The 50,570-nt window shown below is 32.1% G+C and overlaps 1 protein-coding gene across 1 annotated transcript; it reads right to left on the minus strand.

The window, feature by feature from the left end:
* Positions 1–228: 228 nt before the first annotated feature.
* Positions 229–41,966, minus strand: LOC126741284 (delta-1-pyrroline-5-carboxylate synthase). Its single transcript, XM_050447665.1, has 13 exons — positions 41,749–41,966; positions 18,396–18,566; positions 18,194–18,337; positions 17,879–18,137; positions 17,561–17,824; positions 17,374–17,508; positions 17,055–17,325; positions 5,705–5,841; positions 5,421–5,651; positions 5,175–5,369; positions 4,947–5,117; positions 755–850; positions 229–699 (listed from the first exon to the last, which is right to left on the minus strand). The coding sequence occupies exons 1-13, from the start codon at positions 41,917–41,919 to the stop codon at positions 533–535; spliced, it is 2,412 nt and encodes an 803-aa protein (XP_050303622.1). The 5' UTR covers positions 41,920–41,966; the 3' UTR covers positions 229–532.
* Positions 41,967–50,570: the final 8,604 nt, after the last annotated feature.

A 50,570-nucleotide genomic window follows, 5' to 3' on the forward strand; every position in this document is an offset into this window, starting at 1 on the left:
ATTTATTGCGAATAAATCAAGGGATATTTGAAAATTTAGTAGAGCGCAAAAGTAATAAATTTATTACAGATATTAATACCAAATTAAAACGAATATTAAAATAATCCGACTGTCATCATTTTTAAACATCAATTTTCCATGAAAAAGCATTAAAACTATATTCCGTTATAAAGGACAAAAATAATTAAATAAAATCGTCGATTTTCAGCAAATACTAAAAGCAATATATCTTAATTAAATAATATTTATTTGGGTTATAAAATTTAAAACTTAATACACAGAACATCCATTAAACATTAACAATAAATATACAAAAAGCCTTTATACATTGTTTACTAAGGCACAAAACCATCCATAGTTAAAATTGATATTTTTTAAACCGTAATAAATTAAAGATTTTATAAATACAATGTTAACACAACTAATATACAGCACATAATAAATTTTTAAAATGGCACAGTCAGCAGAAAAATATAATTAAACTCCCTTATTATTATTTTACAACAAAAATCTATTTTATTTCTTTTATTGGTTAATTTACAGGTAGACTCTCGTGAACCCATTTTCTTCCTCCCTCTTCGGAAAAGTCAGCAGCTGCATGATCGACACCATCCAATACCCATTTGGTTGTAAGAAGACCTTCTACTCCTACTGGACCTCTGGCATGAATTCTGGCAGTGCTTATACCTACCTCAGCACCTGTAAATAATATTATGTTTAAAACATTATAATTGTTTTTAATACAGTCACTTACCAAGACCAAATCTGAAGCCATCAGCAAACCTTGAGCTAGCATTATGGAATACACAGGCACTATCTACCTTTTTTTGGAAATCTTTTGCTCTGTTATCTGTAAAGAGGCAAACATTATATAATGCATAAAATATGAAGAAATAATATTGGAGAAATGTAAATAATCTATTATGGGGTCGAGATAGGTCTAACATGATTAGACAAATGGAAAAAAAATTAATAAAAGTAGAGGCGGAACCTCTAAAACCGATGAACTCTTTTATGCATTACTGAACTCTTATGAAGCTTTATCACCCTGATTAATGATGATCTCAAACAAACATTTTCAAACAGACAAATTCTTGAAGCTGATGTCTTAAATATGCCGGTTGTCCTCTTTTTATGACTCTGTATACAAACATGTGCATGTGCGGTAGTCTTCTATTATTCATATTAAGAATTTGATTAGCGTTAAGAACGGATGTTATGTAATGTTTGTATGGAATGTTATATGCCAATCTTATGCAAGAATTTTGAACTTTTTGAATAGCCTTTTTGGTGCTTACAGATAAGGAATCTTCATAAATTACGTCCCAATAATCGAACAAAGACAAAACCAGACTTTCGCAAAGTAGATATTTCTGTTTTGGGGTGAGAAATGTTTTTATTTTATAAAGCTGCCTTAATCGTAGATATGCAGCTTTAATTTTGTTTTTAACATGGGATTCGAAACCCATGGATTGATCGAAAATAATACCCAAGTTTTTTGCTTCTGCTACTATTGGGATTTGTGTATCGTTTATTTCAATATATAATGAAACAACAATATTAATTGAAACACTAACTGTTCGTTGTTAAAATTATTATTTTTATAATATTCGATGATGCCTTGGTTGGTTGTGTCTGGTAAACTGCTAACTCTGAAAGTAGTTTTGAATGTCATCGGGATTACATAAATCAATTGGGAGGTCAGCATATGTTTTTCTTTTTCGTTCGTTAACTTAAGCAACGGTCCAAAATTCTTTGCCTTCTTTGTTAATTATTTGATTGAAAAATGTGTTTTTTTCACGAATTATTGCGTGTTTTGTATAATTTCTTAATTGTCGATAATATTGCAGATCTGGGTTTGATTTTGATTTTTTAAATTTTTTATGCGCACGGTCTCTTAATTTTATTAAAAGTTTAATATTGTCGGTGATCCATGGGCAGAATGGCTTATTTTTCCTTATTTTAGTTTTAACAGGAATATGCTTGTCTAAGAACATGGTTATGTTTTTATTGAAAAAATTGATTTTATCGTCTATATTTCTTAAATAATAAATACGTTTCCATGGAATGGCTAATCCATCCGTGATAAAATTGTTGTAGTTTAAATTATTGTAATCTTGAAGCATTATATATGGTTCTTGATTTCTAACGTTCTCATATCCAAAAATAGAAAAAATTAAATTATGATCAGATATTGTCTCTAAAATTGGAATCGATTGTCATTTTTTGGATATTAATTGTTTACTAGATATTATGAAATCAATAACACTACCATTATCGGTATTTAAGTCTATTCTGGTAGGTTCAACAATATTTTGTGTCAAATTAAAACTTTTCAAAATAAATCTTAATCTGTTACTATAAAAATTTATTTTCAAGAAGTCGATATTAAAATCACCCACCAGAATTATATAGTCATAGTTTAATAATACCAAGGATTCAAGCATGTTTTCCAAATCATTTAAAAACGTTGGTATGCTCTTTGATGGAGGGCGATAAATTGAAACAAGTGCGAATGATTATTTTTTTTATTTAAAATGCTATTTCAAGGCTCTCAAATGAGTCTGCTTCATGATTTATTTTGACAATATTAATGTTTTTTTTTAAATGTAAAGCAATTCCCCCTCCGTGCCAGGGGCGCGGATCTACCTGTCTTAAGAGTCGATATCCAGGCAGATTAAAGCGATTTGTTTCTGTGTTGCCATCTAACCACGTCACGGTTGTAGTAAAAAAATCGAAAGGACATTGAGATAGATAGTAAGAAAATTCTTCAAAACCTGTATTTAAGGATCCTATGTTTAAATGGCCTACTATTAAATTATTCAAGGGGCCTCTGCTTTCAACAAGAATATTATAGTCATCCGACCTTCGCCGACTATACAAATCTCTAGCCATTATCGATCAATAGTTTCCCTGTTCTCCTGTGCAAGACGCCCACCTCGCACTGCACTGTCGCCACTACCCCAGATATAAAAAAATACGAACTTTATGGTGCTAACCAAAAAGATAAATTCACCTCCCATAAAGAATCCCTACAAATTTAGGCCTATCTAAGGAGCAAGCCGCTAAAAAATTATTATTTTTTTTTTTTTTTTAATATATTTTATATAATTTCGTAAGATATCTACATAAGTTCTATATCACACATATATATCTTAGCATATAATAAATAATATAATTACAAATAAAATACCTACACCCCAGATTTGATTTAAGTAGGCAATGAATAATATATCATAAAAAAACAAAAACTCAAAAAAGAAAATATATGCCCTTATTCATTAAAAAAAATAATAATCATGAAGGTTAAAATTCCCTTTCCTTAAATAAAACAAAATTACGTAATTTTGATATGGTACCCGAAAAATAAATTTAAAAAAACAATTTAAAGCGTATACAAAAAAAAAGTTGTATCATAATATACCGAGAAATATACTCTTGACAGCAAGCTTTGTAATAAAACTGAGATAATAAGAGTACATGTTAGTTTGTGCCAGGTCTGTCTTCAGCCCCAAGCTGGGTAAGATCGGTCTCTGAAGCAATCATTTTCACACTATTGTTTTTGCACTTCACAAACACATTTCCTCTCCACACCCACGTATCTTTGTCACCATATATTTGTTCTCGCTGATGTGGATACCCATATTTTTTAGCATTTTTCGGTTTTTTAAAACGAAATTATCAAGTTCATCCGTTGTAAAGCGAACTAGTACTGCCGGCGGCTTATCGTTCGCCAGTTTACTGGCCACTCTGTGGCTTTTTTGATGTCTGCATTTTTTACGTTTATGTTAAGTTTATTTTTTAACAAACCCAGTATCTTTTCGTGAATGTTTTCACCAATCTCTGGTTTTAGTCCAAAGATTCTGATGTTTGAATTTCGAATCGCTTGATCTTGGTTATCTAATTCGCATCGAAGCTGCATGTTCTCTTGTTGAAGAGCTAACACATCCATGGCGCCAATTAGATTAACACTAAATATGCTTTTTTTAAAGGGTTTCTGGAGGATTGCACGTAAAAAAAGACACACAAGTGTTGACTGAGATGCTGAACTACCCGAGAACTGTTAAAAACAATTTTTAAGTAACTTTGATATACTTTATTAGCTTAAATTTGTAGAGCGGCCAAAACCACAAGCTGCTACTCGTACGCCATACTTGTCAGCTTCCTCATAAGCACAATATGCTTCTGCAGTCCAATTTGATTATCACCATCAATGCTTTTTTTGGAAACGTTTTGTATCCGTTGACCAGGATTCCTTTATTATTAGTATTCCTGCATTGTGCAACAGATTTTTTTAGGACATGACTGTATTGAGTTTTCAGACTCCACAGTCAGAGGTTTTTAGTTCCTTAATTCAGTTGAGATCTAATCCAAGTACTAAATAATATTAATGATTTGAATCCTTTCAGACTACTTTATACTCACTACTATAAATTTTTAGATTAACCTGCTGTTTCAATTCTATTAAGGCGTATGGATTAGTATTAAACTCCTCAAAACATTTATCTGGAGATTGTTCTCTGAATTTTATTCAAGTTGTGAATCATTTTCATAGACTTAAACCAGTTTCGTGTATTAGACAGAAAATATAATATATTCTGTTTCAATAGTTTTTGGTTATAGCTGTCGTAGTATACCTTGCTGTCAGGCCTTAGAAACATAATCCTCATGCTGAATTAAGAAGAGCTAACTATCACTTCTTTTGTATTAATCTTTTTGATTAATTCGTCTCTTTTCTTTTTCCGATTCCTAATTATTTTTCAATTTATGATTATTATAATGTTAATTTTTTTTTAATTATTGTCTCAACTACTTATATTCTTAAATTTCTGCTCAGACGCCATTTATTAAAAAAAACCAAGCTACATAATCTGCATGTAAATAATACATTTTAATTTAACCATTGAAGTAATAAACTCCTATTTAATATTTTTAATTTTATTTACCGTTTTCCGTTACAATAACATCTGTGTGTCCACTTCCATAGGTATGAATGTGCTCAACTGCAGCATCGAAGTCCTTGACAACTTCTACGCAACATTCCAACGATCCATATTCATGCTTCATACTCTTGGCTAACGGAGGACCAAAGGTTAGCATGGAATTCAACGCTGGACCTAAAAATGATGTTAGTCTTATAAAAATCAACAATGACACTACGAGTTTATTCTTACCTGAGTAAATCTTGACGCCTTCTTTCTTTAACATATCACATACTTCTGAGAAGAAACTAGTGTTCATAAGATCTTCATGGATAAGTAAAGTTTCCATGGCATTACATGCAGCTGGATAATCACATTTGGAATCTCTGATAATCTTAAGGGCTTTCCTTAAATCTGCTTCTTTGTCAACAAAAACGTGACATATGCCTACAAATATGATTTAAGTAACACAATTTCACCATTTAATCACAATATTACCTTCAGCATGTCCCATAACAGGAATGTGTTGCGACTGGTTCTGAATACTCCTCACAAGTTCACTAGAACCTCTTGGAATGATCAGATCGATGTGTTGTTCCATGGTCAGGAGGTCACCTATTTCCTCTCTGGTACTTACTAATGAAATTGCATTGGTGGCACCAATTGTACTTAGAGCTTCCTTGACTAGTTCCATTAAGGCCTTGTTACTGTGAGCTGCTTCCTTACCACCTGTATAATGAGTTGCAATGAAATGAAATAATGAAAAATTGATACCTAATTACCTTTAAGGAGAAGTCCATTGCCAGAGGCGATGGCTAGTGCTGCCACCTGTGGCAAACTGTCAGGCCTAGATTCGAAAATGACGAGGAGTACTCCGATTGGTACAGTGATCTGTTTTAGTTCCAAACCATCAGCAAGTCTAAAGAAAAAAAAACAAATAGCTTCTTCCTGAATATTGTAGAATACTTCGAAGTTAGAAACAAAATCTGGAATGGTAACAGCCATAGAAACTGAATCAGTTATAAAGAACGAAGTGGGTATTATCAGCAGAATCACATACTTTTTATAAGAGCGAATAGCCTATGAGAACACTTATAGAGGGACTGTCTTGCTGGGGAGTTTTCACACAAAATTCGTGCCCGTTGGACAAAACTTTATATAACTTCTGGTTCTATTTGGGGTAGAGAAACGAAATTTTTTTTATAGTCTAGAGATATGAGGCTATACCTTGATTATTTACAAATGTTTATTTTTTTTTGTTAAGAACAAGGTCGCCTTCAAAGTCAAAAAAAAAATTTTTCCAATTTTTTCAATGGAAATTTTGTCGTATTAGTTCTTTAAATACTATGAAACTTCACGGATTGATTAAAGTTTACATAAGACAGTGCAGTATAGGTTTTGGTTATCCTTAACATACAGGAAGTATTTTTTAACGTGTAAAATTTCAGACATGTGTGATATTCTACTCCTCTGACGCTTTAACGGAATCTTTGCGAAAATATAGATGTACAGAAAATATGTGCATCTCTAAAGTACTAAAAATTTTATAAAAAAAAATTTAAAATAAAAATTATTTTTCTTGGGCAAATCTAAGATCTTTACAAACTTTTTCAGTATCTTCTGTGTCAAATTTTTATGGTGCAAAATCTTGATCAATCAATCAAATTTGGATTAATAAAAATTATTGATAATTAATCTTACATTTTTGCCAAATAAAACGGCGTATTAAGTTTAACGCTATCATTTACATATGGTGAGCACTCTTCATTTGAAAATACCCTTTTTTACACGTTTTTTTTTTAGTTTTAATAAGTTTTTTAGTGGCTCCACCTAGGGCTAAAATGTTTACAGACAACCTATAGTCCATAATGAGAAGAACATTTTCTTATATTAACAGTACTTCTCAGTAAAACCGTTTTTTAGTTATAAATTTTTGAATTTTTTTTTTTACCTAATTAATTCTGTGCATACTGTATAGATTAACCGTAACGTCGCCTTGGAAGTCAAGGGACTCAAACCACAAATTTGACAAAAATGAGCTAAGTGCACAAAAACCTTTAAGAATCATCAAATATCACGTAGTCAATGGGCTTAAGTCAAAATATGGCCTAGTTAGGGATATTTCACATTTTGTCAATAGATCTAAGACGCATACATCTAAGCAGTCAGTAGAAATAAGCGGCATAAATCCTTTGACTACCAGATAAAGTCCAGTTCAGAGATCTATTAGAATCTTTGATGTGTCGCAGATGCCGCACTAACTAGTCCGTGCGTCTATGTCGTATTTATTGTCGCATGATATACATGTTTAAATGGCAAAATTTTATATAATTTATCTATGAAATCATTTTAAATATACATAAAACCCCATGTTGTACACTATTTTTTATTTGTCTTTCGAAAATGTCAATTTTTAAAAAGAAAATAATATCACAAGAAAATAATATCAAAAAATTGACCGCGGACTAAAATCCAAGCATTTTACAAATCATTTTAAACACTTGCAGTACTCCCAGACTGTCACCTCTTTTTAGCTAGTCTATTAAACAAAGATAAAACACCTGCGATCTGGCGATTCCTACTTTAAGTTGTGCAAGTGATTGTGTATCTCTCTCTATCCCACTGATTTTGAGGATTACGGGGCCGTACGCAGATAAATTTTTGGACCGTTTTTGTATTATTTTCGTCGTGTTTTTAAAGAGATCTTTACGGATGGGTCTATCGCCTTAAAAATAGTTGTTGGATGGGTCTATCACCTTTAATAGTTGGGGGGGGAGTCATGTGAGGTTATTATTTGATGTGTTTTGCCGGTTTTGCTTTTTTACACGTTTATTAAAGTGGAGAACTTAGAATTTGGGCTGTATTCGTCTAAATTTTATGCAGTTTTTAATGTGACGAAGTGTGTTTTTTTATTTGTGATTGTGGATTTGTTTTAATATTATACTTAAAGACCTTAAAATGTTTCGACCCTGGGAAAATAGGCAGGAAAATTTGGCAAATAAAGAGGACAGTGTTTGTGCCGGCCTATGGAGACCGTGGGTGCACAAAAAAGACAATAATATTTGTGGTGAAAACAATAAGAGTGATCTGGACAGTGATTTAGACTCGTATAGTTCTGATGGTTCATTATCTTGTGTTGAGGAAGCAGAGGAAGAAGCCAGGGAAGTAAAAGCTATATGAGAAAATCAAGAGGTCTTAAAACGTAATTGTTTAAGTACAGACGCCAAACAAATTTGTTTAAATGTCTATAACAATCTAAGGAATGATCCTCAGATCACAAATGATTGTAGTGCTTTGCAAAAAACAGCGTTTTTAACAGGGGTTCCATATAGTACAATATCCTATTTTGTAAAAAAAGGGATTAAAGACAGAAAAAAAAGGAAAGATGCAGGACAATCAAAGGGACTTGACATGGACATTGCCAAATTGCTAAGGGAAGTTGTGTATTCTAAATACAAAAACAACGAGGTTCCAACTATAGAGATGGTTAAGGACACCTTATCGGCAAGGGACAAACATTTCACAGTCTCAACCTTGCGGAGATACCTAATAAAACTTGGATTTAAGATGGTTAACAAAAGGGCTGCTGTAATGGAAAGTACTCGAATTATCAGTAGCGTATAGAATATTTGGAAAATATTAAAAAATTTCGGGAGGAAGAAAGATCCATATATTATTTAGATGAAACCTGGTATGATACACATGACATGGCAAAAAAGGGTTGGACTGATAGTTCTAACAAATGTGTCCTAAAAGATGTTCCACCGAACAGAGGATCTCGGATGATCATTATTCATTGTGATTCAAAAGAAGGTTGGGTGAAAGATGGACTGAAATTGTGTGGCAAAAAAATAGAAGAGTGCAATGTGGACTATCATAGAAACATGCATACAGATATATTTGAAACCTGGTTTGAGAAAACATTAATTCCAAATTTAAAGGAAAACAGTGTCATTGTTATGGATAATGCATCATACCATTCAAGGCTTTCTGAAAAAATCCCAAACACAACTTCACATAAATTGGAAATTGAGACATTTTTATTAAAACATGATCTCTATTTTCATGAATCTTATACAAAGAAACAATTATTGGAAGTTGTAAATACCAAATCATGGGAAAAGCAGTATGTAGTAGATAACATAGCTAAAAGGTATGGTCATACTGTCCTCAGACTTCCTCCATATTATTGTGTATTTAATCCTATCGAGTTGATTTGGGGACAACTAAAAAGGAGAATTCGCAGGAAAAATAAGTATCCAAAATTTGATAAAAAAGTTATAAATTTGATTAAGGAGGAAGTTATGAATTTAGGAGAGGAAGAGTGGAGAAAGTCTGAGGAAAAAATTATAAGATATAAAGAGGAATTTGCATCAGATTATTTTGAATGGAGGCGACCGTTTCATTATAAATTGGGATAATGATGAATCTGATGCAGAAATTGAAGATCTGTGGCTAAACTAGTTATTGTTGCATATGGTAAGACAACCCTTTTTTTTATTATTTAAACAAGTTAAATTTTGTTTTTACAGTTTACTGCCTTTGTTTGTCCTTCAGCGATACAATAAAGACTGCTTCTTCCTGCATTCTTTGGGAAAAAGTTCCTTTTTTGCTATAGTAAGAAAACCCTTTTTTTAGTAATTAAACCAGTTAACATATTTTTTTTACAGTTTAGTGCCTCTGTTTGTCCTTCAGCGATACAATAAAGACTGCTTCTTCCTGCATTCTCCGGGAAAAAGTCCCTTTTTTGCCATAGTAAGAAAACCCTTTTTTTACTAATTAAACCAGTTAACATATTTTTTTTACAGTTTACTACCTCTGTTTGTCCTTCAGCGATACAATAAAGACTGCTTCTTCCTGCATTCTCTGGGAAAAAGTCCCTTTTTTGCCATAGTAAGAAAACCCTTTTTTTATTAATTAAACAAGTTTAAATTTTTTTTACAGTTTTTTGTCCATGATTTGTCTTATAGAGACATTATAAAACCAGTTTAATTTTTTTTTACAGTTACTGCCACACTTGTTCTGTCTCACAGAGGCAAGACTACTTCTTTCATAATTCACTGGAAGAAAAAAGCCTATTTTACATCTGAGTTGTAATTATTTAAAAAAAAATGTAAATTTATTATTATTTTAATTTAAAAATTATTTTTGCTACTCGTGTACACTTTTTAAATCTGTTTTAGTATCCAAATGCTTTATTGCGACTGTGCGAGATGAAGTTGGAATCCATAGCGGCAACAAAGAAACTGGTTCCTTCCTTAATGGAAGAAACTGCTAAAGAAAAAAAGGAAAAATTGAGTTTACAAAATTGTATTAACTCTTTGGGCCAGATTCAAATTCAGTAATTTTAAGATTTTGTATAAGAATTTTAGTTTTTAGTATAAGCATTTATTTTTGTTAATTTTCATCTAATCTCTCCTATTATGCACAATAACTATATATGAGGCAAACAAATTAATAAATATTACATTCAGGATGCAAAGTGTGTTTTTTTTATAAGTAAAACTTGTGTCTTTTACACACATAAGATATAGATAGCTAGATGATTTTTAATGTAAAAGTTTATTTTAAAAAATATACTTCCACTTTTCTGACTACATAATTACTTTTTATAAAAAGAAGTTGGTACTAAATATAGAGATGAGGGTTTTCATGAGTATATTATTATAATAATATATCATAATATGTATTAATTTAAAAAAACCAATAATAAAGGACATTGAATGTGGCAGCCAAAATCCCCCTTTAATAATAACCACCAAATAAAAATAAATCTCAATACCCAAAAAAAGGAAATTATAAAATTTGAAGATAAACCAAAACATTTTACCCTTTTGTGTCAAAAAGTAAATCTTTAATGCCTTAATCCATAGAATAAATGGGTCTAAGTAATTCGTACCACCTATTTATTCTCTCATCACTTGTTATAAACATCCCACTGATGGCGCTAAAAACTAAATTTATTAAAAATAAATTAAAATTTTTGGTTAGACTCATTTTACGTGCTTAAATCTTATATTTAAATAAAATATTATCTTGCTATCAACTATCCTGAATTTCTAACTAAATAAAACTAAACGGAAAAATCCCCAATAATAAAGTTTTAAATACAAGTAAATTTTAAGGCCGGACCTGTGCAACTTTTCACGCTTGAGTGACTGTGATTGAGGTCAGACGTCTAACAAAATAGTACGTGGGCGCATGTAGTCAAATTTTAGGAATCAAGTGTATAAATTCTTAAAAAAATGCTTAAAACATTTATTTATTTTATGGAATGATTAAATATCGCTTAGAATAATACTTTATGACTCTTTCCACATAAAATTTTGCAATTTAAACATGCATGTCGTGTGACAATTCAAGCAACACCGGCACACGTACTATTCGCGGAACATCAAAGATTCTAATAGATCTCTGAACTGAACTATATATAAGTTCGTTTTTTACTAGTCAATAGTTTTAAGCGGCTAAACGCTCTTGACCACTGCTGCTGCAACTCTCCATACAATATTTTGCACGACACGCGTCTGCCAGTAGAGACAACCCACATTTTAAAATATTGCTTATAGTGTTATCTTGCTTTAACTAACAAAATAAAACAAAAAAGGAGAGTAATAAGTAATGCGCTTGTTTTGTGTTTACCGCATTTTATTGTTAGTCGGCGTTTTTTTTTAACGATTCGTGTGTTTTTTAAATAATTTAGTAGTGTAAAAAGTTAATCTCTCATTATCCGTGTCGTAAGTGGAAAAACCTATTGAAACATGAAGCTTTCCCGTGGAAAACAAATGGTTGCGGCAGTATTAAAACAAAACATATCACCGGCATCACCTCAACATAACCTCGAAGGTAAGTGTATTTTACCGCGCTGCAAAAAATAACATAAATACGTTAAAAAATATTAAGGTTTTGTCTATTCTTTATTTACATACGTTTGTAGAGATAAATTTAATCGTGTGTGAGTTTTAGCGTAAGATTTTTTTAGTCTGATTTCAAAATCTTTTTTGTTATTTTTGCAAACTCTAGGGATTAGTATTACCCAACTAGCAAACAACGTATTTCACACAATAATTAAATTTAAAAAACGTCAAAAAAATTTTGTTTGGAGAGTTATTTTGACTAGCATATAGCCGTTCGATTGCAACAAAACATCCCGACCAATCAAATCATGACAGGCAAAAATATAAGAAATGTTAAAAAAAAATATTTGCAGAACTCCAAAATGTCACTCCGTTGAAAAATTAAATATGAAAAATTTAAGGAGAATACTCAAGGAACTACCGACTATTCCTTAATAGCATTCGAATGTGAAGAACCTGAGAATTTTACTTCCGGTCCATAACCTGTCACCGACAGCCCATATTCTATGGAAACTTCATTCGGATCTGCAGAATACTCTTACAAGCTTACCAGTTGAAAACTTCAACCGTTCGCCTTACGAAGCTTCCGATTTACAAGGAGCGGTCGAGCAAATTGTACGGCAAGATATTGATAATGTTCCAGGAACTACAAACAGCAGCATGGGGCAAAACCACCGAGTTCATCTGGAGGAAACATCTACTTCTGAACTCTCAGGGAGTGACAATGATTCCGAATCCTTAAAAGCCAGTGATTTAGATGAAGATGTAATGGGTTTAACTAGAAAGCGAAAACTCGAAACTTGGAAGCGGAACGCACAAAATATTTTTAGAATGGCGGGAAAGGAATACCAAAATAGATCTGGAAAAATAGTTTCAGCAAAGAGTGTTAGAGATGTGCGGGAGCAAATGTTAGCTGACTACTTAACGATAGATTCGGACAGATCAAGGTGGGCTTTTGCTAATAAGTGTTAACCGTATTCCAGTAAAAAGAAGGTAAAGTGGCGATTGTACGAGACGAGCACCTAACGATGCCTAATGGCTAGAGAGTCCAAGTGTGCAAAAAGTTTTTTCTGGCCACTTACAATATTTCCGGCAAAAAAGTTGAAACTGCATTAAAAAAGTTATCCGCTTCAGGTATCACTGAAATAGATCACAGAAGTCACAAGGAACCACCCAACAAGAAGTCAGAGGACATTAAGAATGTAATGAGAGATCACATCAAATCATTACCAGTAGTTGCTTCTCACTACTATCGAAGCAACACGAAAAGAAAATATTTGCGAGCTGGTTTAAGTGAGGCTCGTATCTATCAAGACTACGTGGAGTACTGTAAAGAGCACGTCGCCCAGCCAGAAAAACTTGGTTTTTATATATCAATATTTGTCTCAGAATTTAAGTACGTCTTTCACACCCCAAAAAAGGATCAATGTGACTATTGTACTCAACACAAGAATAAGCCAGATGAAGAAAAAGAAAAGTGTAAGGAAGAATACAACTTGAATTTGATTCGAAAAGAAGAAGCTAGAGAACAGAAGAAAAATGGCAAGACTGAAGCTGTTAATAATCCGACTGTTAGTTGTTTTACCATGGACCTAAAAAAAATATTATTAACGCCAAGTTTGCAAGTAAGGCAGCTATATTATTAAAGAAAGCTAAAGACTTACAATTTTACAGTGTATGAACTTGCTACTAAACAAGCTACAAACTACATGTGGCATGAAGGTGCAGGTACAAAAGGAGCTTCAGAAATGTCTACTTGTTTGTGGAAACTTTTAGTTTCATTAGGACCCAAGAAAGAAGTGACTCTTTATTCACAGCATCAGGTCAGAATCGCAACTCAGTTATTTCTACAATGTTCCTAAGAGCCGTTAAAGAATTACCCATCGAAACAATAAATCAAAAGTTTATGGAATCGGGGCACTCAGAAATGGAGTGCGATTCTGTGCACTCTTTAATAGAGGCCCGGGGTAGAAAAGTTGACGTTTTTACGCCAGAAGGATGGAACATGGTCGCCCGTACTGCAAAAATAAATAAACCGTATCACAAGGTTGTGGAATTAGATTATACAAAATTTCTTGATTACAAAAAATATAGTGGTCAAGTGATGACGAACAAAACTCAATCGGAAAATGGTGAAGTATTGAAATGGTTAAAAGTAAAGTGGTTCCAGTACCGCAAAAACGAGCCTCTAACTATATATTATAAGAACAGCTACAATTTAACCCATGTTAAAAATAATTCTACGCTCCTATTATAAATGTATTTTAATTATAACTTAAGAAACCTAGACTTAGGTAAGAGGTGTAATGTATAAAAAAAAAAAAAAAAAAAAAAAATAATAATTATTTTATACTGTTTTTTTTTATACAAAATTTTTTTAACGGATTGTACCTGAATGTAATTTTAACTGTGTCGTGGTTTTTGTTTTTTGTTGTTTTAATTTTTGTAACTTAAAGAACATTTATTTTAATAGTGTTTTTATGTACTTGAAATTACTTTGTTTTATCTCTGTAATTACTTGAATCCATTTCAGTGTCCTGAGGATAACTTAATATAAGTCGAAACGTCGACATTTAGGTAAACAGGTTTCTGTTTTATTTCTGACCCCACCCAACAACCCTCCGCAATATATATTATAAGTATCGATTAAGCGACAATGACTTTAAGTCACTGAATATTCAACGTACAAGGCGTAGAAATACATCTGCCATTATAGAAGTACCAAGATTGTACTGGTCCCAACCAAAAATAGAGCAAACTAAACTAAGGGACCTATTAAACCTTTGTCAAGATGGTAGCATTCCATCAACCTATCACGAATTTTATAAAAATGACCCCTGAAGATAATGTTCAAGAAAACTGTAGTTCGGATAGTGAACTAATTAAAATAACTAAAAATTCATTTTCACTAAATACTAAGTATAACTTAGGTGAGACTGAAGGTTTAAAAATACAAAGAATGAACGTACTGTACCCAATTAGCATTGTGCTGGGTTGTATAAAATTAGGGTAAGACAAGTTTGCTTAATAAGGTAATGTTTTATGGATACAATAAACTGATACTTCGTTATTGTTGGAATAATGTTTTGTGGTTTGATAACCACATTTACAGCTATTTCACAAAATAGTCATGTTTTAGGATGCTTTTCTAGGTTTCAGCATTTAGCAGAGTGGCTTGACGCTTTTGGAAATCCCGCACGTGTTGTAAACTTCGCTTCAATATTTAGCGGTCAAAAGGTGTGTTAACATTTTAACTCAAATATAAATTATTTTATAATTTGTTAAACCAACTACAAAAAAATATCTTAAACTATCGATGTCCAAAATTTCAATATTCTGACAGTAAAAATAAAAAAGCTATGGATATAAGTAAGATATTTTTGTGGAATAAAAACTTTACGCGTCATTTTCTCGAAATTATAATTATGTGGACTAGCTTCCTGACCTCTAAGGCGACGATAAGTGCTTGAGCGATTGCGTCATTAACTTTAGTACAACATACTAAAATCTCAATTTTTCACCATTATTATAAGAACCCCAAAAGTAATTTTTATTTCCGATTTACTCGTAGTACCAATCGCGAAAAATTGCTAAAAATCACTCCACATACTGGGTATTCTCAAAGCAACCCATGGCCGCATTTTCCATGGAAAAAACCTTAAACTTTTTTTATACCCTAAAACATCGCGTGAAAATTGTCGATTTTGACGTCTATGCCCAATCTTAATGGCGACTTTTACGGCGATTTTGACAACATGGCGTCAACGTGGATAAATCGGCTCAGACTTGCTTCCAAATTTCATTGATAAATTAAAATAACTCAAAACTTTCAGAAACTTATATAGAATTATTAAGGAGACTCTGGACAATCCGAATATATGTACATCTTTTATTAAATCATTTTCTTTTAGCCGTGGTAATTCGTCAAAGTTGTGACGTTTTAAGAATTTATCGTGTATTATTATAATATTTATGTGGACACAATGGCCATACAAGGCATTTTGCCAGACAAAAATTACAATACAATGGGTCCTAATGATACAAAGAAATGAAATCGGGATTTAATATATTTATTATGTGGAACTAATTTTTTTTTTAACTTGACTATCTAACTTTTTCCTATCGATCAGATTTGATTGAAATTTGGTATTTGGGGTTTATTTAGCATACAGTTAATGAATTTCTACAAATTTTTGAAAAATTGAGTTTTAGGACCACATGACTCTCAAAACTTTTTTCCTATTGGATCGATCTCATCAAAATTTTGTATTTGGGGTTTATTTATAATACAATTATTGACTTCTTACAAATTTTTGGAATATTGAGTTTTAGGATAATTTGATCATCATATTTTTTTCCTGTTTGTCCGATTTGATCAAAATTTGGTATTTGGGTTTTATTTAGGATAAAATTCTCGAATTTTTACAAAGTTTTGAAATATTATACATAAGTGTTTACGATAAGTGCTGGAGTCTTATGTATTAAAACATATTTAGATTAGCGCAGAGCTCTTATTATGATGCATGATGCCCCAAAAACCCTAAATTCAAAAACTTGTAAGACATTTTACTGATTACATTGTCGTGGATAACTGCTCAATAATCTTCAATAAAATTTCGACTTGAATTGTTTTTAAAAAACTTTCCACTGATCATTTTTGAAAAATTGTCTACTGGTCCTGTAACTGATCAAAGTACTTGTTTTTTAGTAGTACAGCCTACTACCTGCTACTCTAAATACCATTTTAGTTAGTTTTCAGAAACTGCTTAAGACCCAACAGTTGGCAAACCAGTCTATAGAAGATAAAATCCACTAATAATAAAAAACCACTAAAATAAAATAAAAACCACTTTAGGTAGCTCCCTCTACAGTATTGCGAGCATCTTCCTGGAAAAATTCATAGTACAAAATGGTCAAAATTGGATAAAGAAACTAAAAGAAAGACAAGAATGTTTTAAAAAAAGTTGACAAGCAGAAACATCAATTCGGTAGTGCTGGATTTCATACATAGAACCCTTGTAGGTAAAAAACTGGATGAAGAGTTATGCCTCAAGATGGGTCCATAAATTATCGCGTTGACTAAAGCAGAAGAATTTAAAGAGACCTGAATGTAATCTAGCTTCTCACTGCAGACTCAATAAACTTCCGCATTTGATAATAATATTTGGTAATATAGGCAGTACCTCAGAAGGGAAACCTTAGCTTCTTTATTTTCGAAAGATAATTTAATGTTTGCCCTAGGATCAACATAACCAATTAAAATTGTTTTACTTACTGAGTTCTCCTGAGCACCCTGCCAACATTTTTATGACTTGAGTCCGCAATTTGCTTAAGTCCTACAGCCAAATTCTTCAGTTTAGCAGGAGTTAATGATAGCCTAGATAGTAGCGGTTTAGCCAGACCAGAGCTAGTGGCTTCTTCTAGATCTTTTTTATTAGCATCCAAAATTTGTGCTTGCTTAGAAATAAGGAGATCAGCTAATGTGTGCACACAGGCAGCACGATCTTCAGGAGTGAGTGTTTGAAGGACACGTCCACCAATTCTTGCTAAAAAACATAATTATAAATCAGCTATTAAAAAGTTTTATTGCTTACCATTTTCAGCAACAACTTCTGTAGGCACAGATCCCACATTAGCAGAGTCTGTGAAGAATGTTCCGATTTTTCGGCCGCTTAAGATGGTTTTAATTGCCTCTTTTGCCATGCCATTGCAAATCACAACAGATACACCTTAAATTGGAATATTATTTTTTGAAATAAATATATTTAAGTTAAAGTTAACCTCTGTCTAATGCCCAAATGGCACTGTTCACTTTAGAGTCCATTCCTCCTGTTCCTACTTTACTCTTCTGCCCAAATTCAATTGTTTGTCTTTGTTCTGAAGAGAAAGTGTGCAAGAATCTCGCACCTGGTTCCCATGGTGGTTTATTGTAAATGCCGTCTACGTCAGACATGAGAATAAGCAAGTCTGACTGGATTTCAGCTGCCAACATAGCAGCTAATGAGTCGTTATCTTTTAAGGAAATGCCACGTTTACCAGGTTTAGCTAAAAATAGTTTTGTTAATTATTATGCATTAAAACTTATGTTCTGAGACCTACCTCCAATTGGCTCATCAATTTGTGGTGGTGGAGATACTGCATCATTCGTATTAATAATAGGAACAATATTTAGGCTAATTAATTCGGATAAAGTGCTCATAAGATTTTTTCTAGTTTCCTCATTATAAAAGTCAGCTTTGGTCACCAATACTTGAGCAATTTTTACTCCGTATTGAGAAAACATGGCGTCATATAAAGACATGAGACCTGACTGGCCCACTGCTGCTGCCGCTCTAGGTTCTAATAGAGCTGGAATATCCTAATAAATTGAAATATGTTTAAATATTGTTTACGCTGGTGCACTGGTATTTATACATCTCTTGTATGGTCAGTTGGTGATAAAGTTTCCCTCATGGACAAAGACATCAGCAGTTCTTGAGTAAGTTTCTGCTTGCCAAAGGCCACAGCACCACTGGTAACCATTATGCACTCTCTACCTTCGTTTTGACATTCAGCCACCTAAAAATTCATCTGGTTCTTTATGTGATATTAAAAATAAGTGTTTGGTGGAATTTACCTGTTCCACGATAGATGCCAATCTGCCCAATGCTAACCCATGTTCGTCTTCTCTGGTGATAACAGCACTTCCTAGTTTCACTACTACTCTTCGAGCATATTTCAGTTGATTTCTATCGGTAAATGTGTTTTCCCGTTTTTCAATAAGACCTTTTTGAGGATTGAAGTTTGCCTGAAAAAATCATCATGGAGTTATTTAGAGAACCTGTTTTATTCTTAGTTCAAGTAGGGCTGTTGTTATGATTTTATTTGTCTATTGTTAGCGTTTGTCTACATGCGTCACGTCGCGCTAGTACTTTTTTTTGACCTTATATAGGTTTATTTTGACACAAACAAAAAAATTTTAGTACCACTTTGTGCAATTTTGTAGTGGCAATCTCTTGTGGTCTATATGGTGGTTGCAGCCTCCAGTAACTGTTAAATGGGTGAAAATCCAAAAACTTTTTATCAGGTTTATTGGACTATAAAGAATAACATAACAATGGAATTTCAAGGGGTCATTCTCCAAAGAAAGTTGTGTCTCGGTTTTATTAAGACTTTTTCGTTTTGTGGCAAAAATTCATAAGCAATGTACAATAACAACATTAGCTTCATCAGAAATGCGAGTAATACCAATGCAGAAACGTATGTTGTTTGCTTGTGATACATATACATACACAATTCAAATAGTAGAAAATATTCAACAAGAATTCAAATTATTTAAAAATATGGTAGAAGACAAACAAAATACCAAAGTGGAAATACTTGAGGAAACAGTAAGAGAACTCACTGCAAAAAATAATGAATTAATCTCAAAAAGACTAGAAAGAAATATGAGTCAAGAATATAATCCCTAAATGCTTTCTTACGCAGAAACACTAAATAAACCGAAAAACGACCCTACGACCAAGCCAATTAAGAATACAACTATCCTAATCATAAAGCCTAAAAAGGCACAACTATCAAGACAAACCAAAGAAGAAATACAAGAAAATATTAAACCAGAAAAGCTGAAAGTCAGTGTAAAAGATACAAGAGAAGCAAAAGCAGGTAGTGTAGTAATAAAATGTCAAACAAAGGAAGATATCGAAAAATTGCAAGAAGAAGCTGAAAAAAAACTAGGTAATAAATATGAAGTATTCATCACCAAATTACGAAAACCAAGAATTAAAATTGTAGGTGTTAAGCGAGATATGTTCAAGGATGAGATAGAGAAAGCATTGAGGTAGCAAAACCAATTTATTGAAATAAATGATTAACTAACAATTACATACATAAGGGAAATTAAAAACAACAAAAATAAAACAATCTTTGCTGAATGCTCAGCTTTTTTGCAAATTTAACGCAGAAAGGTTTTTCTACAGTGGCAATGATACAGAGTCTATGAAGAAAATTTATTTGGCAGCCAATGGCGGAACCAAAAGGGAAATTGACTAGAAATTCTAATGAAAAAGAGATTATTCAAGACGTAACTGTGATAAACAAATTTTCAACTGGTAGTGACTGTAAAATGATTAAAGCAAAGATTTTTAACGTAGGGACATACTAGGAAGAAATAGAGAGTAACCTACTAAATGACGTGCAGGACTAAAACAACATTAAACAGCTTAACGAGGCGTTAGTGAAATAAAAACACGACCAACATAATATAGCTTAAGAAGTTTAAACAAAGACATCATAAAGACCAATGAGAGAGACATACGGAATTTTAATACTAAATAAATAAACAATATCAAAACACAAAAGCTTCTAAATCAAAGGTTGAGGACAGAAACGAATAAGATTTGCAAGCTAAAAAATACAGGGACACAGCACTTCCGAACAATAAGAGGTTCTGAAAGTCATCAAAAAATCAAACAAAATGTAACAAATTCCAGTATTAGAGAATCAAGAACATGTGGAATTTCCAGATAAAACCGAACAGAAAATTGAGTGAGGTGTAAAAAACTTGAAGGATAACAAATTTGAGGATAAGACAGGATTGAGTAAAATGATGAAACAAGAAAGTAAACGCGTGATAAATGCCCTAAAAAATTTTAATAATACATGCTTGTTTGGTGATAATATATCAAAATAATGAAATAATGCGATTATGAAAATATTGCATAAAAAGAAGTTAGAAACTACCCATATATGAGCTTGTTGTTTCAGTTAGACAGTGCGGCTCTTAATTGTCCCCCCCTCTCTTATCTTTTGAATGCGTTCATATAAAAATTTAAAATTTGACAAACAATATTAGAAACCTAAATACTACTTTTTGGTCGCCAGCTCTTTTTGCAAAACTTTAAAATGGCGGCGAGACGCCATTTTCAATAATAAAATTAAATAGAATGGCGGGTCATACGATACATCGTTTAAAAGCTCCTACTAAATACTTTATGGTCTTAAAATATTAAGGAATTACTTCTACCCATGGCAAAATGGCAGCCTATGGCAAAATAATGGTTTTAGCTGCTGTCTCTTAATTTATATAAAAAATAATCTGAAATTAGGTTCTTGTGAGATAATGATCGATAAGTGTTGCAATTTCAAGTATTTCTTTCTGAAAATGAAATTTAAAAACTTATTACTTGATTTAGTTTAAATTTTTAGTTTGAATTTGATGTTGAATTTTTAGTTTAAAAATTTTAGTTTGAATTCTCACGTCCTGTCATAAATAATTAAGGAACCAACTAGGGTCACGCAGAGGTGTCAGAGACTAGTTGATCCTATTTTCAAGATGAATGTATTTTTAAGGGTACCACAGATGTCGGGTTTTCAGATTACAAACGAGTTTTTTGTCATTAAAGTCAAAAAATGTAAGCAAAGGTTTTTAAAGAATTTTGAAAATTTTATTCACAATCAATTTTTTCATGATTTGGTTCAAATCAATTGAAATAATTTGTATAATTCTCAATATATCAATTATAAAGTGTCATTTCTATCACAAAGTATTATCAAGTTTTTTAACCCATTCAGGACGGTTGACGTACGGGTACGTTTTTCAAAGCGGACATTGATGGCCTGATGCCGTACATATACTGCTGCATTATACATCACACTTGGCCGAATGCCGTAGATGTAAGTTAGTTATATCCTATTTGAAAGACTACTGCCGTATCGGTACGACAGTTAGAAAACTAATTAGTAGCAGGATAGCAGGACGACTGACGTACAGGTACGGCATTTTTTTATTTTTAGGGGCAAGTAAAAGGCATTTGTAATTCACATTTTTTAAATTCTGGAACTCGTAAGTATCAAAAAACAAAAGTTAATTTCTTATATAGAAAATACAAAGAACAGACGAACGAAAATACAAATAACAAATATAGTTTTCTAAAACTTTTTAAGAGTGTGATACTGTTCAAAACAAGGGTGCACACAAAGTGCAATATTGCATTCTTTACACATAAAGCGGGTATCCGAGGGTTTTTTCTTTCGAAGCTGTGTGGTGGCACAAACATGGCATCTTCTTTGTGTTTTCGATCCTTGAGCTGCAGTTGGTGGAACGGGGCTTGGAAAATGCGTTTCAATTAGTCGAGCTGGATTATCAACACTACCAGGTGCGCCTCGTTTCTTTGTAGAAATGGAATATTTTTCGAATATTTGAGCCACAACTTGCAATCGAAACTCTGAAAACGATGGTTTATTTCCTGTTTTGACTTGAAATAAAATATACGCAATATACAAGCATAAGTCCATTAAATGGAAAAACAGTTTCTTATACCACTTCAATGATTTTCCAGCACAATCAACAAAACTAATTTGCATGTCTATTTTGTCAACAGCTTCCATCTTTAAATTTTATTCTAACATGCACTGAGGTTTCAAAACACGATCACCAGTTTTACGATTGAGTTTTCCGGTTTCCTTGAGGCATGGCTTTGATACTGAAGTTAACATGTGCACAAATTTCTTATCATGCTACTTCAGGGCTAACATGTTTTCAGTGGATGCACTCTCAACTTCTCCTTTTTTTATGGGCTTACAAAACTATGGCATCCCCTTTCTGGTGGCTTTCACAGTTCCAGTTTCTCCGGTTTCTTGCGTCACTAAGTACTCAAATAATTCTGGACTGGTGTACCAGTTACCTACATACAAAATATGTTTTTTTATTATAGTATTCTTTCATTAGGGTATCAACAATCTGTCCAGATTTTCCCAAACTTTCTATTTTCTGATCCATTATAGTTGTTGAACCAGTGTATGTAATAAACCCCAAAATGTAACCACTCTCCACGTCACATATTTCAAAAAGCTTTATACCTAATCTATGTCTTTTTGACGGAATATATTGTTTAAAAGAAAGCCGACCCTTCTATAAAATTAAACTTTCGTCAATACACAGATCTTAAAACGGGTAAAAACTGGAACTAAATTTAGTCTTAATTTGTTCCACTACGGAACTGATTTTTCTTAAAGCGCCATCTTGAGGATTTTCGCTACTGAAAAAATGAAGGGCATATAGTATCTCTAGAAAACGATCTCTGGCAAATACCGATGAAAAAAATCTTACTTATACTTTAATCTTATCTTATTCTTACCATATATGCTTGTTTCCTTGACAACTAAACTCATTAGGGCTTCATCAAAAAAGTTAAGAAAAAAATTAAGTTCGCAAGACGTTTCACTAAATGAACATTTATCGGTTATACCTGAGTTCGAGGTATTGAACTCGAATATTTTTGGTGTAAATTCTTCATCAAATTTCCAAATAAAATCCTTAGGTGTTCTCTTTAGTTTCTGCTGTGGACCTTTATTGCAAATATCGTCAGTTTGTTGATGATTTTCTATATTTCTGTCTAAAACAAACGGCTCCTCGTCATCGGAAGAGGTGAAGTGCTCACTTCCACTTGGTTGGTACTCATCGAGAGAGTCATCATCGTCACCGATATGGCCATCGTCACTGCTAGATTCTCCATCCATTATTCTTTGCGCTTCACGATCTAGCTCTCGTTGTCCAAGCCGTCGACGCAAATCCATCTTTCCTATTATTTATAGTAATATTTATAGTAATATAAAAACCAAACACGCGTACTCTAAATACTATTAAATTTGTCGAATTTTATGTGATACCAACACGTGCTTTCTAAAAACGATTAAACGTGTCCGACTTGCTGCAATACAAGCAACTGCACGCGCTGGCTGTACCTCCCACACGTTCGACGCCAACCCATAAAGGTCGGGGCACACATATCCGTACCGAGGACGCACCGTGCCCGCAGCGCAGCTCGGCCGTGTCTCGGTTGTCAACAACACTATAGTAATCATAAGGCGAAGCCTTAACATCAGCGCACCGTGCCCTAGCATGTAGCACGCACCGCATCCGTGACGAGTGGGAATAGTTTTGTTTAATTTTCAACGGTGACGGTGCGTTGTACGGTCGCGAACGAGCAATAAAATTTAGCTATTCAAAATGGAAATTGAAAGGTTAATAGAGGAAGTAAGGAAGTATCCATCACTGTATGATCAAAAAAATGAAAAATATTGGAATACAGATTATAAGGACAGAGTGTGGAACAAAATTTCTTTGGAATTAAACAAGAAAGGTGGGTCTAAATTTATAAAACATATTTTTAATAAATTTAATTCCAAAAATTGTTAAATAATTTGTAGTATATTAGGTAGATTTTGGCAACATCCGGTTGTCTAGATGAGCGAATTTGTTTTAGTAAGCGGCTGTTATAATTTGTTTCAGTTGTAATTATTTTATACACCGTGAAATTGATTCTTTTTTCTAAAATGCATTACAGCCCATTTTACAAAAATCAAACGAAGATTGAGGTTGATATTTGAAGTGGTGTGTAAGATCAGGTGTGAAAAAATGACCTAGAAAATGTTCTAATTCATATTTTAGGATAGGAAACATGCAGTTTTTTGAAAAGCTTTTATTTAACTTGCAATGTATGTATGTATGTATGTATGTATGTACATATGTATTACATACGTATAACTAACTATGTATGTTCGGTGCAAATCTTGAAACTCAAATTTGACCAACTTCTAGTTGTCCGATTTTGGTGAAATTTGGAACATATACGTAATTCCGGAGACAATGAAATTTAGTACTATTTAGTACTAAAATTAACTAAGGTTGGTACTTTTATATGTATAAAAAAATATTAATTAATTTTTCGAAATAAAACTTCTTCAAATTAAAGTTTTTATTCAAAAATTTTAATTTGATATTAACTTAATTAACTCGTAACGATAGTTGTATACGCAAATTCCAATTACTCAATATACTAGGTTTTTATTTAGTTTTTAAATTTACATAAATAAAGGTTACAAAGTTTAATTACCAATATTTTTACCACTAGATTATACATTAGTTGTTTGGCATTTTGGTCTTAGAAAATATTTTTTTACGGTGAAGAAACCAAATAACTAGTAAGAAACATGAATTTGACACGATCTAGATTTTATTTACTACATTTTAGCGAAAAAGATGCAACATCTAAAAACACTGGCAAATATGATCCATAAATTAAATTATTTAAATTGCCAGGGCTGTATTTTCCTGCCAATCTACGCTGCCCTCTACAGAACTAAAGAAATCATTTAGTTGTTCTCGTATTGCGAATGCTGCATTTGTTGATCATTACCAAATTTCGAAAACATTTTTCTTTGAAATAAATTTAATGTACCAACCCAATTAAGCTTCGATCCAAACTGAATACTTTAAAGTGCGTCATGACCGTCCAATGCGATGCGGGATGCGGCCGTGTGTCGGAGATGTGTGTTTTGGGAGATAACGCACCGAGACACGGCCGAGCTACACTGCGGGCACGGTGCGGTCTCGGTACGGATATGTGTGCCCCGACCTTCAAGCGCATGTGCCGTTATAGTACGGCACCCGTCCCTACCCGTTTCCTGATGCCGTCCTAGACAGAGGCGCGCGATAAATCGGCCCGTCCTGAATGGGCTAATGTGCATGTACCGATTTGCACTATAAGAGTTAGTAAACCAAGGGCTCCTTGGTTAACAGATGTTATTAGGATCATGATAAAAGAGAGGGGCCTGGCGTTTGTGAAATTTAAAAAAAAAAGGCTAACTAAAAGTAAGGCTGACAAACTAAGATATAATGAGTTACGTAATTTAATTTTTTAATATTAGAAGAGAGACAGATAAAACATTGTTTCTTAGTAATAAAAGAGGCTGAAAGACTCTTAGTACCTTGGGATTTATTAATAAAGCTAAAGTATATTTGCCTTGTAATTTGTCTCAAATGATCTAAATAATTATTTCTGTGAAGAGGTTAATAGGAAAAATACTAAATGTAAAAACACAGCTTTTAAGTATTAAAATTTAAATAAATTTTGGAGTCCAAAGGAAACTATACAAAGTCTCGATCTATCTCTTCTTTTTTTTTGGAAAGCGAGAATGTTCCCTTTAGATATAAAAATGGACGACTTTTTTTAGTTTAAAAATTTTGGAATGTTAATTAGGTTTTTGCTTTGAGTTAATTACATAGAGACAGGTTTTCACTGCCAGTAATTACACATGAACATAAAACTAGACATAAAAAGAATATAAGACTGAAACATTAAAGGTCTCCACTTTACATAGCCAAAGATCGAATTGGTTTTTGAAGCCCCATAATTATCGACAATTGCCGGATGTTAAGGACAGTAGATCCATTACAAGTTTTAGAAAGAGTTAAAAAAATGGATTTTTGCTAAAAAAAGAAAAAATATTTCTAATATGGGAGAATTTTCATTTAAGAATGTAATTATTTAGGTCGAGAATATACCTGTAATATTGTGTTTTGTTTACTTTATTCTGAATGTTATTAGTTTAGTGATGTAATTATTATTTATATTTATATTTTTGTATACATATTTATTTTATTACACTTTTTAATAATATTTTGTCTTACCTATGGTGAACAGTTATGGATGTAAAGTAGATTATATCCGTACTGGTCTTTAGGACTTCTGGAAACTTCTTTTATTTCCATAATTCAATTGTAAGTATTTTATTGTAAAAAAAAATAAAATTGTAAGAACGGAAATAAATATTATTATTATTTTTATTAACATTATTCAATTAATTAATTAATTATTTGATTAACACCAAAATCGACAACTTTTTTATTTTTGATCCTCCCGCATAATTTCATTATTTCCGAGATAACAGTAGTGGAATATTTCACCTTGTATAGCAACCTGTTAATTAATAAGGATTAAAAAAAAATAGGTGTTTAGTAACATATTAATTACTTAAAATGTTTATGGTTTGAAGTGAAGTCAAAAACTTTATAATTACAAAGCTCTGCCTTATGACAATTTTCAACTCTTAATAAAATACTTAAGATTCCGCAGTACTGTAAGAGAAATTACAATTAGTACCAAAATTGACAACTTTCATATTTGTTATTCTTTGTCATATATTTCATTATTTCCGAGATAACAGTGGTGAAATATTTCACCTTGTATAGCAATCTGTTAATAAATAAGGATTAAAGAAAAAACAGGTTTTTAGTAACATATTAATTACTTAAAATGTTTTTGGTTTGAAGTAAAATCGGCAAACTTTATGGCAATTTTCAACTCTTAATAAAATACTTAAGATGCTGAGGTACTGTTAGAAGATTTACAAGTAGCACCAAAATTGACAACTTTTATATTTTTCATTCTCCCTCATCTATTTCATTAGTTCCGAGATAACAGTGGTGGAATATTTCAGACACCTTGTATAGCAACCTGTTAATCAATAAGGATTAAAGAAAAAATAGGTTTTTAGTAACAAATTAATTACTTAAAATGTTTATGGTTTGAAGTAAAGTCGGTAAACTTTATAATTACAAAGCTCCGCTTAATGACAATTTTAAACGCATTTTACTAAACATGACGTAAATTAATCGACTATCGTCTCATTACAAAATGAAAAAGCTCACGCAATATTGTCATTGACCCTGTTTATCGTTAACACTTGAAGTTGAAGGATTTGTAACACTTTTTTTCTGTTAAATAAAGTAAATCTAGTATGTCTGAGACAATATTGTATGATTGTTACGTTATAAAAACGATTCTTCTTTAATCTTATTACGAGAATATTTATTTATTTAAATACAAAGCTCACCAATACAAAAAAAGTGTAATGTAAGCTCCCAAGTTCAAATAATAGAGGAAAGTACAAAAATAATCAGTTGTACTTTGGCAAACTGTGATTTTAGATATAGTTCATGTGTGTTTGTTATTGTTGTTATAAACCTATCAAGGAGGTCAGATAAAGAAATTATATATTTTTTTAATTTTTATCGCAGATTAATTTTAAATATTGTTTAGATTGCAAGGGAACATAATATTATAAAATTATGTTTGGTCTAAATATATTAAGCTTAAATATTGCAATAAATTCCTTACTAGACTTTCTGAAGACATCCTGGTTGACTCTGGCAAATGCTTTAAAGAAGTGCGTATAAATAGAGTCAACCATCAAACCCAAATGAGTTTTCTACAATATTTGTTCTCAGAAATAAATATTCCTATTATTTCTGGAGTTTTGACTATATAATATAGACAATTTATGAATAAGGAGTAAGAAACCTAATAAATAAGGGTCGTCTGAAGGACTTGGCTTAACAGAATATCTTAAGAGTTCACCTATGGTAATAATATTAGTTATGAAAAATACTAAACATCTAATGACTTAAGAACAGCCATCTAGACAACCGAATGATGGTCAATATTCACTTAACAGTACTGCTAAATGCGCATCTATAAGACAATGTAAAGATAATAAAATTATAACAGTTGTAGATTTCGATGATATTTTTAAGAAAAGAAAAAAAGTTTTTTTTGTGAAAATTATATTTTTCCAGATACAGCTCGTAAAAGTTTGGTCCGATGCAGCTTGGACTTTGATCTGTTTACCCAAGGTATTATCAAAATATCGCATTGGACCTATAAGTTAAAGCTAAGAATAAAAGATGAGATTTGAAGGAGATGTTTAAAAATAATAATTTTTTCTTTTGTGAGAATTATTGATTTCGAGATACAGCTCTCTTAAATTTGGTCCGATGTAGCTTGTACTTTGATCTATTAACCCAGGGTATTATCAAAATAACACAGTTGGTATTACACTTACAAGTCAAAGATAATAATAAAAGTTGGAGACTTTGAGAAGACCTTCAAAAACAATAACAACAATTTTTTTGTGAGATTGATTGTTTTCGAGATACAGCTCTTGAAAGTTTGGTTAGATGCAGTTTAGAGTTTGATCTGCTTACACACTATATTATTAAAAAAATCACCGTTGGTATTAGACTTACAAGTAAAAGATAATATTAAAAGTTCAAGTTTTCTAGAACTCTCATTTCTCAGTTTATTGAAGCAGATAATATTTAATTTTTCAATTGCCTGGAAGCAACTTCTTATTTATTTATTCCAACCAGTTGAGATAACTTCTCATTGATTCCAGGCAATTAAAATTTGACTTTAAACTTCCTGGAAGGAATTTTTCGTTAATTTTTATTAATTAAGGTAATTTTTCAATTACTTAGGGCAGCTGAGGCTATTTCTCATTCTCTCCAGACAGTTGAGGTCATTTTCCATTTTCAACAAGTAGTTAAAATTTGATTTCACGACTGTCTACATGTAATTTTATATTTATTCCAGATAAGGTCATTTCTAATTAATTTCAGGCAATTGTATCTAACTCTCATTTTTCCGTTAAATAAACGTTTATTTTTGGCTTACACAAGATTTTTGGTTGAACTTCAAACAACTATAAATGTCGTATAAAATGTTAGCGTGATATACGTTGAGGAATTCATTACATCTGATCAACTTCCAAGAGCTGTATCTCAATAACTTTTATTCTTACAATTTTTTTTATACTATTCTTGAAAAAAAAGGTAAGATAAAATGACTAAGTGACCTCATTAGCATGTAATAAATAGGAAAACTTCTAGGCAATTGAAAAACAACTTATGCAATACATCATATAATATTATCGCTAAATATATATTTATTCAATGATCTTTTAGTAAATTTTTGGTTTTGGTTAATTTATTAACTGTATATGGTCAATATTTATTTATTAAACCGTGGAATATACGTATATCATATACTATTCTGTTTACAAAAGGAAGAAAGTTTCGGCATTTAAAAAAATTGCCACGAAATTTATATATCCAATTTTTAAACTCGATTACGACACCTCAAATATTTGATGAAGTGACCCCGACATCGCATATACAGGGTGATTCAAAAGTAATCGGCATCCTTTCAGGGGCGTAATCCTTGTATGAAAATAAGGCAAAAAGTTCATATTAATATGGGTCCGAAATTGCTTCCTAAGGGCGCTACGCCCTTTTGAATAGGACCCCTTGAAGACAATTTTTTCTCTATAACTTTAAAACCCTTTAGAATTAAATTTTGAAAATTGGTGTACTGCATAAACATTTCATTGTGAATAAGACTCTAAATTCAAATTTTTAAAATTTTATTCAGGTGCGTCACATGTGGGGGTTGGTAAGGGTAAAACATCCCTTTTTCTTTTACTCTTTAGGTTATTGTGATTTTGTTTGACAATTATAAAATTTTAGAGTCTTATACGTAAAAAAGGTACTCTTAGTTCAATTCGATAGAGCGTACCATTTACGAGAAAAGCGACTTTGAAAATGTTCTGATTGCGTATGTTTATTGATGAAAATTAATTCGCATTACGATCGACAAAAAAGACACTTTTTACTCACATTTTATTTAACAATTTATAGAAAGTGTTCAAAATTATTACCATTTACGTCACGGCAAGTTCTTAATCTTTTTATTAGATTATGGTGCACACGTGGTAGAATTCTTGGACTGTTTTTAATTGTCTGAAATCCTTCCTCTATTCTTTGCCTGAGAACATCAATATTGGGCATAGGGCGAAAATAAACTAGTTGTTTTAGGTGTCTCCATAAATAAAAATCAAGGGGGTTTAGGTCAGGAGACCGTGGTGGCCATGGCACTGGACCCCCACGACCTATCCAGCGGTTTTGATAGGCATTATTTAAATGTTCTCTAGCGAGAATGCTAAAATGTGGGGGAGCACCATCGTGCATAAACCACATTTGTGCTCGTAATTGAAGTGGTAGATTTTCTAATATTTGTGGTAATTCATTCTGTAAAAAAATTGTGTAAATTTGTCCATTAAGTCGTTGCGGCATAAATACAGGTCCTTTTAAATGCCCATCGATTATTCCCGCCCACATATTTAAACTAAACTGCTGCTGATGTGCCTTCTGTACCGTAGCATGGGGATTCTCATCCGTCCATGGGTGGTTGTTGTGGAAATTGAAAATTCCGTTTCTTGTGAAGCCGGCCTCGTCAGTAAATAAAATTTTCTTCTCAAAATTTTCAAAAGCAACGCGGTTTTCTTCTAGCCAATTACAGAAGTGTACACGAGGAAGGAAATCTCGCTCTTCCAAAGCCTGAACCCGTTGAATATGATAAGTGTAGAGTAACATATCGTGCAAAACTCTCCATACGGTTGACTGAGAGGACCCTTCTTGATTTGCGATGATGCGAGTGCTCAAAGATGGATCTTCTTCAATACGATCTAGCACGCGTTCTTCTAATGCTAGGGTTCTGGCATTTCTTGGTCGCCCAACAACTTCCTGTCTTTGAAATGTTCCTTAAGCAAAATTTAAGTAGATATTATGCGATATTACTCACATTTTTGAATTTACCTGTTTCCCTTAAATTACGATCTACTCTTGCGAAAACCGTACGGTGTGGCACTCGTCGATTAGGAAATGCCTCATGATACGTCTTGCTTCAACACAATTACCAAATGCTCTTCCAAACATAATGTGAATATCAGCTTGTTCTTGATACGTAAAATCCATGTTTGCTTTTTAAACTTAGAAATACAAAGTACCAAACTCAACAAAGGCAATGCCCTTCTTATTAATAATAAATAGTAATTTGTAAAATACTCTATGAAACTAATTTTACTTTGACAAAGTAAATTGTATTTTACAATGACATTTATCAGTCATTTAAATGCCAAAAACCAAAAAACAATCGCCCACTTCGTTTTAAATGCGTATCCAGTAATTTTATTATGTATTAAACATACGCAATCAGAAAATTTTCAAAGTCGATTTTCTCGTAAATGGTACGCTCTATCGAATTGAACTAAGAGTATCTTTTTTACGTATAAGACTCTAAAATTTTATAATTTTTAAACAAAATCACAATAACCTAAAGAGTAAAAGAAAAAGGGATGTTTTACCCTTACCAACCCCCGCATGTGACGCACCTGAATAAAATTTAAAAAAATTGTTTATGCAGTACACCAATTTTCAAAATTTAATTCTAAAGGGTTTTAAAGTTATAGAGAAAAAATTGTCTTCAAGGGGTCATATTCAAAGGGGCGTAGCTCCCTTAGAAAGCAATTTCGAACCCATATTAATATGAACTTTTTGCCTTATTTTCATACAAGGATTACGCCCCTGAAAGGATGCCGCTTACTTTTGAATCACCCTGTATATGCCACTGTGTAGCATACTATGTAAGTTTCATACACGACTATATCTTATGGTGTAATAATGGAATATTATACACAGGGAAATTTAGAAAAAAGCAGGAATGCATTAACGTGTAAGTAGCACAATAAGATATGCAAGTAAAATAAGTCAAGAATAACCATTTCCTCAAAACTAAGCAAGGATGTAAAAAACAAAATTTATTTTAGAAAACTGCAATGTGTTTATTTTTTTATTTGGAAATATTTATGATGAAGCTTTTAGTGATGCCACTGGTAAAAATTATTAATTTTTATATTGTACGTCAAAAAATGCCCCCTAATGCATAAAACACATCTGCAAAATTTAAAAAAAAATCTACATAGGTAGTAAAGTTATTAAAAAAAAACTTTTTTAGAAAGATTTAGCACTCTGTAGATCCGAAAGGTATAAGACGTTTAAAACATACATTCTTATAAAAAAAATCTTATTTCTTGAATTTTCTTATTTTGAATCACCTTGTAAGATTTGTCGGTAGAGTTCCTGCACACCCGGTATAATATACGACAATTTAATCTTAAATAGATACCTTTATAATAAATTCCATATCAACAATTATTTAACGATTAAAAGAAAGGTCTTAATATACTGGTTTTCTATTACTAAATATTTAATGTTTTGTTGATGGTTAGTATATTTCTTTAGAAGCTCATTCCATTAAATGCATTTTGTAAACGTCTTTAATGTTCCTTGTTCCTTTAATGTTTCCTTGCCTTCTTATTAAACATCAATAACATAAGCATAATATTATATTCCTCAACGTATATCACGCGGATATTTTATCTGATATTTATAGTTAAAGTTGAATCAAAAAAGTACACCTGGTGTAAACCAAAAATAAACGTTTATTTAACTATCCTGTATTGCTTGGGCAATAAGAACTAATATAGGCCTAAGAAATCATTTGTATTAAGCATGTAAAATATATACTGAAATTCCAGCAGGAGTTAGGGATATCAAAAGATTTCAAAAATTTGTAATAAAAATTATGTTGTGTATAGATTTAAGTAAAGTAGTGTTATGGATATGTATATTTTTTGTTTTTAATTTTGGGACACTGTAATGTAGGTTTGAGATCAGTGCTTTTAAAGCATTATTTAAAGAATCCGATGTTTATTAGGTATAATATTTTTGCACTTAGGGACAATACATTTCATTAAAAAAAAAGAGATACTACTCGAGGAAATTTGGTCAGATCCAGTTTAGTCTTTAAGTTGCTAACGAAAGGTTTTGCTCAGCATATTACAAAAAAAATAGTAATATAAATAAAATATAGTAATAAGAGTAAGAGGTTTCTAGGAGACCTTTAATTATGATTTAAACAATTTTTTTGTAAGAATTATCGTTTTTGAGATACAGCTCGTTGAAATTTTATCAGATAATAATAATATTATTAATAATTATAATAATACTAGCGGTCTTTTATACATATTTAAGACACTATAAATACAGAGACGTTAAATTTGGTGTTGAGGTCTAGCTTAAAGCTACTCCTGTACCTAACCACCCATTAAAAAAAATGAAAAAAAAAATTAAACTACAAATATAAAGTATTTAAACTTAATCTATCCTATCCTAAAAATTAATTTTAAGTCAAAAAAGAAAAAAAAATACACGCCTTAATAGTGCGAGACTGTGATAATATACAATAAGAAGGAATAATATATGTTATATAAGAAAAAAGAAAGTAAGAATGTAATCTATATAACTAAATGCCCTAAGTAAATATTGTTATTAATATCTATTTCAGTAGGTACTTTAAATGTCTGTTGAATCTGTCGACAGAGAAACACTTGCTATGCTCAATGGGAAGAGCATTGGCAATATTTGGCTGCATTATAGCTGAATGACCTTTCATAAAGAGAAGTGTTATGGTTTGGTATTACAAACTTATCGCAATGGCGAGTATGTCGATTATGCACATCAGAGTCCCTAATTAGCTTGTTAAAAATATAAACTGGTTGTTTTTTAATTATTAAAAAAAAAATATTTAAATGTAGCTCGGATCTGTTTTAAAGTTTTAGCCATGCCGAGTTATTATATAGTTCAGAAACATATTCAAAATTATGTAAACCATAGCAAAATCTTAAGCAGCTATTCTGCAATCTCTGTAGGCTAACTCTATACTCTTATAAAAGAGCAGGCCAACAGACAACATCACAATAAGACAAAAATGTCAAAATGAGACAATAACACAGCTTTAATTTAGTTTGAGTAGACAAAAACCTTCTATGAATATAAAGTGTTCTTAATTTTATAAAACTTTTTTGGAGAATTAGAGATACATGTTTTTTTTAATCTTAGATCCCTATTAAAATAGACACCCAAGTTTTTGCATATACTCGAAGGATAAATTCTTAAGAGAATTTGATCGGTCCTTTGAGAACATAACAATTTTTTCCAAATACAAGAATTTGTGTCTTATTAGGGTTTAATGTCAAACAGTGTGACAATGACATCCCATATATCACTTTAAGATTCGGCTACACTGTAAAAAATAACTTTGTATTTTTTAATACAATATTGCATCGCCCTTTTTTTTTACAAATTGTAGCAAATGTTATCTTACTTATAGCAAGAAATCCTATAGGCATATCAAAGTAAATCTGACAGTATTCTAAACTCGTCGAGTGTTAAATAGCCTAATAAAGAGTCGCATATTTTGCTACAATGAAATCAGGAAATGTGTGAAAGTAGTTTAGAGAGTTATTGCTTTTAATATATTAAGTCTACTCTTAGTCCTTGTCCTGAGTTAATTAACTCTTTTTAGAAAAAGCTTCAAAAATAGTAATCTTTTTTTCTGACAACCTTTTGTGGCGGTTTCGTTAACAACATTTATGTTTTAATTCTTACTACACGTGCAAGATCTTACAATTTTTAAGAAAAAGGCGGCATTTTTTAAATCTATACGCATTATTCGATAAATAAAATGATTTTTTATCAAAAATCTTTTTAAATGGTGCTCTTCAGATAATGCGATTAAAAAAGACTAATCAGATTTATTATTAAATGAAATTTGATTTTATTGCCTTAATTTAGCCTTTCTGCCATCCTGATTGGTCAAATTAACCAAGCATAAAGGTTCAACTGTCAAATTAATTGTAATAGCTTCCGTTGCCAAGCAGGAGGTCGCTACCAAATCTGTCACAGAAATTTCTATCGGTTTATATTTAACCACCAATTCTTTATATTTTTGTGTTTTGTGGTTATGTGGTTCCTGTTCTCGTGACTTTTGACCGCATAAGCTCTTCGTGATTAAAAAAAAAAAATCATAAAAGTCAAGAGAATAATAGACTTTTTGGGATTTTATACAAATATTCGACTTACATTACGTTTTCTTCATTAAAATATTCTGTATATTTTTCTTAATATGTTTAAGAATTTCATTTTCTTTACTTATGTACGTGCTAGTATTTTTTTAGTATTAGTATTTTTTTTTGTGAAAAGATTTGGTCTATCATACAGCGTGGCCCATTTTGATGATTGGGATGAAACTATAGCAGATAGAAAAACAGTCACAGGAGCATAAAGTTATGCAGATACCATAGAAAATTTTAGGTTTTCAAGATAACTTGGAGAAATATGAGAATCGTTATAAACTAGACTTTTTTAAAATGTATCCTTATCAACAATCTTTGTTTTATTATTATGTCGCTGGAATCTGTAAATTACTGATAAAATTAATAAAAACTTGACTGATTTATCCATAAATTTTAATATTTCTACGGTTTTTAAAATTAATACGTTTCATCATCGTCAAAATGGCCTGCAGCGTATAGTCCAATTAAATGTACCTTATATAAACAGTAATATTTATAATCAATAAGACGTTTCATTTGTATGTACCTCTTAAACTCATCATTTATTTAACCTTATTTTAGCTAAAGAAATTTTACTCAAAAAAATCCTCATTGAGCTTACAATATTGCCTAAAAGTTACTACCAAAAAGTGGTTACAATAACTACTTTAAATTCGCACACTCTAAAATAAAGTAAACATCGCTTAAAAATAGAGGCAAATAAAAACGAAAAAAAAAAAAAACAAGGAAAAACTGCTACATTTTGTATAGTATAATTACTTTGTACACTTGTGCAGGTATGCCAAATTTCTTGTAGTAAATAAACCTACAATTTTTAGCAATCTATTATATTTCGCTTTTATCATGTCTTACAAATAATTCACTTTCTTCTCATAGGATATGGCATCAACTCAACAAAATACAATACAAACAATATTATTGGAAATCTTTCTATTCTTCGTGTGGTCTATAATTATTCAATTTTGTAACAGATGTAATTTATTATCAAATTGCAACACTTTCGATCACAATTTTAAGGACATTTCAATTATTATTTTATAAAGATTGTTTTAATCATTTGTTACTATCCCTATTTGTACCTTTTTTTATAAAGAAAATTGCTCCAATTGTAGCATTTATTCTTACACATTTTTTTCAGTGTATATGGGCAATTTTATAGTCAAAACAAAAACAAAGCTAGAGATTTTCATGAAACTAAGATGACTGGAAAAATCCGAGGTATAAATAGAAAACAAAACAAGGCCAAAAATACTTCCCTGGGGTACGCCCTGCTCAACCAATATAGCCCTTGATAAAAGGTCGTTAAAACACACCTTCTATTTTCTATCGGATAAATAGCTCCTTCGTAAGTTTAAAGCACCTTGTCCAAAACCAAGGTTTTGAAGATTTAGGCATAAAAGTTCATGACTCACAGTATCAAGCCTTACTGTAATCAAAAAGCAGCGGGCACATCTGCTTATTTTGACCACAAAATGTCATAATATCATCAGTCACCTTGACAAGGGCCGTAGTAGTACTATGCAAAGGTCTAAAGCCTGATTGACTCGTAGGTAATATATCATGCTTAGAAATATAATACCGTCGAATGGGGAAAAGTGAACACTATGGGGTAAAGTTAACTCTAGCAGTCCGAACTCGTTGAGCATACGACAGTGCTGCCGCACCGCGACTTTATACAAGTTTACACAAGTGCACGACCACGAGGCGAATATTTAGTCTAGTGGATGGTATGTTAGAGGCTGGTAGCGTTCGCTATTGCAGTTTTGTTTCAGTTCCTGTTTGCCGTAAAATTGTTGTTGGTTGAAAAGATTGACATGCAGTAAGGAAAGTATACACCACACGGGTTTTTTGCTATTTGTGGTAATTAAATATTGTATGTAGATCACAATATTCAGTGCGAGTTTACAAACAAAAAATTACACTATTATTTTTTCGCGGACTTATAAAAAATATCAACTTTGTGGGGTAAAGTGGGTCACAGAATTTTGAAAGAAATTAGACATTAGATTGGAATATGTTTTCTTATTTTTGTTATTGTTGTTTTCAGAAATATGCCAACAGTATATAAAAAGAAAATTGGGCAAAATATGGCAGACAGCCAGTTTGGATTGGTTCAGGGCATTTATGGCAAGAAACCCTAATCTAACAATAAAATTGGCTGAAAACACTAAAAGAGTTAGAGCATCCGTCGACTATGAGATGCTTAATAATTATTTTTCTGAGCTTCAAAAAACTTTGGAAAATGTACCACCATGTAATATCATAAATTATGATGAAAACAATATTGTAGATGACCCTGGCTCAGTAAGGGTTGTCGTAAAACGCGGGGTAAAACATGCCCATAGGATAATAGATATGTCTAAAACAAGCACCAGCATAATATTTGCGATATCGGGAAGTGGAGCATTATTACCCCATACATAGTTTATAAAGCCAAGCATCTTTACCCTGGGTGGTCAGAAGGCGGCTATCCAGGAAGCAGATATCAATCAATCAATCACATGCTTTATTGTCAAAAAATTACAAAATTTTGTAGACAAAGCTAATAAAAAAAACATATAAGAACAAAACAAAACACACAAAATAAAAAAATTAAAAATAAATGTACAAACAAAATAAATACATTCAAAACTGTACAAAAACAATGTACCAGGTTAATATACATCATGATGTATAAAATGTCATTAAAAATAAACTCAATAGTCAATAGCAGTAAATTAATTAAATACAGAATGAAAGTGCAACTTATTTACTAAAAAAAAAATATATATTCTCTATTTTAAGATATAAAAAGAGCCAGTGTGTGTGTGATACCCAAAAAGTTATCCTAGAAAAAAAACCTTCACTGCGTACAAGGCGTTTTCCAGAAAGTACGCCTTCAAAACACTATGAAATTGAGGAAAAGAAGTAATTGATTTAATTTCCAAAGGCAAATGATTATGCATCTTTTTGGCTGATAATTTGAGTAGCCATCAAACTCTTAGCGTTATTCAAGCATGCGAATCCAAAGACATTTGTTTTGTATTATTGCCCCCAAATTCCACCCACTTATTACAGCCGTTTGATGTGGCCTATTTTCGGCCCCTAAAGGCTGCATGGCGAAATGTATTGGAGGCATAGAAGCAGAAAAACCGGGTGGTTATCCCAAAGACCGTGTTTCCAAGGCCTTTAAAAGAGGCAATCGAGAAAGTTGGTGAAATTCTGAAAAAAATTCGATTTCAGGATTTAAGGCGTGTGGAACAATTCCGTTTAACCCCAACGCTGTCCTTCGCAAAATTCCTAGAAATGTAGGCGGAAATGTCCCTATGAAAGATCCCATGGAAAAAGCCTGGGGCCGTATTTTTGAAACCATGCGAGAATCTTCGAATGCGAACAAAGTCGAGCGGCAAAATTCGCACACGAATTAAAAAGTGCATTTATGAACAGCACTCGAAATTTCATTCGCATGCGAACATGAAATGTAGTGGCAACGTAGCAAAGTCGAGTGCTATTGGAGGCTGTGTCAACCGGGATGAAGACGATAACGATTTTTTAACCTAACCTAAAATTTAAGTTTAAAAACATCAGGGAATTTTCAGGTTTTTTCATGGCGTTTCTTGGGTTTTTGCGAATTGACTTTTTTTTAAATGAATTCAAAAAATAAAAAAATATTGCGGTTTTGTGTCCAGTGAGCGAAAGAAAGAACTAATTTCATTTATGGAAGAGCACCCGGAATTAAAGTCGGGCAATTTCACCCAAAATTTTTCGGCTAAAACTGCACAAGCCTTATATAAAACTAGTGGATAGATTACACAGTCTCAGGAGCACATAAAGATCACATCATCGTAATATGCTTAATCATTCTATCGTAATAGGCTTGCTTAATTTATATAATTTATTAAATTAAGCATCTGCATACATTTCAAATGGGTCAAGAAATGAAAAGTACATCCTATTCCTTCTATCTGCCAGAGTTTTAGTCTCTTCCAGTGCATCGACGACGTTTCTTTGCACAAGATTGTTTAATCTTGCCATTTGATTATTGCTATTTTTTTTTCAATAAACAATAAAAAAACACTACGAAAATACTTAAACAACTCACAAATTTAAAAAAAAACAAAGCTAGTTTAAAATCAAAACAAGACAAGTGGCAGAATCGCACACGAACTTTGAAATTCGAATGGTATATACCCATTCGAGACACCGCATGCGAAAACGTTCGCATACGAAGCGGTCGAAAATACGAATATCGATTTTTCGTGCGAAATTCTCTAATTTCGTATGCGAATCAAAGTCGAATGGTTTCAAAAATATGGCCCCGTGTCCGATGCCCTTGTAAGTCACGTAGAGTCTTACAGAGCAGGACCCAAGGATGATATACAAAAACGCGGGAAAAAAATGGCGGTTCCTGCAGGTAAAAGCATCTTAGCTTAGATATTATCAGATCCTTGGAAGACGAAACAGACGAAGACAACATCCTGGAAAATCCTAAAAGCTCATTGAAAGCAAACTCAGACTCTGACGGAGAAGAGGATAAAGAAAATAATGGTGATGTGAGTAAAATTGACCTACCGTGCTTTAATCTTGCAGGAAAAAATTTAGAAATCGGTGATTACGTAATAGTGAATTTTTTTACAAGTAAACCTGACAGAAAATTTGTTGGCAAAATAGAAAAATTTGGTTGGAAAAAATGAGTTTGTCATATATGCATTAAGAAAACAAAACGGCAAGAAAAACATATTTTTTGTTTACCTTGTTGTTGCTCTCATAACAACTGTCAATAGGAAACAAATTGTACAAAAGTTAACTTTAAGCAGTGTCAAACGTGGAAAACATTTATTTTTGAATGCCGATTTCTCTTCAGTAGAATAATTTTGTTGGGTTAATGTTTAATTTTGATTATTTATTTTGAGTTAATTTTTTTAATTTAATTTATTTTATTTAAATCTTTTGTTTTTTACGTTTTAAAGTTTATTAGCCATTAACTTTTCTACTAAGAATAAAAAGTTTGTTTTGTATTTAATGAACAGTTTAAAACTTCTATGAAGTTTGTTTTATTTCTTTTTTACCAATTTTTTTTGGAAAACTAATTTTTAAAACGATATTTAGTTATCCACTTTACCTTACATATTTTTAAAATGAATTTTACGTAAAAATTTACATGTTGTCCACTTTACCCCCATGCATGGGGTAAATTGGCTCAACATTTGACCGTTAATAGTTTAAAAATTATAGACAAAAAAAAAGCTAAAATTTGGCAATATTAAAGGGAAGGTACTAAAGATTCTAAATATTAGTGCTCCAAAGATTTGTGTACGTCTTTACAGAAATATTTTTAAAAAACCTCAATTTTTTATCCACTTTACCCCATTTGACGATACCTGATTTGCTCAGAAATAATCATTTCCAACAACTTAAAAAGAAATGGTGGCAGACTGATAGGTCTAAAATCAGAATGCTTTATCGGATCATTTACTTTCGCAATGGGCACAACGTTTGCAATTTTCCACTGTTTTGGAAATTTATGAGTAGATTGACATTTATTAACGATAAAAGTTATTTGAGGTAACGAGTGGGGCAAAAGCAGATCAATATAATTACGACTAAAACCATCAGAGCCAGCAGCATTACTTTTAAATATACGGTATATTTATTAAATTTTTTCTTTGCTAACCACTGAGAACTCAAAATTTCCATCTATATTGCCAAATAAGTAATTTTTATAATTTTCCACAACTGGATCATTTAGAATAGGTAAAGTTTAGACTTTCAACTGTTTACCCAAAAATGTCCCAGTTGCAGTTGGATTAACGAGTAAAAAATGTCAGTTTCTATAATTCCAGAATGATTAACGCATTTTTTTGTGCAAATGATATAATTTGAAATATAGCAGCAAGTACAAGAATTCACTTAATGGTTAAAAATGATTTTATAGGTTAGAGATTTTAATAAGAAATTCAAAAACGATATAAATAGTTGTTTTTATGAGAATGTGAAATATTACGAAAGGTATTAAAATAAGAGAAAAAGAGTTTTATTAATTAAGACTGGCTCTACAGAAGCTGCATTATTTTTAAATCATTCTATCCAGACGTTTTGTATATTTTTATGATAATGATGACTGATGTTGAGCTTAACCTTAACAAAAATTAAAAACGTTTATCTCGAAATCTTTAGTTATTTTTATATTTACTTAGTTACTCAGATGACATACAATACAATAATATTAACTTATTTAATCTTTTGTAAATAAAATACCTATAAAATGCGGCAAAGATATGAAGGTACTTAAGGTAATATTAAGCTTCGATATATAATTAGAATTTCAATGTTTTTTACTAAAATACTTTAAATATTAATAATGCTTTATTTAATAAGAAGAAAAGTAAGCAACCTGTTATTACAAAACAAAGAGGAACTAGACAAAAAAAATATATTAAATTTAAACAGTTTTTTAAGCCAAATCTTTTTCATAAATAGACAATTCACAAATCAAATTTCATCTAAGAACATGAAAAAGATCTTCTTTGTTTTCCAATGTGTCTATTATAAAATATTTCTGAAAAAGGACTTACTTTAGTTAAACTAGGAGTCCATAATCTTGCACTGGTACTGGCTTGCCGACAGCTCTTTAATAGTACCGGTCTTAAGGCCGCAACTTGTCCAGGTATCCTAAAAAATCCCACCCCGTTAAACCCCTGGTTAATAAACCGAGGGGCAGTGGTCAAAGCGGTTTTACTAAACATCTTAATGATGCATCACACGAAAGTCTGACTGGAACTAATAATCGTTTATAAATTTGATGCGAAGAGAATCCATTTTTATTGATAAGCACTGATTATCTTGTGTTTTGAATATGCTTTAAGTTAAGAGCCGGACTATGGACATGATAAGTTGTTAGGTTTGTTTAGTAGTATTTAGTCGATTAGTATAGTATTTTAGCCTTCGAAGTGAATTTACTGGTTTTTAGGTGAAGCTTTTCAATCGTTTATTAATGGAAAAATAATAGTCCTGTTGGTCCTGTCAAGTGCCCATTTAGGATCGGCGCCTTTTATTTATATTTATTATGTATGGGCATTTTGGTCATCTTTTTTAAATGAAAATAGCTTAAAATCCATAATGGCTTCTTTATTACAATAAATTATATGCAGGTGTTTGTTATGATTAACTTTGAACTTTTAATTACCTTTGTCTATAATTTATTAGTCACCTATAAGTAGATATTTCAATAGACATTAGCTACTTTATTGCCTATAATAAAACTGAATTTAACGGACTGGGTCCATAGCCGTAGAGAAAGCCAGGCTATGGAAGAAAACACGAATAAACCAAAGCAAAACTTTTAAATAAAAATAGAGGAACATGAAAATATAGTACCGCAGGATGGTAGGACAGATTTTCCAAAATCCCTTTCTGATCTTGATCTTTTTGAATCCTGATGATCCCATTAGCTTCAGCACAAATATCATACATTCTTATTTCTCAGATCACCTTGCTATAAAGCTCTCTTTGTAAAACTTGAGGGAGAACTAAATCAAAACTTAAGTATCACACATATGTTCTAATAATTCATAAAGGAATTTATGATATGATATTTTACTTATCCTCACACAGCTGAGATTTTATTATTGATGTTGATTTCTTAAATATCTACAAATTTGACAAATTCATGTGTGTTCTGAAATGGGGTGTTCAACATTATTTTCCATCCAAATGCCAAAATAGTTGAAAAATCAATTCAGATAGATTCTTAAATGATTTGCAAAAAAACATACCCTCTGAACATCTTTTTCATATTATTAAAACCTTTACAGAAAGTTACAGGACTCATTTAAGCAATTCAAAACTTATTGCCTATGGAAGCTACATTAATAACTCGTCAAATGTATCTAAGCTATCTTGAGAGCAAGTAAATGATCCTAGAGGCAAAAATAAAAATTTTAACATTGGTAGTATAAGTCTTACCGCTCAGGATTTCAATAACTCTTTTACCTATAGAACCGAGAAAACTGTTAAGGATATTTTACCTAGAAACACAAGTCATAGCTTAACTCTAAATCACTCAGTGAGGAATTTAAGTGAAAAGTTACATCACTTTTCCCAAGTAAGTTTTATTCAAGTCCATGATATTATTGACTTCTTTAAAAATAAACCAATTCAAGATGTGTATGGTATGAATGTGAGCTATAATAAAGGCTCTAAAGGATTCACTGATAATTGTATAAAATCTGGTACTAATTCTTCTTTTCTGAAGAGATCGAAAGTCGTGCCTATATTCAAAAAAGGTGATCAAAAATGTTCCTACAATATCAAAGATTTTTAGGACTATACTAAATAAATAGCTCTGCAATTACTTCAAGGCATATTCTCTTTTTTCACTTTCTCAATTTGAGTTTCAAAAACATAGGTCCATGACTGATTCTTGACTGACTGGAGTTCATAATGGAGATCTTCGAGGAAGGACAGTATGTGATTTATCAAAGGATTTTGACTGTCTTTCATATAACATTCTTGTGAAAAAGTGAGAAGCTTATGGCATATTAATGATTTTCAGATTGGTGTAAAATTATTAAGCAACTACCTACGTGACGGATATCAAATCACATCTTTTAGACAAAGCAGAAGCTCGTTTAACCCATGTAGTACTTTAAGGATGAATGTTGGGTCCCTTGATTTCTCTGATTTATATAAATGACTTACATCACTCTACAGGGTGTAACATAAGTGATGACTTTAATTTTAAGGGGTGATTCCTTGTCATATTTTATATAAAAAAGTTCAAATAAACATATGTCCGGAAATGCCTCGTTTTCGAGATACAGGGTGTTAAACTGTTTTTTTTTTAAATCGATTTTTTATTAATATCTCATAAACGCATTTACCGAATTTGTTGAAATCTTTACATTTTGTTAGTCACTTTATAAGGTACCTTTTGGAATTCTCACATCTGGCCTAGAAATATCAGGGGCGTGCCTACGAGCTAAGTCGGATGATTTTTTTGTAAAAAAATATCGCCCGGTAAATTTTTTGTAAGTATGATATTTTTTTTAAATAAAGCATCTAAAAATGAAACTTTTTTGTCTCTTAAATTTTTTGCGTATAACATAGAATTTCTTGTTTCGTTTAGAAATAAATAATTAAAAATCACATCTCAGCACGTCTCGGGCCTCAAAAAAAAATAAAATGCTTTAAAATTAACTGACAAATTACCAGCATGTTTATTATTTAACAACTAAAAAAAACCTTTAATAAATTTTTTTGCAAAATGCATACTTGACCGAAAACAAAAATTAATAAGATGCTATTTTTGATGTTTAAATTTTAATGTTATGGCGTCGCAAATGGTTACCTATTTAAAATTTATTTGTTGTTTGTGTACGTTATAATTTTTTTTGTGCGAGATATTTGTACAAATTTCAGCAATTAAAAATACGATCGCTTAATTTTTGTGAAAAATAATAAAAACTTACTTTAGTTTTAAATATCATAAAAATTTTATTAAATCAAATGCTCGAAATGAGAACCACGACTGTCAATACAAGCACGCAATCTTCTTCCCATCGACTGGCGCACACGTTCGAAAATTCCTTGTATGTTGCGTATGACATTAGAAGAGTTTACAATCCAGTTTCTCAAATTGTTTTCATCCACAACTGGCGTCGCATAAACAAGCGATTTCAGATATCCCCAAAAGAAATAGTCCAGAGGATTCAGGTCTGGAGATCGTGCTGGCCATAGCTGAGGTCCCCCGACCTATCTATTGCTGAGTAAAAGTACATTTAGATAGTTTCGAGCGACAAGACTAAAATGAGCAGGTGCACCGTTGTGCATAGACCACATGGTATTTCTTGTTGCTAGTGGTACGTCTTTTAATAAATCTGGCAATATTTCTTCTAAAAATTGTCTGTAAGTATCACCATTAAGCCTAGGAGGGAGAAAGTGCGGTCCGATAAGATGATCACCGATAATTCCGGCCCAAACATTCACGGAAAACTGCTGTTGAAATCCACACTCTCCAATGGCATGGGGATTTTCAAAGTCCCAAAGATGGTTATTGTGGAAGTTTCTGATGGCTTCCCGTGAAAAATAGGCCTCATCTGTGAAAAGAATTTTAGCCGTAAAATTTAGATTTTGCGCAGTTTTTTGAAGAAACCACTGGCAAAACTCTAATCGTGCAGGAAAATCTGTTGGCAACAGTGCTTGCACCAGCTGAATGTGGAATGGATAAAGTAAATTTGTGTGCAAAACCCTCCAAATACTTTCGTGGCTGATGTTAAACTGTAACAATAATATTCGCGTGCTAGTTAACGGATCGTCTTCCACTGCTTGCAGAATTGCTTCCTCTGGTTGTGGCGTCATTATTACCCTCGGTCTACCAACGCGCTCAGCATGAGCATTGACAGATCCAGTTTCACACAGATGGGCATGGAGTCTTATGAAAGTTCTTTCTGCTGGAATTGGTCTATCGGAAAAGCGTTCATGATAAATTCGACGGGCTTCTGAACCATTTCCATCTGCAAGGCCATAAATGAAATGCATTTGAGCTAATTCGGCGTTATTCATGGTTATCTGCACAGTAAAACACATTCAACTAACAGTACCCAGTACCTGGTAAATGTTAATGTAAGACATAGGAATGTTCTTCTCAAAGAAATTTTTATACATACCTGCATAAACATGTAGTATTCCCAATAAAATCAATTTTGAAACATTTTAGGTTTTTTAAATTTATTTTTAAACGAAGCAAAATACGAAAAAAAACTAAGAGACAAAAAAGTTTCATTTTTAGATGCTTTAAAAAAAATATCATACTTACAAAATATGTACCGGGCGATATTTTTTTTACAAAAAAATCATCTGACTTAGCCCGTGGGCACGCCCCTGAAATTTCTAGGCCAGATGTGAGACATCCAAAAGGTATCTTATAAAGTAACTAACAAAATGTAAAGATTTCAACAACTTCCGTAAATGCCTTTATGAGATATTAATAAAAAATCGATTAGAAAAAAAAGTTTAACACCCTGCATCTCGAAAACGAAGCGTTTCCGGACATATATTTATATGAACTTTTTTACTTAAAAAATGACAAGGAATCACCCCTTAAAATTAAAGTTATCACTTATATTACACCCTGTATATCTCAATTCAAACTTGTATTATTTGCTGATAATACAATATTTACTGTTAGAGCTTTTGACAAAAAAACTCTTAACAGGCGTGCAGCTGAGAGTATGATGGTTTTGGTCTAAGGGATATTGCTGCCCCCACCCTCTTGAATTGAAATTTCTGGAAATATATTTTGATCTATCTCTGAAGATTGATCGACATGTTGATTTATTAATTTTTTAAATTTAAAAAGACTTTTGCCATTTTCTTCTTTACTGCAGACATATCATGCTGTATTTCAATCAGTGGCTTCCTTTTCTTTTTTGGTTTGGGGACCTTCATTTTACCTGTTCAGAATTTTTGCTCTGCAATGAAGAGCAGTCAGAGTCGTCACTGGTGTAGACCATACGGCTGATGCAAGACTAAGTTTTATTTAGTATGGGAGTATGACCAGACCTTGTAGTTATATCTATGAACGTCTAGTGTATTATCCCAGGAATTATGAGTTATTTAGTTTTAATTAAAATTATCATCATTATCCCACAAGTCAAATGAATCAGAGCAGACCTAATCACTATAGGCTAGAAAAATCTAGAATTTCTAGTTTTGCGAGAGAGTATAAGTTTCCTAACTTCAAATCCGGTTCTCTTTTCAATTTTTATTTATAGTAAATGTTTCTGTTAATGAATCATAAATAGGTCGCGCTTTTTTAGGAGTTAGGGTTTTAATAATTCACAGCAAAGGCGGAAAAGACCTACAGAAGATAATCCAACAAAATCAACTGCGATAAATGACATGGCGGGAAAAAATCCAGAGCTTAATATATATATTAGAGACTTGATTGAGTGACGCGATAAATGTTTTTAGCTTTTTTTCGGTTTTGAAGGTATTCCTCTGTGTGAAGAGTTAGTGTGTATGGGCGATATGACCGTCGATTTTTTGGCTTTGCTAGATTATTTTATTTTGTCGAATGTTAATATTATGCACGGTAACGTCAAACATCATGATATGCATGAGTTATCAAATCAAATCATTTATTTCCATCGACATCATAATAATGTATGAGAATTGTCAATAAAAAACTACAATGCTAATAAAAATAGTATAAAATTACAAAGATATGAAAGGAAACAAATTTAACTTAATTTAGTCAATAAATCTACAGTTAAAGAACTCTGTCAACGAATAAAAAGGACAGTCAGCTAACATGGTCCTAAGAGCCCTCATAAAAGTTGGAAAAGTCTTAGCTCTCTTTATTCTACATGGGAGATTATTAAAAATTTTGAGAGATGTAATTTCCGGACCATCCTGTACCTGCGACAACCGGGTAAAAGGGATGTATAATTTATCTGCATTTCGAGTTTTATAAAAATTAAGATCTGCAGATCTCATGTAGTTTGAAAGATTTTTATGTACTTGACATGTGCACTTCAAGATACAGATGTTAATTATAGTGAAGATTTTTTCTTTTTTAAAAGTACCACGGCAAGTTTCTCTGAAGGAAAGTCTAAACATCGTAGGTACAATGCGCTTTTGATTTATTAGCACTCTCCCAATTCTGGAGGAATTACCCCAAGCTAATAAGGCATACTGAAAGCTGAGGCATAATAAAAGCTTTTAAGTGTATATGCATCCACATAGTCTCGAAGTTGCAAGATGGCATAATTGCTGCGGGATAATCTATTGCACACAGATTCCACCTGAGGATCCCACGATAGATGTCTATCAATTACAATTCCCAAGAACTTGGTGGAGTGTTGTTGGATGAGGCTACTTGATGACTGCTCTCTAAGGAGTAAGCTCCGGTCCTGAATAGCTCGAATCGGAGTGAAAACAATGAAATTGGTTTTCAAACTATTTAAACAAAGACCATTTTTCTGGCACCACCCCGCAATATCAGCTATACACTTGGTGGCTTTTGAGTGGATAGACTGATAGTCAGTACCCGAGACAACTGCTGATGTATCGTCGGCAAAAAGTGTTATGTAGCTGTCATTAACCAGGAGAGGCAAGTCATTAATAAAAAGTAAAAATAAAATGGGCCCAAGAACACTACCCTGTGGAACCCCAGTGACGACAGTTGCCCAATCAGATATGGTCACCTGACCACTAACTCTCAATCTAACATCCTGGGTTTTCTACCTGTCAAATATCGTCGGCCCAATGCCGAAACCATGAATGTGAAAAATTGTGATTTGGAGATATTTGGGTTTGAAGGTTTTGATACTCTGTGAAAATTCAGTTTTTTGTCGGAATAATTTCATTTCTTGGGAGACATAGGATCTACTTTGACAGTTTATGAGTTGCTTATTATTTTTTCTGTTTATTAGCCCCCACCTTCTAAAACGTCACATTCGTGGATTTGGCATTGCAAAATTTTCTTTCAAATCACTTACAGTACAATAAGAAAACCTAAAGATACAATGATTTTCAATATTTTTATTGATTTGAAATAACAATAAACATGTGTATTTTCATTGGGAAACTAGGATAAACTCAGGATCTATAAATCTAAGAAAACAAAACTACTTAAACTTCTAAATCATTGGCAAAATAAACTATAAAAACGAAAAAGATTTTCTCAAAAAATACTGAAAATACAAAAGGAACTAAATTTATATGCTTAAATGAGCTTGAGTATAAAGTGAAATGGTTTAATTTTCATCTGAGTCAGTATTTTCACTGTCATCTGGTTCTGGTAATCTATCCCTAATATTATTATTAATTTTTAGCGACTTGTAAAAACTATGATGAACTTTTGGAATTGTTAAATTAGAACACATTTTTTGTAAATCCTGATATTTTGGCTTCGCAATGGGTAACTCACATTCATATAATTTTTTTTAACTCCGCTGTTTTTGGTCGATCTCGAAATTTTTCCATGCAGTTTATGTCATGAAATTCTTGTTCAAAATCCATTTTGTAAAACACCTTCGTCATGTCCGATTTAAGATAACGAATCCAGCAAACCTTACGCCATGGTATTTTGTTCATCTCAAATTTTTGTGCTGCAAATTCTTTAAAATTATCAACATCATCAAAGCTTCTGCTCCTCAATTCCAATGGGCGTGGTTTCATACGAACATCTCGTATTACTTGCGCCCAACCTTCAGGAATGTATATCGGAACATGCTTAGCTTTCTGCTCAATTTTGGAATGTATGGAATCGCATTTCATTTCAGTGTGCCCGCTTTCGAAAAATTTATGATCTATGATTTTCAAGCTAGGATGAACAGAAATTACCTGCATACATATAGCAGCAAAATTTGAATTCTTTTGCTGGCCACTACAGCCATCTGACATCATTCTAACTTCTATTACTTTTGGATTAGATAATACGTATTCATAGATACAAGAAGCGATTTCATTTGAACCCCTTTTACCCTGGGTTTCATCCCATAGATAGTAAATGCCATCTTGATTTCCAATATTATAAACTATCAAGTTATTAACAACTAACTTGCGCAAGTAACATATCTGTTCTGCAGATCCTTTTGGAGTTGTGAGTACAGCTTCAAGGTCAAAATTGAATGCTAATATAGTAGAATTGTTTATTGCTTCCAGTTTATCAGCACTGCGAGCCTTGCGTGCCAATTCCTTTCTTCTCAAGTGTTGCTGGAACGTTTGTTCTTGCGCTTCTTTTTCTTCTTCAGTCATATTTTTCTGTGCCAAACATATCTTGCACTGGTCCTTCTTTGGCTTGAAAAAACCCACGTTATATTCTTTAAAAACTTGTCTGTATCTTCCGATTGAAACAGAGCGAATATTTTTTTCTTTGCATTGTGATTTGTACATATTGTGCATTATGGACAAGTTTAGGGTAAGGTCCAAATATTTTTTTTTACTTCAAGCCCTGCAGTAGTGGGACTCAACTGCAGGAAATGATAAAATGTGATCACGTACCATTTGCAAACAATCCTCAGTTAACTTATTAGCAGGAGTATGTTTGCCACGGCGGTCTTTTTCTATTGTTCCAGTAGAAGATCATTTTTGTAAAGATATTCTTATGAATGAATATGTTACATTAAGTGTAGATATGAAAAATTCGCGACACACTTTATTTTTTTGTCCATCAACGGTAAGAAAATATTTACAGTTGTTGACCCTTCTGGAAGTTTCTAGATTTCTGGTGCTTCTTTTTTTTGGTATTTGTTCAACATGATGAATAATGAAATTCCGCTAATCATCCAATGGTGAAAGTTGCCGAAATTCTTCATAAATATTCTCTTCTGAAACAGATTCGAGGCATTTATGTTTCGCTTTGCCACCACAACGGCATGGTAGTAACGGC

The sequence above is a fragment of the Anthonomus grandis genome, chromosome 10, assembly GCF_022605725.1.
Source record: "Anthonomus grandis grandis chromosome 10, icAntGran1.3, whole genome shotgun sequence".
In the NCBI taxonomy this organism is placed as follows: Eukaryota; Metazoa; Arthropoda; class Insecta; order Coleoptera; family Curculionidae; genus Anthonomus; species Anthonomus grandis.

Bases quoted from the DNA above. Each gene is read 5' to 3' on its own strand.
- LOC126741284 (XM_050447665.1), bottom strand. From the start codon at position 41,919: ATGTTTAGTAAAACCGCTTTGACCACTGCCCCTCGGTTTATTAACCAG. The intron at 17,825-17,878 runs GTAGGTCTCAGA...AACTATTTTTAG, and splicing joins AATTGATGAGCCAATTGGAG to CTAAACCTGGTAAACGTGGC. The intron at 5,652-5,704 runs GTAATTAGGTAT...CTCATTATACAG, and splicing joins CAATGGACTTCTCCTTAAAG to GTGGTAAGGAAGCAGCTCAC.